The sequence below is a fragment of the Macrobrachium nipponense genome, chromosome 23 (genome assembly GCF_015104395.2).
Source record: "Macrobrachium nipponense isolate FS-2020 chromosome 23, ASM1510439v2, whole genome shotgun sequence".
NCBI classification, from domain to species: domain Eukaryota; kingdom Metazoa; phylum Arthropoda; class Malacostraca; order Decapoda; family Palaemonidae; genus Macrobrachium; species Macrobrachium nipponense.
Genome location: NC_061090.1, coordinates 13,281,219 through 13,352,113, shown reverse-complemented (window position 1 = coordinate 13,352,113; position 70,895 = coordinate 13,281,219). Strand labels below are relative to the sequence as shown.

Genomic DNA, 70,895 nt, shown 5'->3' with positions numbered 1-70,895 from the left:
TTATAATCTCTCACAAATGGATAGCTGGCTAAAATGTAATTTGATGAAAGCTGGTCTCATAAACTTGGGTAATGCAACACTTGCGGGCAGAGAGACGTGACACGTGGCTCAGGGAATCTGGAAAAGAATCCCAGATTAGACAAGATAAAAGAAAAAGGATTTCTTTTTATCAGTTACTATTAGTATTTCGTTCTCTAACACTGGGGAAAAAGGAACTCTATTGTTTCACTGAGGTATGCAATGACTTCATTCGTCTGGGACGATCACACAAGGGGAAGCATGCGGCCATGAGGCAGTGAAAGGGAAAAAAAGGATGAGTTCTTTTTGGGTTGGAAATTGAATTGGGAAGACGAGGATCAAATAGATAATAGGATGGGAGAGACTGGCAATATGCTGTTTCACAAGACGTACCTGGATGTCGTGTTCAGTGTGGACCTTTGTAGAAAAGCGTGGCCTGGCTTTGTCTGAGGCCTGGGTCGATCGGCGCGCCACTCACGCCCTGGATAGGCCTAACAGGAAGGCAGGTGGTTGGACATCCGTCCGAGGTCGCGTCTTGCAGTCGACTCGGGAAGAATCCAGCTGTTTTGCTTGGGTGTTGGAAGTCAGCTTAACCCCCCACGAGCAAGGCAAATCCTGGAAACAAAACATACAGCCAGCAGAGGGGTCACAGGAAAAAGAGCTTAAGATATAGGTCTAAGAAGTACCAATATGCCTACATCCTTCCCTTTTGAGATACGTCCCTAAAGCTGACAAAAGACTCTTTTCCCCCAACTGGGGAACTCCCTATCTCTAGCTGGCGGGTTTTGGGTTTCCCGCGTTTACTAAAAATCAGCTGATATTTGGAGGAAATGGCTGCCATTTTCCAAATCAAATTAATTAATTAATTTCGGGGTAGACGAAACGATCTATAAACGAGCAATATATAAAGTATATATATATATATGTGTGTGTGTGTGTGTGTGTGTGTGTATGTATATATGAGATGCGGTTCGGATGTCTGGGAATTTGATTTGCGGATGCGGACATCAAAATATTTTGAAATTTGCGGATGCAGATGCAGATGTGGTTATTAACCTTACAAATTTGTGGTTGCGGCTGCGGATATTTGATGACCATACCCTCGCGGATGCGGATATTTTGTAAAGCTAAATAATTTAGATATATTTAATTGTTAAGGACGACTTTCAGCCATATAATTCAAAATTGTGTGTTACCAGGATACGGGGTGGGGATCCAGCCATACACGAATGTTTTGGTTGTTTTGGCACAAGGTCATTTCATTATCATTGTATGATAAGGGTAATAAAATTCAAAGCCATTCTTCACATCAGAGAGAGAGAGAGAGAGAGAGAGAGAGAGAGAAGTGTGCGTGTGTTTCCTAAAAAGTGCAATACCCTGCCTTTATGATTACAACTGCTGTAAATGACATAAAATTTCTAAAACAAATATGCTATAAAACAAATAACTAGAACAGAGCTACTCATAAAGTATATACTGTATGAAATGTGTAGTTGTGTATCATGTATTCTGTATAATGAAACGAAAAATCCAATTTTAGCAACAAACAAAAGAAAAAGCTCTACAATGTATGAGTATGAACTATTGAACACTGAGTAGGGGGTGATATCAGCATTCTCAAATTGCGGATGCGGATGTTAAGAAACTGTCAAACGGAAAAAAAAATGTGGATAATCTGCGGTTGCGGATATGGATATCCAATACATCCCTAATGTATATGCATATATATATATAATATATATATATATATATATATATATATATATATATATATATATATATATCAATTCAAGCTACAAATGTCCTTTAATTATTATCAATTAAAAAAAAAAAAAAAAAAAAAAAAAAAAAAAAAAAAAAAAAAAAAATTCCCCTTCGGTACATATATGAAAAATATATCATTTGGGAGGTAAAGTGAATTTAGATATTAAAGGACATTTGTAGCTTGAATTGATATATAAATGGATCACGGTTCGATGTGATAATTATTCATATATATATATATATATTCATATGTATGAACACACACACGTATACACACAGATGTATATATATTAATATATAAAATATAAAACAACAAGAACGCCAGAAACAAGCAAATGATATTTCCAGAACATATCTGAGGACATCAAGATTGCCAGTAGTGTAAGTATTCCACTTATGTACGCAGGTATACAAGCCCAATTACAAATTGCGTGCATACTCGCATGTATGCAAGATTAGAAGTAGTGTAAATATTGCATGCGTAAAGTAGTTATGTAGGTGTGTAGGTATGTATGCTTAAAATCATTTTTACACGTATACACATATGCAAGATGGCATATAGTTCACTGTGCGCGCTTCAGCACAATTCTTTAAGATACTACCAATCACTCACATTAAGGTCAGGGGAGCTACCTGGAAATTCACTTGGGAAGAAGAAATCAATACTACTGTTTCGAAGCATCTCCTGTGTCTGAAGAGCCTTGAAACATGGTGCCTTATCATGCAAAAATTGTGACTTCTTCAACAGATAACACATTTTCAGGATCTTTGAGGAAAGGAAATACTACAACAGTAAGCACAGTTTCTCTGAAGTATTCGCCTTTCCACGACTGTCCTTTTTCGTTGATGATCCACATTAACCGTTTGGCTGTGAAACAGAGAAAAATTCCCAAACATTCAGGAAATTTCACAACTTGGCGATAGTGCATGTCATTGCTGATATCATCCAACTTTGCAGCCCAAATGATGTCATCTTTATGACTTGGCTTCCTGACTGTGTAAATGAAGAATTCATCTGATGCAATAACAAGGTGAAAGTCAACTTCATCCCAATCTTTAAGAAATGAACCACAAAACCATGCACAGTCTTCTCTCTTTTGCTGAGTGATGTTGGGCTTGCTGATAACATGAAATGGCTTGATATCAGATTATTTCAACTCACAATATACAGCACTATAACTTCTCTTCTTTCCCCTTTTTGTTTCTACTTCAAGCTCCAATTTACGTAAAGACTTTTTTGGTCTACCCACTACCTCAGCTATGATGTCTTTTGACTCCTGAGAAAGGACTTCAGGCCTTCCAAGATTCTCACTCTTTTCGTGATGACAGTCATATGAATTTTTGCTCCAGTTATTTTAAGAAAGGATTCATCTCTTTTAATGTATTTAGCTGTCCAGGAACGTGAAATGAAGGATGCGTCAGTATCCCTCTCTGAAGGTTATAGCCCGGATTCGGTCAATCCATCTGATTTCATCTGAGTTGTTAGCTATGGCTGTATCTCTCTCCGTCACTCAGTCTGAAAATACAAGAAATGTAAAATGAAAACTAGCTTAATAGAAACTTAAGATGATGTACTTAGAGATAGGCTGTAGCAGAAAACTTCATAACTTTCCATTTGTTCTGAGGAGGAGGGCGTCTAATTCCGAAACACCCGGTATATATATATATATATATATATATATATATATATATATATATATATATATATATATATATATATATATATATATATATATATATATATATGTATATGTATATATAGTATATGATATGTATATATATATATATATATATATATATATATATATATATATATATATATATATATATATATATATATATATATATATATATATATACTGAATGTATACAGTGTATGCATGTATGTACGCATGCAAGATTGCACAATGTAAATATTGCATGTATACAGTGTGCATGTATGCATGCAAGGTTGCAAACAGTGCATATATATGTATATATTTGCCTCGCAGGGATAATCTGCAGAACGGTCGCGTCGTTTACTTTTAGTTTCGGTCCGATTCCTCCAGTGGATTTTTATTCTAGTGGGAGGCTGGATTAACTAAGTCCACACCCAGCAACCGAAAAACATTTTCGTACTTTTCAGTTTTGCTGGTAGTTTTCGTCGAAGTTTTCCATTTGTTTCTTTTTGTCAGAATTTTCGCTGTTCTTGCCGACATATTGTCCCCTTTTTTTATAGAATTAGTTTTTTTCTTTCTTTTTACTGAACTTAAAGTGTCCAAGAATTTAAGGGAAATGAAAACCTGTTTTAATCATAACATCTGGTAGGTGTTAAAAGAATCAGTCTTGTGCTAATTCGAAATTTGTGCTTATTTTCATCTATCATAAACACTTAAATATTCAATTCTTCAAGCGATATATATATATACACACACATATATATATATATATATATAATACATAGTAGATATTTAGATATATATGTATATATATATATATATATATATATATATATATATAGATATATATAATATATATATATACTGTGCCGCAAGGGTACCATGTCTGCCAACTATGGAGGGTGCGCAAATCACAATCTTCCTGCCATCACAATGGCAGTTACAAATCCTTCCTCACTAGGACCTCCAGCTAAGGGCCCTATAACAGGTCACACCCCTCCAAAGCCATTATCCGCCAAGCCACGTCCTAGCCTACGACGACTCTGGCGCTCAAATCTCCCTGATACGGGAAGACCGAATCCCCCGAGGGGCTAATATTGACAGACGTCAACTAATCACAATTGAAGGCATCAATCATATTAAACTGATCCTTCCGACCGTCCAATTGATTGTCACCAGACCTAATTTCTCCAAAGTATGTACTCTTGCAGTTGCAAGCTACATTCCAGGAGGTTATGACCTCCTAGGGCAAGACATGAAGTCTCCTCGCATTCCAAAAAGCCTAGGGGTCCTACCCCACAACAAATCACTCCAAAGCAAGGAGTCATCGAAATTCTACTTCCTCCAGGAAGTACGTCCACCAACAGTCTCCCCCGTTACCAAGGAGGGAGATTGATCATTCACAGTTCCGTTGCAAAACCTGCAACGTACTAGGGCACTCCACGAATTGGCCTAGGTGCCCTAGCCAACTACCAGCAGCGGACACTGTCCATATTCCACAAGGCTTAACCTTCAACAAGAGACAAGAGCCTTTGTCTCCCATTTCCAAGGGCACACTGAGAGGTATTGCACCTCCGGTACCCGCCAGAGGTCCAGTCGACCTCAACTCTCTGCCAGTGCCACTTGGCAGCACTGAGCAGTGCCAAGCCCCGTCCAGCCTGGACATAGAGCCACCACAGAACTTGACCTCTGCGCCTGGCCCTGAGCTAGCGCCGGTGCCTAACCTTATCAAGGATCCTCCTACAGGAGATCCTCCAACAGGCATGGAGCTTACCACAGCCCATGGCCAATGGGAGTCAGCCTGGAGTTTTCCCCTTACAACGGTTGTCGCAGCAGCTGAAGTGAGGGCCTCCCCTGCAGTAGGTTCCACCTCTACGACGGTTGCTGCAGATACCGAAGTAGGGTGTTCTCCTGCAATCCCTCAGGCTACCACTGCCGCTGCTCCTGACGGCGTTTCTGGCCTTACCCCAGAGTCGGTGCCTCCGTCTACTCCTAGGACTGGTATAGCCAGGTCCTGGAGGAATAAGAAGAAGAAGAAGAAGGGACGTAACAAATCATTAACAAACTAACCCAAGAGCCACATGCTCTCCTTGACACCTGTGCCCGAGGTACAGTGTCACATTCATTTGCAGAGTGATCCTGGCACCTACCCAGAGAAGGTAGCCAGCCTGATCTCTGCCAGTAAACTAACCCTCTAACCCCTAGAAATTGTGATACTAACCCTCACTTAAATATAATTACCTCATTACATTTCCATCCTGGTACACTAATCACTCATCATCCTCATGCATCATTACCTCACATCATGTATTTTAACAATTCCATCACTGAACTGCTGCTGTGCGTACAACACTCTGGAATGATTGCGTCTCGAATTAACTGTAATGAGTAGGTTAGGCTAAAGATTTATTACCAGGGCATTAGGTTAGTTTTAAGCCCAAGTTTAGAATTTTCTTGTAGCAGTAGGAATTTTTCAAGTAACCTTGTCTAGGGGTAGAGTAGACTGTCGACACAGACACCCGTAGTTATTACTTAGGCTAGACTACATTACTCCATTAAGTTAGTACACTTAGCATCTCCACCTATAAGTTAGGTAGGCCACTGTAGTTAGCTGTATCGCTGCTCTAAAAACTTCAAGTTGGAGTAGGAGAACTGGGTAGTCGAGACGATCAACTTATTTAAGCCAAGACCTTCACGCCTGAAAGGGAGTGAATGCCTTCTTTACAGGGGGAGCTGTGACGTTTATAGATCGCTTCGTCTACCCAGTAATTAATTAATTAGTTTGGTTTGGAAAACGGCAGCCATTTCCTCCAAATATCAGCTGATTTTTAGTAAATGCGGGAAACCAAAACCCGCCCGCCAGAGGTAGGGAGTTCCTAAGTTGTGGGAATATAGTCTTTTGTCAGCTTTAGGGACGTATCTCGAAGGGAAGGATGTAGGCAGACTGGTACTTCTTAGACCTATACCTTAAGCTCTTTTTCCTGTGAACCCTCTGCTGGCTGTATGTTCTGTTTCCAGGATTTGCCCTGCTCGTGGGGGGTTAAGCTGACTCCCAACACCCAGGCAAAACGCCTGCGATCTCCCCAGTCGTCTCCAGACGTGACCTTCGGACGGATGTCCGACCACCTGCCTTCCATTTAGGCCTATCCATGGGGTTAGTGGCGCGCCAAGCGACCCAGGCCTAAGACAAAGCCAGGCCACATTTTTCTACAAAGATCCACTGAACACGACATCCAGGTACGTCTTGTGAAACAGCATATTGCCAGTCCCTTACATCCTATTATCTATTTGATCCCCATTTTCCCAATTCAATTTCAAAACCAAAAGAACTCATCCCTTTGTTCCCTCTCACTGCCTCATGGCCGCATGTTTCCCTTGTGTGATCGTCCCAGACAAATGAAGTCATTGCATACCTCAGTGAAACATTTAAGTCCCTTTTCCCCAGTGTTAGAGAACAAAACAATCATAATTTGGGGCAAGAAATCCTTTTTCTTTTACCTTGTTTAATCTGGGATCCTTTTCCAGATTCCCTGAGTCACGTGTCACGTCTATCTGCCCGCAAGTGTTGCATTACCGAAGATTATGAAACCAGCTTTCACGAATCACATTTTAGCCAGCTATCCATTTGTGAGAGATATATGGGTCCCAACGTGTGGATGCTGCATTTACTTTTCTCCAGGCCAGTAAGGGCCTTTTGTAAATAAATAGCTGTAAAGTAACTAGCTGAGTTTCTGGCGACCTGTTCCCCTAGATTAAATATTCACTATAAATCAGTTTTACGGTAAGTTCAAGTAATTTCATCTTGTTCTCCCTCAATTATTTCTGTTTACGTATCAAGCCTCTCTCAAGGCCGGGCTCATACATAAATATATATATATATATATATATATATATATATATATATATATATATATGAATAATTATCACATCACCGTAATTCATATAAATTATTCGAGCTACAAATGTCCTTTAATATCTAATTCGCTCTACCTCAGAATTGATATATTTTCATATATGTTAACCGAAAGGGAATTTTTAGTTGATAATAGTTTCGTCCCCTCAGGGGATCGAACCACCGTCCAGCGGACAGGAACGAAATCAGGACGACATTGACGTTACCGTTTTGGCAACGTTAGTGTCGTCATGATTTCGTTCCTGTCCGCTGGACGGTGGTTATATTCCATTAGGGGACGAAATCATTATCAACTAAAAAATTCCCCTTCGGTTTACATATATGAAAATATATCAATTCCGAGGTAGAGGAATTAGATATTAAAGGACATTTGTAGCTCAAATAATATATATATATATATATATATATATATATATATATATATATATATATATATATATATATATATATATATATATATATATATATATATATATATATATATATATATATATATATATATATATATATATATATATATATATATATATCATATACTATATATATATATATATATATATATATATATATATATATATATATATATATATATTGTGGGTGTATACGTACAAGAATATTTTCCATATTTTTCCTTTCATCATTTCCGTCATGAACTTAGAAGTCTGCCATTTCCTGCGAAAAGTCATAGAGTGTACTGATAATGCTTCCATTGTTTATAAAACAAGTTTATGGAAACTCCCAAACTATAACCTGCGTAGCCATCGTTTTGGAAGATATAGATTACCATCGTGAAACTTGGAGGGTAATGAAGGAACCTCATTGTTCATTACAGGTATTTGTGGACGGTTTACTGACTAGGATATGTTGGCCCCTGAATGTCATTAAGATGAATGGCATTTTTGGGGGACTGGTAGGATTGATTAATAATGCAGATTATGGAAATGTTGGAAGGATTGAAAAGGTAGGGTACTAGACATATTTAACGAAAGTAAAGCTTCAGTGTTAGAAATACAAGCAGAGGAAAGAACCTGCATTGACTAGAGTGTAGGACATTTATTGTCCATACTCTTGCTGAAGGGAAATATTCCTGAAACTTATGGAGACATATGACGAAAAACGAATAGCTGGGACCGAGATCTCTTCAACTGGAGGAGGAATTGCTTTAAAAAATCCTTTTTGAAAGAATAAACCCCTTTATTAAAGAAAAACTGAACTGATTCTTTCACAGATTTACCAGACGATGACGATCACTTAGTCTTATCTCCTCAAGGATAAGTTTACTTGGGAACTACAAGGTGATAATACTCTGCTATGGACTGCTTTAGAGCAAGAGCCCGTGCCAGCACAAGGTTGGCATAATCTAAAGTGATAATACTTCAGGGTTTTCATAAATGTACTAAAGAATTGCTAAAGAAAACTGAAACATTTCTAGCCAGCGTGCAAAGATTCTCAAAACCTTTTGAGTGTTTATTATTATTATTATTATTATTATTATTATTATTATTATTATTATTATTATTATTATTCAGTAGATGGAACCTATTCACATGGACCAAGCACACAGGGGCCACTGACTTGAAATTCAAGCTTTCAGAGAATATTTGTTTCAACCTCCCACCTCAGACCCCACGCTACATAACCATGGGGGGCGACGCGAACCTGCGACATCTGAGTGGCATACCAAGACACTAACCACTATATCAACAGACCAACTATTTCATATTTAGCTGTATGTTTGTAAGAAATCCACACAAATAAATATCTCTTGAGAATAGGCGGCGAGGAATAGTTAAGAATATCAGCTGACCGGGACTGATGAGTGTCTGAGATCCTACTCTATTCACTAAAGCACTGAGTAGAGCAAAGAAAGGGGTAGAAAATATCTTCGTATTCATAAAAAACATCCTTTGGCTTCTTTTAATGTGCTCTAGGAACTAAAACCAATTTAATCACCACAATCTTTCTATAATGGCAATTAATTTCCCTGTTATAATTACTTACATCGCAGGCAAAAGTAAATAAGTAAACCTTAGTTGCAACTGACTTATGCTCACTTATTCATCCAAGTTCTTGGGAGTAGCAACGACAAATCCAAAAATAACCGAGGCTCTTCATTAAGAACGGAATGAAAAATACTGCGTCTTTTTTCTTTTGGTCAATACAGCATTCGCAATAATCACTTTTCCACGAACCACTGGTAGCATATTTTTGTCGACGGATTGAATCGTGAATTATCCGTAAAAGTCTATAGTTGCTAATATTACCTTTAACAACCACCTGTATTACAAGGGAAGTAAAAACTGATAAAATTGCATAGGTTCAGAAGAGAAATTGAGTCAGGCACACGTTTTATAACATAATTATAGCTTTAAAGAGCATCTATTGAATTCTATAAGGGTTGAAAAGAGAGGCAAGCTAGCTCAATCTACAAGCAAAAGGCAAACGATCTCTCTCTCTCTCTCCTCTCTCTCAGTCTGAACTCTCTTGGAAAGGCTTTAGTCTCAGATATTGGAGATGATCGAAGTCTCAAGAGACAATGATGTGATTGATAGTTGTTTTATTGCAAACGAGAGGAGACTCAGCAACATTCCCCGAAGGACTACGAAGAAAGTGGAGAGGAGGAGTCAAGCAAATGTGGGATAATGAAGTTATTTACTCAAAAGGAAGAACAATTTTAACGTTTTCTATTTTTACTTAATTTTGATCTGTTACACTGCTGATCACGTGCAAGCATTCTTTAGAAGCGAGTCAAAACGATCAAGAAATTGGGGCAAAATTGTCCAATTACGTGATGCCCAAATCTGAAAGAGAAAAATCAAGCTATGAAGACTCTGTAACAAAAGGGTTTATATATATATATATATGATATGATATATATATATATATATATATATATATATATATATGTATATTGATTCATTTGTGAATACATTAGCTGTAATCTCTTCTTTTATATATATATATATATATATATAATATATATATATATATATATATATCATATATATATATATATAAGAACTGGATTAAAGCTAATGTAATCACGAATGAATAGCATGTCATACAAAATCTCTCTTATCCAAATGAGATTTTCCTAGAAAGTGTCTCAAAGTTTGATTTTCAAGAGCACGAAATTCAGTTGGTACTAGGCACTGTGATACCTCACACAATAAGGGTGCTTGTTCCCAGGGAAATAAATAGCCATCACAGTTCTTTGAAACACAAGACCAAAGGTGACATTGGAATTTCCTAATGAAACGAAATCTATGGATATTGTCTTAATTTGAGACGATGGATTATTGACCTATTACTTCTTGAATGAGAGTACAGTACCTCAGCAATGTCAGTATAGATAACAAACTATAGGAACATTTCACTGCCACCAACATTTTTATCTTGTAAGTTACTATTCCTGCACATTCTGCGAAATGATCAATGACTTTGTCAACCTACTCTTATTACCTTATCCTCCTAGATATTATCGTAGGATACATATATTTTTTTTTTTTACTATTTTCAAGTACCTAAGTTTTTCGTACGTCAGTTTCTGTTTGTTTGTTTGTTTGCTCGTATGGTGATTTTACGTTGCATGGAACCAGTGGTTTTACAGCAACGGGACCAGCGGCTTTAAGTGACTTCCGAACCATGTCGAGAGTGAACTTCTGTCACCAGAAATACACATCTCTAACCCCTCAGTGGAATGCCCGAGAATCGAACTAGCGGACAGAGAGGTGGCAGGCCAAGACCATACCGATCACGCCACTGAGGTGATGCATTCTTCGCTTCCACCTATGAAAATTCTGTCTTCCAAACGTAATTCACTAAACACTCCAATATAGTCCTTCAACAATAGGGCAACACGAATCACAATATACATGGTCTATGTAAAACTAAAACTAAATAATTATTGGTTAAGGATTCTTCAAAATCTGGGTTAGGGGCCGATTAGTGATTCCCTGTGGCGAAGGTTTCCAATATGGCGGCTACTTGAATTTTATTCCAGAATCCTTGGATACATTTCCGTTTTCACTGGTGTTAAAGGGCAATCCTTTCACAAACACCCACACGCATGCATACACACACACACACACACACACATATATATATATATATGTATGTATGTATGCACACGCTCTTGTATATATATATATATATTGCTACGTTTATTGATCTCCTTGTCTACCCAGCATTTAGTTAAATATTTTGATTGCTAGAGAAGCAGCCATATCACCCAAATATCAGCTGATTTCAGGCGGGAACCCAAAACACCCCATCCAGAGATAGGAATTTCCTGCTAGAGAAGGGGAATATAGACTCTTGTCAGCTTTAGGGACGTATCCCAAAGGGAAAGGTGCAGGTAGCCTGGTACTTATTAGGCCTACATCTTAAGCTCTTTTTCCTGTGAACCCTCTGCTGGCTGTATGTTCTGTTTCCAGGATTGCCCTGCTCTTGGGGGGTTAAGCTGACACCCAACACCTAGGAAACACACCTGCCGTCGCCCTCAGTCAGCTCCAGTCGTGACCTCGGACGGATGTCCAGCCACGAGCCTTCCAACTTAAGCCTAACGAGGCGAAACTGGCGCGCCCAGAGCCCCAGACCTGAGACAAAGCCAACGCCACATTTCTACAAAGGTCCACTGATCATGGCATCCAGGTACGTCTTGTGAAACAGCATATTGCCAGTTCCTTACCTCCTAGTGTCTATTTACTCCCAATTTTCACAATTCAAGCTTCCAATTCAAGGGAATATCCCTTTGTTCCTCTCACTGCCTTGTGGCCGCATGCTTACCTAGTGTGATCGTCCCAGACAAATGAAGTCATTGCATACCTCAGTTAAACACTAGAGTGCCTTTTCCCCAGTGTTAGAGAACTGAATAATCGTAACTTGTGCAAGAAGTCCTTTTTTTTATCTTGTCTAATCTGGGATCTTTTTCCAGATTCCCTGAGTCACGTGTCCAAGTCTTTGCGCCCGCAAGTGTTGCATTACCGCAAGTTTTCGAAAACCAGCTTTTACGTGAATCTCATTTTAAGCCAACTATCATCCCCTTGTGAGAGAAAGATTAGTCCACGTGTGGACCAGCTGCATTTACCCTTTCTCCAGGCCAGTAAACGGCCTCTTGTAAATAAATAGATGTAAAGTAATTAGCTGAGTTTTCTGGCGACCTTTCCCTCTAGAGTAAATTAACACTTTAAATCCTTTTACGGTAAGTTCAATTAATTTATTCTGCTTTTTCCCTCAACTCTGTTCGTTTACGTATTTGAACCCCTTAAGGCCGAGGCTCATACGTAACAATATATATATGTATATATATATATATATATATATATATATATATATATATATATATATATATATATATATATATATATTATATATATATATATATATATATACATATGTACACGCGCACACGCGCGAGTATACTAAAGACGAAGCGAGACAGACATGCAGAGAGAGAGAGAGAGAGAGAGAGAGAGAGAGAGAGAGAGAGAGAGCGAATCTTAATTTAAAGTTAACTAATCATTCCTCAAATAAAAATACCTGCTAGCTGTCTCGCCGTATTGATAACGAGAAAGAACTCCCCTTAGATCTAAAACCTTCTAGTGTTTAATAGCTTGAACATTTCCTCTGATATTGGCAGTATTGGGCGATGATGTCAGCCATAATCCCTATAGTAAATTCAAGTATAAATAGACCACCGCCATAACTCAATCACGATTTAATAGTACGGAGAGATTATCTCTTAATCCGGAGAATATTTTACCGCGGGGAGACTATTCCATTTGTTTGTTTATATCCTGAAGTTTACAAAGACCTAATATAGTTTTATTATTCAAAACGTCGCTGTAGTTTGACGATTTCTTTGGGATATTTTCGTTCAAATACGTATATTTGTATAACTGGAGTCAGAATTCGTTTTATATGTGCAAAATGCACTTTCATGGTATTTGTAAGTGCGTTTGGTCAGGATACGGGCAGAGGTAATTTAAATACATACTTAAATAAACACACCCACGTGTGTGTATATATACAATAATATATATAGTATATATATATATATATATATATATATATATATATATATATATATATATATATGTAAGTGTTACATAATAAAAATATGGAATGTTATTCCATATATATAAAAAACTAAAACTAAAGAGGTCAACCAGATTGCTTGCAGGAATGTGATCAGACCAGATACAATAAAGTAGGCTAAGATGACATGCCGTCACCTGTGGTCCTTCATTTGTTTTGAAAACATTAGTCCAAGCTTCCTGCTTGAGACAACTACCGCGACCTATAATTCAAACGGCCTACGTGATTTGTAATCTGTATGTATGTTCATATGTTCGAGCTACTGTCTGCTTCCTTTATGACTTGTAACCGAGATGGTAGACAGAACAGAATTAGCCATCATCATTGGCAGAAGCGATCAAGCCATCGTCATTGGCAGACCTGTACAATCCTATATTCATCATGTAATCTCAGAGAATAGAACTATTTTTTATACTTCGTGTTTTCTACTAGAAACCTCACATCAGAAAAGATATCATCATGAGTTTAACACATCGTCGTCATAACCACTTCGTAAGTTATCAGCAAACCCCAAGACACTCCAATGAGTATGGAAGTGCATAACCAACCGACTTAGCGTAAGATTATCGCAAGTCTAACATTACCTCATAGGGCGCCTTATTATACAAGGCAACAGTCCCTGATATTATTTATATATTAATATATAAATATATATATCTATATATATAGTATATATATATATATCTATATATATATATATATAGATATATCGATATAATATATATCATATATATATATATATATATGTATATATATAACACACACACACACATCTATATATATAGCATATATATATATACGTATTATACATATATACTACATACCGGGTGTTTCGAAATTACAGACCCCCCCACCTCCCTCCACAGAACAAATAGAAAGTTATGAAGTTTTCTGCTATAGCCTATCTACAAGTACATTATCTTAAGTTTCTATTGAGCTATTTTTCATTTTACATTTTATGTATTTTCAGACTGAGTGACGGAGTTAGATACAGCCATGGCTAACGACTCGGAGGAAATCAGATGGATTGACCGAACACGGGCTATAACCTTCAGAGGCCAGAGATGCTGGCACATCCTTCATTTCACGTTCCTGGATAGCTAAATACATTAAAAGAGATGAATCCTTTGTTAAAAGAAACTGAAACAAAAATTCATATGACTGTCATCGCAAAAAGAGTGAGAATCTTGGAAGGCCTGAAGTCCTTTCTCAGGAGTCAAAAGACATCATAGCTGAGGTAGTGGGTAGACCAAGAAAGTCTTTTTGTAAATTGGAGCTTGAAGTAGAAACAAAAAGGGGAAAGAAGAGAAGTTATAGTGCTGTATATCGTGAGTTGAAAAAATCTGATATCAAGCCATTTCATGTTATCAGCAAGCCCAACATCACTCAGCAACAGAGAGAAGGCCGTGCATGGTTTTGTGGTTCATTTCTTAAAGATTGGGATGAAGCTGACTTTCTCCATGTTGCCGCATCAAATGAAATCTTCATTTACACAGTCAGGAAGCCAAATTGTAAAGATGACATCATTTGGGCTGCAAAGTTGGACGATATCAGCAATAACGTGCGCTATCGCCAAGTTGTGAAATTTCCTGAATGTTTGGGAATTTTTCTCTGTTTCACAGCCAAACAGTTAATGTGGATCATCAAAGAAAAACGACAGTCATGGAATGGCGAATACTTCAGAGAAACTGTGCTTACTGGTGGAGTATTTCCTTTCCTCAAAGATCCTGAAAATGTGTTATCTGTTGAAGAAGTCACATTTTTGCATGATAAGGCACCATGTTTCAAGGCTCTTCAGACACAAGAACTGCTTCAAAACAGTGGTATCTATTTCTTCTTGCCAAGTGAATTTCCAGGTAGCTCCCCTGACCTTAATGTGTGTGAAAACATTGGTAGTATCTTAAAGGATCGTGTTGAAGCGCGCTCAGTGAACTATGATGGTATACAGAGCCTCGACGACCTGCAAAGAGAGGTGACTGAAGTGCTCAGGGAAATGGAGTTTGAGTCTCAGCTTTTTTGTGATTTACTGAAATCATACCCTCCAAGAATGCAGGCTGTGGTACAGGCAGATAGATGGAGGCCACACAAAATATTAAATACTCAGAGAGAAACTTAAATAAATACCTATTCTGAATTACTTTTGATTTTGTCCATATCATTTTAGTTTATGCTGTAGAGGGGGGAGGGCTCTAATTCCGAAACACCCTGTATATATATATATATATATATATATATAGATGATAATTATATATATATATATTATATATATATTCTATGAGAGAGAAGAGAGAGAGAGAGGAGAGAGAGAGAGAGAGAGAGAGAGAAGAAAGAGAGAGAGAGAGAGAGAGAGATAGAGAGAGAGAGAGAGAGAGAGAGCGAGAGAGAGAAAGAGAGGAAAGAAGAGATGAGAGAGAGAGAGAGAGAGAGAGGTGGGGGAGGTGAGATACTGACAGCAAAAACTCTCAACATTACGTTTAAAACTAAGGAAAATGAGAAACACACACACACATACACCTGAGCCCTCTAGAGGTGGCAAAGGCTTACCAGTGGGATAAACTGATCAATCAGATTCTGAAGAGCTGTCTATCGTATGATTTCTGGCGCTTTTACGTACTTCATTTTTTTCCCCCAGTATCCGCGATTTCAGAGGTCACCGACGGAAACAATACACCTCTTCCGTATTATATTTATAACTTTACAAATGGAACTGATATTTTCAGCTTTATAGTTAAGACCAGCTATATGTAAGCTCTCACGTTAATCCGGCCATTAGTCACTCGTTATTATTAGTTATTTACCAATGAATGGACTGGCAATTGTGTGATTCTAGAAGCAAGCCTCTCGTTATGATGATGAAGGCGATTCAGCTCGTAAACTGTAAGTATGGGGTTAACACCTGCGGTGTCCAAATCACCTCTGGAATACTTTTATCATTATTGATGTATTCGTTATGAGTAATAATTACCTTGGAATAGGGACAAAGTGATCGCTTTCCTATGAAACCTTAAAAAAAAGAGAGAAAAAAAATAGAGGTTCGAGAGGCTAATGTAAAACAGGGAAAAATAAAATTATTTAGTAATATTTATTATTAAGGAAATAACATAATGTCAGTTACTAATAAGACAAAAATAAATAATTAAATGCATATAATATTTAATATGAATTAATACGGAATATGTAAGCCATCATTTCACCCTTTTTTCAGCTGAGGAATAATTTCTCTTAAGGGGGACGATTATTCAGTGAGCAGTTGTCCCGTGAGGACAGTTGTCGGGGTGGGGTGTTGGTTGGGGGGGGGGGACAATTGTCCGGGGGCTAAATAAATACATCACACTCACACTCACACACACATATATATGCATAGTGTTTATTCACAATGCTTCCCAATAGTTATTCTATAAGATATTGTTTACATGGGCTTAAATTTTATGCGCTTTGTTCATGATGTTTTACACATAAAAAATTAATACTATACACGCTTCTTTTTTTCTCTCTACATCGTGCATGGGCCTGGCCACCACTCATTTGCTACTGCCTAACAGGACAACAATCCAATTCACCTGTGGACGAGGCCTTAAATGCCAAAGATAAGGTAATAGAATTAAGGCCAATGGCGAAGCCCTGGGACCTATGAGGTCATTCAGAACTGAAAGAGAAATTGACAGTCAGTAAGAAGGGCTGAAAGACGTAACAGGAGGAAAATCTCGTTGTTGCGCTGTGACACAATGTTTTAGAGAGGGTAGCAAGTCAAATTGAATATGAACGGAGGTACAGTAAAAGAAATGAGAGAGGATGCAACTAAGAGCCGAAAGGACGCTGCATAGAACCTTAAATACTACCTACAGTGCCCCACGTGAGGTGCCTAGATGCCATGACGTCGCACGGCTCCCTATCAGGATTTTTTTTCAATCCCTCAACTATAAACACAAACCATCATTCGCACGTCTATTGCTGTTCACCCATTTATAGCTTTATGCTCATTAAATTGGAATTGTAGTATAGAATATAGACCACAGGCCAAGCGTTAGCACCTACGAGGTCATTCAGCTGTGAAACGGATATTGACGGTCGGTATGAAGGCTGGAAAGGTGTAACAGGCAGGAGGAAAGCCTCGCTGTTGCACGAAGAAACAATTCTTAGGAGAGGGTGGAAAGTAAGATGGAAGAAAGAGAATATGAATGGAGGCAGTAGGAGGTACAGTGAAAGGAATGAAAGGGGCTGCAGCTGGGGCAGAAGGGTTTACACTTGATGTTATTCCTCGGCCTAAGCAATTTGTTTTCGCGCCTCACTTCCCGCCCTAAAGGGGCCCATACACGTTCAAAAAAAGCGTCAAAATTTTGCATCAAAATTTTGATGCAAAATTTGAGTGTGTGTAGGACGTTTTGATGTCAAAAAAAGATTTGAAGCAAAATTTTGATTGATCAAATCCGTTTGATATTTTTTGACGAGTCGTCAAATTTTTGATGCGTGTGTGGGCTCCTGTCAAAATTTTGATCAAACTTTTTAGTTCGCAGGTGACTGACGAGGAGATAGGATCGCCATGTCTGTGAAGAAGGAGGCCGAAAAGAAATTTTTGATTGAAGTTTTAGGAGTGTAGAGCCAATGCTGTTTTTATCGCTAAATTAACCATCACTGAAAAATATATTTCTAAATATTTCTATTTTGAGGCTTATTGTAGTTGAAGTACAGAATTTTTCAATCTAATTCGGATATAAAGTATTTTGAAAGCCAACTATAATTTGATTAAAAAAACCATCAAACAGTCAGTATTTTTCATACATAAAGTACCTATTAATTCTCTCATTACAAACAAAGATAAAGCCTAACGTTCTAACTTATATAAAGTACAGAATTTTGCATAAAAGAGTCGTGTAATTTAATCTGTATATAGCTGACATAAAGGAAAGTCAGGTACAACATTAAAAAAATGTACTCCCTTACTGAACGATCAGTAATTTACATACTAGATAAATAAGTATGCATGTCCATTTTTCTTTGACAAGAAGAATTAGATGTAATTTTATGTTAAGTAACCTATAAATTGTTATGAAAAATTATTGCGCAGAGTTTTTGACGTCACAAAAACCCTAGTCTAGTAATTTTCCCGTTTTAAAAACCAGTCTTTTGACCATTTCCGACGTTTACCAGAGTCCAATGCCAACACTAGTGCTATGGCCACTGATGCATCCATGTCGAAGATTTTGACGATACTGAATTTTGATGGGAAAAACGCCTAAACGTGTGTGGGCAATTATGCATCAAAATTTTGTATTAAACTTACACGTCAAAATTTTGATGCAAAATTTTGACGCTTTTTTTGAACGTGTATGAGCCTCTTTACTTCTGATATATCCTCCTCTGCCTAAGCAATTTGTATTGAGTCTGCCATCCTCAGCTTAAGAAATGTCTCGATTCTCACGTGGGTGAGTAGTGCCGTCAGGTCGCCTCATGTCGTGCACTGTAGGCATTACTTAAGGTTTTTATTTTGCAGCGTCTCTTCGGCTCTTAGCTACAAACTTTCTCATTCCTTTTGCTGTACCTCAGCTCATATTCAATTTGACTTTCCACCCTCTCTAAAAATTGTTTCCTTGTGCAATTGCAAGGTTTTCCTTCCTGTTACACCTTTCAATCCTTTTTACTGACTGTCAATTTCTCTTTCAAAGTCAAAGTCAAAGTGGTCAGTTTCATTCCTCCCCCATCCTATTTCTTCTCGGGCGAAAGTCAGCTAGGTAACCCAAACTCCCCATCATGACGTCACTCATGGTGGTAGCCACTGGTAGGCAGCCTCACTACCAACTGTACTATAGTAGATTCACATCAACCGTGCATTTGATGTCTAGGCCAGCCCCTTACGACGCTCCTGATTGGCTGTTGATAAGCCAATCACAGGGCTGGAAACCCTCTGTCTCTCTAGAGAGTTCACACGGGCAGGATGTATGTTCATCTTCTCCTGAGGGATACGTCTTTCAGAAGAGGTGGAACATACATCCTGCCTATGTGAACACTCGAGAGAGCCAGAGTTACCAGCCCTGTGAATCGCTTATCAGCAGCCAATCAGGAGCGTCGTAAGGGACGGTGGCCTAGACATCAAATGCCCGGTTGATGTGAATCTACTAAAGGCACCGCTGAATGACCTCGTAGGCCCCCAGGCTTGACCTTGGGCTTAAATTCTATATTAGAGTTCCAATTCCTCAGCTCTTTCTTTCCCTTTCGCCTTTTTACCTCAGAGAACATTTAGTTACGATGAAGCTCAACTAGGAAATCTATTGCCCTTTATAGCACGACTCTATTAAACGACGGCACGATTTGCATTAAAACAGACTTGGCAGCAACCCGAGATGTGTCTTCGTAAAGAAACCCTCAGTGGAGTTTACCTTTTTCCAAACAACTTAGACCATCATCCTGATAAGTAACCGCCATAATTTTAAGAGTTAGTTCTTTCACTATAATGCTTACTGTTCGTGCCTGGTATCAGTTTCTCAGATTCCTTTCTTTTAAAATAGCTAAACGTATTTAAAAGGCAATAATATTTTGCCACAACCATTCTGGTCTAGAGCAACGAATTTGTTAAAAACCGTATTGAGAATTAATTTGCAAAATATGTGGCCTATGTACCAGTGAGTTTTTATAACCTGTATTTTACTCCATTCACTAATTTACTTATTCCTTCAGTAGTTTACAATTTTCATTTCCGTAATAAGCAGAAAAGATAGCAATTAGAGAGACCCATTAACATGTGATGTATCATTTCAAATGATACATCACATGAATCATTTGTGTCTAAACGGCCTGTCCACACGATCGGGCCTGATCGGCGGACCTCCCTTCTAACGGGCACACTTGACGGGCAAACCGTCAAATTGCTCGATGGGTCTTGTAGCGAAATCACCGTGGTGGTGCCCGATGGCTTGAGCCTCGACCCTGGCAGACGTACGTTAACCATATACATTTCTTTTACCGAGCCATTCTTTGCACCGTATTCTCTTCTTTTTCTTCTTGTTCATCACACACAAAGCAATTATCATGCTATACAATATCTTCTTTTTGCGGTAGGCACCATGTTTCTCGTACCGCACTGAACACACTTAGGGCATCGTCGGGCACGCCCACCTCTCCGTCGCCTCACCCGTGTGGACAACATTCACAATTAAGCCCGCCAGAATTTGCCCGTCAACCCCAGAGCACGCCGATCAGGCCCGCTCCTGTGGACAGGCCTTAACGGCAGTCATGTTAAAATCTTCCAAACGTCTTTGATTACTAGTTCGACTATTTCGCTCATTTAACTCCTATTCTCCTATTCTGCGTCAAATTCACAAACTCACTAAGCCAATAGCCTTCCGCAATAGTTACTATCCTAAACAACCAGTCCTGAGAATTATTAGGCTTTAAATTGGTTTCATGGATAGAACAGAAGAGAATATAGCATTTAAGCCTAAGGCCAGGAGCTAGGACCTATGAGGTCATTCAGCTCTGAAAGGAAACATTGAGAATAGGAAAGTTTTAAAGGTGTAAAAGGAGAAAAACCTCTCAGTTGCACTATGACACAATTGAAATGAGAAGGTGGAAAGAAAGATATAAGAGAATACGATCGTAGGTACAGTAAAAGGAATGAAAGGGGTTGTAGCAAGGAAACGAAGGACACTGCGAAGGGACCTAAGTAATGCCTACAGTGCACCGCACGAGGTTCACTAACGGCACCACCACCCTACGTAGTTTCATGTATAGTTGTGAAAATAAATGGTCAATTCCTCAATACGAGTGACGCATTATACTGAATGGAATATGAAATTTAGACAGAAAGCAAAGCGCTGGGAAATATGAGGTTATTCAACATCGAAGTGACCTATTCAACGGAACTCGTTGAAACAAATTATCAAATGTTTTCGGTAAAAGAAACTACATCTCAAAAAGCTTTTTGTCAACAACCAGATTTGTCTCCTAAACGACCTCCACTCCCCCACCCTCTAACCCCCTTTGCCCGGCCCTTCCACATTATAAACGTTGCACAAAACTTAAACAAGAATTTAACTTTAATATTCCAGAATTTTTTTTATTACGTATAACTTAAACTCTTTTCATCTGCGTTAAATCCTACATTTAGCCACGTAGCTCAAGATCTTTGTCCATGGCAGTGTAGCTGACCATCACATTATCAAATTTTCATGTCAATGAATGGAAATAATTTCTTCCCACTAGATCCATTTAGCAAAAAAATTGATGTTCAGTTTTACATTCTAAGTCTACATTGTTCAATGTTCTAAAGAAAATTAAGAAATATACATATTTTATTTATTTATTTATTTTTTAGCTCCAAGTACATTAAACCGCGCTCTTGGCGCTGTACATTGATTCATTAGCATGGGATCAGATTTCAGCTCGTTGTCCAGCAAATTAGCTTAGCTAAGGGCATTTGAGTCGTCACAACCAATACCCAAACCACATTTCCACTAAGTGTTGAACAAATGAAACGGAATTTTCAACAATTCCATGAGGGTGGCTGACAGTAATTTCCTTTCGTTTCAGATTTGATATAGGCCTTTCACATGTGTATTCACTCACACGTGAATACTGTAAAACAGTCTGGTATAGTTTTATCTTCAACATCTATAATTATACGAATGATGACCAGAGTCCACATACTTTGTTTTCCCTTTAAAAATACCGAGAGAGTAGTCAAGAACTTAAAACTAAAGAAAGACCCATTATCTATTAATTAATTCATTTTGCCTTTCCATTTCCAACTTCATGTTCAAGACAAGTAACACTTGACTTGACAAACTCTGATTTCACCAAATTTACAACCAAGTTAGCCTCCTCAGTTGCTTCAAATATTAATTCTAGTTGTTTCAAGTGATCCTCCGGGAATATGAAAAAATAGCACCAACTATAGATACATTGCAATTGGGAACTTTTGCTAGTACCTTAAGGTGCGTCCACACGGTCGAACAATGTCCGACGGACAAACACTGTTACCAATTAACAATTGTCTGCTGGTCTTTGCCTTGTGAGCAGAGTAAAAACAGTGATATACAACCTTATCTGGTACAACTGTTTGTTACCAAGATCTACTTCCATCGTTTCCATGCTTATGACGTCATCCTGCTTCACCTATGATATGGTAACAGGGTTTGTCCGTCGGGCATTGTTCGACCGTGTGGACGCACCTTTACTCAATGAATTCCGGAAATTTGCTCATGCATTCCTCATGCTGAAAGGCATGACGTTGCATTTACATAAACCATCAGCAGTAACAAAAGCCGATATCGGCCTGTGGTTCTGAACCTGGGGGCCGTCAGCAATTTCCAGGGGAGGCGCGAGCCCTAGGAGAAAATTAATAATTCCCAAATTATATTCGTTATTCTCTTAACAAGAGTGAGGAAATAATGTTAAGAAATTTATGAAAAAAATGTAAACGTATCGCCTTATAGAGTTAGTTGCCTGTTATTTACTACTCTAGTTGGACTCGTTGGCCTCACCATGGTTTGTAATTATTTGTTTTTTTGTTTGTATGGTGTTTTTACGTTGCATGGAACCAGTGGTTATTCAGCAACGGGACCAACGGCTTTACGTGACTTCCGAACCACGTCGAGAGTGAACTTTTATCACCAGAAATACGCATCTCTCACTCCGAGGTGAGAAGCAAGCACCAAACCAACCACGCCACTGAGGCTTTCTTTGTAATTATTTACCTCACTCCCTAATCCCTATTCCCCCCAAACACCACCTCTCTCTCTCTCACAGGTGCAAGGGGTACGTGGAGGGAAGGCCCAACTCCCAGAGGGGCGTTGTAATAAAAAGGTTAAGAACCACTGCTCTAGTTCGTTCCATTAACGGTACTTAACAATAGCCTTCCAAGAGATAAATTTCACTTAAAAATGCCGACTTTCTTTTTTTTTTTTTTTTTTTTTTTTTCAGATATATACATTTGTATTTAGTCAGATCATCAAACTTCCATTCTTATTAGATTACAAAAGTCATAAACTTAAACATTCGCAAATGAAGTCTCTTTTCTGATACCATATTTTTTGTTATCTGCCTGCCAACTTATATAATATAACACAAACCTACAGATAAGTTAATTGAAATCACAATCGACATATTTCCTATTAAAACAGTTCAGCATTCTTTCACTTAACAACCGTTCAAGTAACCATCTAGTATATCTAAACTTACTCTTTAAGAAGTTTATAATTTGTCTAAGATCATATTTTTTTTTTTTTTTTTTTTTCTTTTTCTTGCTCACCCATAAGACATACAAGTAATCCACAATTAAAACTAATGCAGCATTGTTACACTTTGTTGTTTTACAATTAAAATCTAACATTAAAATTCTTAAGAAACTATTTTTCTCATACTACATACATTGATCAGAATATTTTTAAACCATAGAAAAATATCTTTAATATAAGTCATGAATAAAATATATGGATTGAATTTTCCTCCTCGCCACATCTGTCACAAGAACCATCCGTCCTTATCTTTAGCATCCTTAATCTTTGGTTAGTTGCTAGAGTCTCATGCAAGTATCTATACATAAATTCTCTCTCTCGTAATCCTATATGTCTATTGTTTACATTCTTCCAAATGCTTTTCCAGTTGAACAACGGGTAGTTACTCTCTATTATTGCCTCACAATTTGGACGGATACAATCATAAACTACTTTACTCGTCAACACATCAGAAAATTTTTTTACAACGAAACACCTTTCTAATTGCCTCTATCGCTACAGAGTAGTATGGACTAGAATATACGATACCTCTTTTTTATCAATCGTATTCATCATATGACTTAGTCTTATACTACAATAATAAACAGCAAGGCATGAATCATTTGTTAACTCTTTTTAAAACAGTGCAACATAAAATAGATAAAGCCTTGTGATCAAACATCAGTAATTCCTAGTCCCCCTTCTTCCTTGGTAAAAAAAGTGTTGTTCTTCTAATAGGCTGGTACTTTCCATGCCAAAGAAATCTAAAAATAACAAGAATTTTATGGCTAATGCCACTCGTTTAGACAATGGAAATGTGTGAGCCAAATACCATACTTTTGAGAGTATTAAGGAATTGATATAATACCCTTTTGATATAGGGTTAATATTACTCTGTTCTGACATGGATGATATCCTGCTGATCTTCTTTATTCTGTTTTCCCAATTTTGTCTGCAAGTTTCTTCATAATTTCCACTATATTCAATCCCTAAAATATTAGTTTTCTTTACATTTTTTACCCTGTCAGAAAATAGACCAAGACAGTTTATTTTCCCAGTTTCCAATTCCTAAAATCTTTGTTTTATCGATGTTTAGTTGTGCTCCTGTAGCCTTTTCAAACCTTTCTATCTCTTTATAAACAACTTGCAGAGATTTCTCAGCGGTGATGAAAATTGTTGAATCATCTGCAAACCCTTGAAGCTTGATACATTTTTTATTTGGTAGTGGAGGAGGAATAATCTGTTTATTACCTTTAATAGCTAAGTATAAGGGTTCTTGAAATATACAAACAAAAGCATGGACAAGGGACATCCCTGTCTAACAGACCTATTTATTTCAAACGAAGAGCTAATTACTCCATTGATGCATAAATAGCTATGACTGTTTTTATATAACACCTTTAACCATTTGATAAAGGAGTCTGAAAATCCAAAGCATTTCATAATTCTCCATAAGAAACTTCGTATCCACCCTGTCAAAAGCCTTTGACCAATCAAGGTTTAAAAGAGCCAAGTTTGAATTAATTTCGTTTGAATAATACACTACACTACATCCCTTATCATATTATTACAGTCGATAATTGACCTTCCATTACACCACAATACTGCTCAGGTGAAATAACCCTTATTCATTACCAATTTCATACGATTAGCTAAAATTTTTGCACATATTTTATAATCTACGTTAAGAAGAGATATGGGCCTCCAGTTCTCTGCTAGTTTTCTACATCCCCACCCTTTGGTATAAGCTTAAGAATGCCTTCATGTTGAGAACTACTCAAATCCTCCTTCAGAGCGTACCTAATTACTTGTATGAAGTGAGGTTTCAACAGTGTCCAAAACTTTTTGTAAAATTCAATAGGAAGGCCGTCTTTCCTGGTGACTTTCCAATGCTTTAAGCCCTTAATGGCTGCCATATTTCTTCTTCTTCAATTTCCTTTGATAACATATTACATCATCATTATCCAATTTATTCTTGCACATTCTTAGTAATTCCTCTTGTTGAATTTTATCAACATTAACGTTATCGTATAACTCTTTGTAATAACTTTTAAAATATGAAACAATACTGTCAGTATTAATGAGAACTCCTTTATCCGTTTTAACTCTAAAAATACCCGAGTTCCTATTCCTTCCTCTATTCCTAAAAACAAGTATGCTGATACCTTTTCACCTTCAACCCTGTCTTTTAGTTTTGCTCGTAGTTTAATGCCCTCACAAAACTCATTCTGTATGTCATTCACTCTGTCTTTAATCACCCTTATTTCTTCAAAGTCAATTCCACCACCATTAGCTTTTGCATACAATTGTTTCAGTCTTCCCTGCAACATATTTAGAAGTCCATATTTTTCTTGCGACATAATTTTCGACATTCTTATAAAAAACTTTTTACATTCCATTTTCGCAAAATCCCACCATGATAACAAATTATCAAAAATACCTTTTCTAGCCACAATATGACTCCAAACTACACTGAAATTTTCCTCTGTTTCTTTTAAACCCAACTTTTGTGTTAAAGCTCAAAAAACCTCTACCAAATTTTACATTTGTACATCAAATTTAACTAAAACCATGCTGTGATCTGAGCAGCTGATAGGTATTGTTTCCCATGACTTTATATGGTTAAATAGCCTTTTAACATATACTCTGTCTATTCTTGACCCGTAGTTATTTTTAACAAAAGTATATTCAGGTAACTTGTGACAACCTATGGTTATGTCTTTCAATCCTACTTGATTTATCAAGTTCCTTAGAGCTTTTGACTGTAAATTAACATTTTCTGAACTACTGTCTCGAAGAGAGGTCACACAGTTAAAATCTCCACCTAATATTAAGTTTCACTGTTATTCCTTTAAATAAAATAACAATTTATTTCGAAAGAATTCTTCTCGTTCTGGTATTTTGTTTGTTCCTGAAGGAGCATACAAGTTCAGCAGAGGAATGATTATACCATTAAACTCAATCTTAATACTAATTACTTGCCCCTCTCCATCCATTTCCTGATTCAAGACCCTTAATGCTAGGACACTTTCTAATATATATCGCAGTTCCACCTTTCAAATTAGTACAACAGTTAATAAAGACATCATAATCATTAGATTGGCAAATCAAGTCGTTGACATTTTTAATATTATGCTCCTGCAACATCAACTACCATCAATTCTGGTGAAATCTCATGAGAGCGTCAACGCACATCTGCTTGTTAACTACATTAAGTCCATTTACGTTAAGGTGGCTACCGTCAGCGCCATGATTATAAAAAGGTTAACCACCTGCTTATCCATTACGAGCTTGTGTTTTTACTATCACCTTTCGACGTTTTCTTTCACGATCATCCTTCAAATTTCCCTCATCATTTCTATACAACTTGTCACTGCTGTCTTTACTTTTTGATATAACCATTTTCCCATTATTTTCCACATGTATTTTCCACTTTTCAGTATTCCTATCTTCACTTTGTTCGTTGTGACTAAATCCTCGATCCGGTTCTCAACGTCATCAGCTTCGTTCATCATTTCCCTTTCCAGGCTCTCGTCGGTCAACATGTCTTCTGCTATATCGTTTATATTCAGTTGTCATACTTTCGTCGAAATTATTCCTGATCACTTCCTCATGACTGGTTTCCCTACTGATTCTGCTTCCATACTTGCCAGTTTCGTATATCATTTCGCTCACGATGAATCTCCACTATTGTTTCTATTATCGTTTTATCAGACTTCTCGGTTTCTTTTTCCTTACAATGTTGTTTTGTATCCCATATTCAGATACAGTTACATCTTCATTATCGGACTCATTTATATGCATGTCTTCATTATCAGATTCATTTATATACGTAGAATTAGCTGTCATTGCAATGCTTACGCGTTTTAACTCATCATCATTATCTATGCCACCCGAGACATTGTCTTTTACCAGTAATGTTTTTGAGTAGCATCTATGTTATCTTCAGCATTTTGAATTTCTTTATCTTGGTTCAATTTTAAATGTTTTTCAGATCACCAGTGCAATCTTGAATTTGATCCTTTACGCTAAGTCCTGGATTCTCCTTCACTTTTTCTGTTCCATTTTCCTATTTCCGGAAGTACGTTTTCCTTATCCGTTAATTCCTCCCTTAATGTCTTCTCGTAACACAGTTTTCCACTAGATGATCTTCACTTCCACATTTATAGCAGGTTCTGCTCTGTCCGCGTACATGAATGACACCGAATGTCCTGCTATCCTAATAGACGATGGAATGTTATTCTTGATTTCCATTTTTGCTGTTCTTATCCCATTCAATAAACCGTTTTCCTTTTCCTAGCGTGTGTTGGTTATTCCTTATCCATATTACCTTTCCATATCCTTCAAGTACGGATTCTATCATCTGGTTGTCCATGTCAAAAGGTGCGTATCTGATTGATACAAAGAGTAGCTAGCTCCCTGTTCAACTATTTTCACAGTAATCCCATTGCCGATCTGGAGTTCCTTCTCATCGCATTCACTGATTATCTTTTCATATATAACGCGTGAGCTGAATTTCATGATAAATACCTATTCCTAGGCATCAACTGGAATCCTATCAAGTCGCAAGTTTCAATTCCAAGAATCTCAAAAATTACCCTACAAACTGTTTCATTGTCAGGTTTGCTTGAAAAAATCAACCAATGGAGTCCTTTCTCCTGATTGGAGGATAGAATCGTGACGTCATCGTTGGGCGGTCTCACGGCTTACGTCACTCATAGCCTCGGGGCATGCCATGCCTTTCCGGCGATGAGTGGACCGGACGACCACTGATTCACTTTTTTTATCCTCAAAAGGCAACTAAGTCTAAACACACTATAAACTCTTTACAGTTATTGGTTCCTTGTACCTTTATGATCCCTGTATCAACTCTACATCACTAGGAAACCATCAAAGACAGGCAAAGGCTTGAAAAAACACGGAATACAATCACAGCCGTGTTTACACTTCAGCGCTTCTTCTTCTTCTCCTCGACTTTCTAGGTATAGGATAGCTATTATCAACAAGTATCTCATTCAGTTTATGATGGTCAAAACCGAGTCTGTATTGTTTGCTTGTATGGTGTTTTTACGTTGCATGGAACCAGTGGTTATTCAGCAACGGGATCAACGGCTTTACGTGACTTCCGAACCACGTCAAGAGTGAAATCACCAAAAATGCACATCTCTCACTCCTCAATGGAATGGCCGAGAATCGAACTCGCAACCACCGAGATGGGACGCCAACACCATACCAACCACGCCACTGAAGGGCGAGTCTGTAATGACCATTACCCTTACGCACCAAAACCACTGGCGAACTCCAGGGACTTGTGCTAGACCTAATCAAATCATTAGCCAACATATGTCTATTTCTTTTTTCTACAATCTCTCTCTTTTTGTTTTGTTTGTTTGTGTGGTGTTTTTACGTTGCATGGAACCAGTGGTTATTCAGCAACGGAATTTTCGAACCACGGTATGGATACTGCTTAACTGGTTTACAGTCATCTATCTCAGCATCATGAGTTATCAATGTCGTTCTACCTCCTAGTGAACCTTTGAATATATTTGGAAATTTTGTCTTATAACTTTCGTAAGCTCTCGAACCAGTTTCTCATCAAGAATGAAGATTTATCTAGACTACTCAATACTTCTGAGGTTTCCTTAGGCCAATTAAAATGTTTATCAACTTTGCACTCCGCTTTCCCATCCTTACCCAAATTCTACAAAATAACTCGCACTTTGCTACAGTATGGCTTAAGGCGGTTTATATGACGCAGTTTCCCTCTATGGCAACTGAACGACGTAATTATAATCACAAAGTCTTCTTACAACTACTTTTACATATGGACCTTCAAACTTTGCTTGTAATTTATGACCTGGAGCTTGTATCAATACTATAGTACTGGCTATCCCTCCTCAACAAACCTAAAATATTATTTTCACATCATGAGACAACTTCATGCTCTTCTAATGGTTTTAATAAATGTTCCCTAGCAAACTCCCATGCGTCATATAATGCGAAGACCTTATGGCAAGCATTACAGAAGGTAGATGCCCTTCCCATTTCCTAGTTTCTTTCAAACAAATTTTTTTTAATATACTTTAAGCGTTTGGTGAAACCTATCTACTATACCTTGGCTTTGGGGATGATGCGAAGTAGAAGTCAGATGGGAAATACCCAGGAACTCGTATGTTGCTCCAATCGTTTCGAAAGGAAATTTGTTCCTCTATCAGTCTGAAACTAAATCGCGTGGAAAAAGTTGATTAGATGTTTCATTGTAAGAGGAGCCATCGTGATTCTAATGGAAATGAATTCAGGATAGTTGGTAGTCCTATCCATCAAAGTCAACAAATTCAGGAACGACAAATACAATATTCATAACTATGGATTCAAAAGGTTCACCCAACGATGGAATAGGCTATAATGGGGCTTTTGGTATTCTCTGATTAAGCTTCCCAGCCCTTTAAAAAAAAAAAAAGTTTATCAGTACTCTTTTTAGCTTTTTGTTCACCCGCTCATGCTCTGATTCCATCAGTTTTATTACGATAAATATTAGGACACCAACTAGTTTATTTTCAACTAATTCTCCTCTCAATGCTGTAATTGGTATAGATCTCTTATACAGAATTTCATCTTTGACCCCCAAAAAATGGGTTTTACCAGCCAATCCTTCTTCCAATCCCGAGTGAATCCTATCAAGCTCAGTATCCTCTTTCTGAAACTTAATCAGCTCATTACGAGCCCAATTGAGAGGTACCTCATTTCCAACAATTATTTTTCTCATTATGAGTTGGAATATTCTCCCCACTTGAAAAGACGGCCCAGATCATACACCGGATCTTCCTAATATTCCGTTAATACTACTGGGATCCACCGTGCTAATTATAACCGGAGACTTATTCAACTTACTTTCCGTAAACCTGCCTTCTAACTGGACTTCTTCAGGAAGCCAACAAAGTACTTGTTCAATAAACACCTTTCCCCATGCCAAATCATCTAAAAGAAATTCAACCACTTCTAAAGGAATACTATTAAGGACAGCACTAAGATTACCTGAAACACTAACAGATCACAAACACACATTTGCCACAGGGCATGTCACTCTTCCCTGTGAACCATTAACTACTCGCAGTTCCCCATTAATAAGTAGCAAGGGACTGTGATGCACCTTTATCTTAAAATGCGAACATATCTACCCTTCTCAGATGCCTCAACGGTAGCTATTTTGCCCACCCAACAAAAACCATTTAAAACTATCACCACCTTTGACGCCAGAGCTCCAAGTCCTCATATTTACTCCATCCTTACTGACCTGATTGAACAACCACCTAGGTTCGAAGGAGCATTTACTTCTTACGTGACGTTTTCTATCATGCTTAGAGCGCGTTAAATTCAAGCCAACCTGCTGCTTCGGCGATACTGATATCACATCATGTTTATACTTAAATCTGATAGTACCTGAACATGCACTTTCCCCAATGTTTTCTCGAGACTAACCAGTTTTATAGAAGACCCCAACTACTTTTAAAACTTGTGTTAAAACAAATTCTTCTGACACTAGAGCTGTCATATCTAATGTTATCTACAGTACTTTCAAGAAGTGTTTTCATGTCAGGAGCGAGATTACCCATAAAGTTCACCGTTAACACCAGTCTTAATTTTTCAAATCAATAACATCTCTAGAAAGCAGCCAGTCGTCAAACCACTAGTCTGTCCCTTTAGCAAAATCTATGCAAGTCCGACCTGGCAACTTACGGTGCTCCTTAAACTTCTACCGATACGCCTCGGGAACTAATTCATACGCTCTCAAAATCTTTAACCATCATAATCTTTACTTTCAATAAAGTATGAAACATGCCCACATCCTCGCAGATATCCTTTCAAAAGCTTTAATCAAAATTACCCACTTAACCCTAGGCCAACTCAAATTTTGTGCTGCCTTCTCAAATTATATAAATAATTCGCTGACATTTTCCTCAAAATTTTGGTATAGATATCACAAAGAGGGATACTTCAAAATTTTTACCAAGATCATCGAGGCCTCCTTCCCGTAAAGCTCTAAAAGTTAATGTTCTTTATTTTTCTCTTTCCCCAGTCTTAAGGCCTGTCCACACAAGCGGGCCTGATCGGCGTGCTTCGGGGTTGACGGGCAAATTCTGGCGGGCTTACCTGTGCATCTTGTCCACACGGGTGAGGCGATGGAGAGGTGGGCGTGCCCGACGATGCCAGTACTGTTCAGTGCGGTACGATAAACATGGTGCCTACCGCAAAGATATTGTGTAGCATGATAATTGCTGTGTGTGTGTGTGATGAAAAAGAAGTTAAAGAGAATATGGTGCAAAGAATGGCTCAGTAAAAGAAATGTATATGGTTAACGTACATATGCAAGGGTCGAAGCTCAAGCCATCGAGCACCAACAAAGTGATTTTGCTACAAAACCCATCGGGCAATTTGAACCGTCAAGTGTGCCGGTTAGCGGGGAGGTCCGCCGATCAGGCCCGGTCGTGTGGACAGGCCTTTACGCTCTCAGTTTCTATCATATTCATGCTCGTCTTTCTTAACGTTAATAATTTGTTTCTGTAATGCATCGTTTGCCTCTAGAAAAACCCTATCACGGTTAGATGCTTCTGTCTACAACTATTTAACTCTTCACTCTTATTTTCCTATCACCGGCTGGTTTCATTTGTCTCATTGTGGCAGCCTTAATCTCTTTCTATTAAGCCTGACTGTATGGCAAATCTAATTCACTATTGAGAAAATTTCTTAAGATCAAATTTTAGTTTTCTTTTCATCATTTAAAGGTAGTCTCAACTTGCACTTCAGTCTGTTTTGAATTAACCATTTTTGTCTAATAAAATTAAACTATTCCTTCAAATGAGCTGCTAAACATTACTATTTTCTATCCTTTACAGCCTGTTCCAAGAAATCTGCTAGGGGATGAATTATGTCCATTGAAGCTATGACCTAAAGTACTAATCCTAGAGCCCCAAAACATTTTGCTAGACAAGAAACTTAGATCCTTAAGGCCAACAGAGCAAAGGACTCTAGTTTTAGTTTTATTTCCACTATTACTAAATAGTGTTGGCACAGTTCATTGGGTAGGAATTGATGGACTCGCTAAAACTTTAAAAAATTTATTGCCATGAGAAATATTACTAAACTCAGTATATGCAGTGTTAAGTTTCCTGGACAGCTTCATATACAAAGACGTGATTATAATATGGGTACACGAAGTAATTAATTGCCGTTGTCCTGCAAGTCCACTGAAGGATTTAAAGTTTTTTTTTATCAATCCGCAACTTCACATAAGCGACAAATGGCATTCCATGAAGCGAAGCTTAATCCACTGGACGACGAAGTGAATGAAGTCCTCCACTGATGTCTTCTCCAAAAAGGGTTATGAAGAGTCAATGGCCATTACTATAAAGTGATTGGTGTACACGTACGGAAGCATTGGGGTAGGAGATGAGATTTACTACACGCAGGTGTCAGACCCTTCAAAAACATGGGGAGGCAAGACTCCCACCTCACAAAGTTACAGAGAAGTCTACGAAGTCTCTCCAGCCAGGACACTCCCATTCTTACACACACACACACACACACACACACACATTGTGCAAGTCAAAGTCTGTCTCCCGTCTTCCACTGAAATGTAGGCTAGAGCCAGAACTGCCCTGCCTTCCTTCACAGCACCCACTTCTCGTGACGTTCGTCGAAATAAGTTTTTTTCGGCGTCGGTGACTATGCAACAACCTGTTATTAAAAACGAGCATCGGGTTCTTCAATGGCTAGATTTAAGATGTTAAAACTCCAACTGCTGTCTTATTAGGCGTAAGCTAATAATGATTTATATAACATTCGTACAATTCCGATCATCCCTAAGTAATAACAATAGGAATACTGTTGACAAATTAGCAGAGCAAATCACAGTCTATGGTGACATGTCATGACCACCCCCACAAAACACTGCCCGTATTCAAGGGTAGTAGGAACGTCAGAGCCTTTTAATTATGAACAGCATAACCAGTGTGCCGGTAGTACCATTAACTGTGTTCACCGATAGCTTAATACGTATTTTACAGGGGTCGTGGAAGAAACATTAATTGCCCACGTTCATGAATGGCATCACAAAATTATTGCCTGCATTCAGAGTAACGCACTTTGTCTGCATTCAGGGTAACAAATATTGCCCATGATCATAAGAAGAACAAAAACTCTTAGCAGATGGCATCATACATTGCTTGTGCTATGAATAAGCTAAAAAATCAAAATTAACAAACATAAATGACAATCTTAGCCTTACTACACAAAACAAAGTAAACATACCAATTCTATGCAAAAAATACAAAGACTTAAGATTCCCAATTTCAACTAAAAAATTGCTTTCGTGCTGTCTGTTAACATGAGCTGAAAGTTCTTAGCTATGAATTACTGACAATCATAAAACTAATTCCATCTTCTGACAGCAGAAAACCAAACATTACTCTGGACAATATTTGGGGAAAAGTTTGCATGGTTTTGAAGATTTTTAAGTGATTAGCTATTGGGTAAGCGAGCCCTTATTGTCGTAAATGAAACCGTACATTCAGCGAGTTTCCTATAACCCCTAGAACCAAAAATTTTCTGGTTGCAAGAAAGTTAGAATCCTCTGAAAAGGATATTAGGTCTAACGCCAACTTTTACATTTAAAGTTTTAAATCTCGGCAAAACCTTTATGAATATTGGCCAAAACTTTCCTACTTCTGTTAAGTCTAAAACCAATTCACACATTTAAATTCCAGCAAAACATCTATGAATATTGGCCAAAACGTATCGCCTGAAACTAACAACGAACTTTAAAAAATTAGCTTCAGTAAAACGTACCGAGACGCCAGATCTGTACATATATTTAATTTGTTTTTATGCCGACTATTTCAGCTTTATGGCAAAAATTCTCAATTTACTCAAACTTTCGGGAGATAATACAAACTAATCGAGTGAGCGGTAGCCAAGCCCATTTAAACACCTAACACCGTATCTGAACTTAAAGATAAATAGATTTAACTCTAGAATTTTATTGGTTGGTTAGTTTGCTGTTCACAGCCACCCAAGAACCTGCATAGTAGGTCATACGACCTACTATGCAGAACATGGGGGCTCCTCCACCCCTCTAGGGGCGCCGCCCCAAAAGGGGTGGAGGATATGAACAGCAATACAAATGAAAAGTGTAAATTAAATGAAAAATGAAGTAAATTTATAACATTAAAAAAAGCAAACTTGTGAAAAAAAAACTAGCAAACTTGGAGAAAAAAAAAACTAGCAAAATTGAAAAAAAACTAAAACTTGTGAAAAAAAAGCGCAAAGCATAAACTTATGAATTTAACAAGCGTAAATTTATGAAATTAAAAAGCGCAAATTTACGAAATAAAAAAACCTAAGTTTACGAAATTAAAAAACCTAAGTTTACGAAATTATAAAACCTAAGTTTACAAAAATAAAAACCTAAGTTTACGAAATTATAAAACCTAAGTTTACGAAATTAAAAACCTAAGTTTACGAAATTAAAAACCTAAGTTTACGAAATTAAAAAACGTAAGTATAAAACTAAAGATTAAAAAATTAAATTAAATTTATGAAAAATTAAAAAAAGTAATTCATCAAAATTACTTAAAAATAAACTTATGAAAAAACGGCAACACTAAGCTTTGGAAAAAATTAAAAAGCTACATACCTGTTCTAGAGAGCAGCTTTTCATGCTTCAAGCTTCACCGTTAGAACAGGAACTCAAAAGTCAAACTCATACCAAAACCATCCTGGAATAGACAAGCTTTTAGAGATAGGAGTAACTTGCCGTGAATCTTGTAAATTTTGGGCGTTTACTCAAGTCAGAATATGGGTATGCGCCCACAGAAATAATTATAATGACTGCCAGAGGTTTGCAAGAGACTAAACACGAAGGAAAACTCGAATACCGCCCAGAACAAAAATAGTACACTAATAAAAACAAAGTTCCAGTCTTACCTTGCAGAAACCAGCGGTTTCTTATAACCTGATGAACGAAGTGGCAATAATCGGTGAAATCTCAACCGCCAACTATTGTCTAGTCGTGGGATAGACGGTATGTTAGGAAAAACTTCACAAGACCAGTTCGCATTACGATAAATTAAGGAGTAATTGAATACGCCATTTCCGAGGAAAAATGTACCACTTGGCAAACTCCCGTTAAAAGTCTACAGCCCAAAACCAGTCGAAGGTCCGAAGGTAACTTCAAATGTCCGAACTGGAACGATGCTGTCATTTGCCAAGGACTCTAAAATCTTAGCAGTGTCTTGCTTCTTGGAACATGACCGAATGCGATCCGTGGATATACTTGAAATCGCTAATTTTGCAAGTATTATTTTTGTCCTACTCCATTCTTTTACTTGTCTTTCATGGAAGTTTAAAATATAGCACGTGACGAATAGATTTCTTGTAGGGCTCACGAAATAACTTTTAATTCGCGTGGATATTGTGTCATAACGATGTACAATGAAATGCGTACATATATATACATATATATATATATATATGTATATCTATATATATATAATATATATAATATATATATATTTATATAAATACACACACATATATATATATACACGTGCTAGTGTGTACTGTATAATTGGATACATTGCATAAAACTTTCTACACTGGTACACGATTCGCTACCAAGTACAAATAAACATTTCTGAAATTAAACGTACTTAGCAGCCCTTGCATTACTGCTATGAAACTAATACTAGAGTTTTTATGTAGGATATCTATATCCTTCTTTTTATTAATGTAATAGCCAGGCTGCTATTTGTGGCTGCAGTGTTATCTCAGCCTAGGTGTTAATTGTCTCCTGTGAGAAAGCATTGAAAATCGCCGATCTGGGCATTTGTATAAAATATGATTTCTACTGAATTTTTCGTTTCATTTTGTTTACGAACAAACTATTCACTCCTCTCTCTCTCTCTCTCTCTCTCTCTCTCTCTCTCGTCTCTCTCTATCGTCTCTCTCTCTCTCTATATAATACTATATATATATATATATATATATATATATATATATATATATGTGTGTGTGTGTGTGTGTATGTTTGTATGTATGTATGTATGTATTATAATGGGACTCCCTTTCTATACTCATTGAGAAAAGACTCCTACTTCTACTTTTGTCATGATTTATCAGGTTGCGAAGTAAAGACCTACGCCCAACCCCTTCCTATGTATCCCCTGACCTCCATATCTGTCTCTACTGGCTGGGTTTCACTACCCCTGCTATGATTTCATCACAATTTTGCCCGTGAAGTAAGAGAGGCAAGATTGCGATGGTATGGGCATGTTTGAGTGACAAGGAAGAAGTGAAGAGGGCTTTGGTTGGACACATTTAGGGTCGAAGGTCAAGAAGGAGGTCATGGTTCAGATGACGTCATGAAATAAAAGAACGACTTAGGTTAACTTGACGAGATACTTTCGACAGAAATAAGTAGAGAAAACGGATTGAGATAACAGCATCCCAGGGGAAGCGATGTGGGACGAAGAAGATATTGAATAAGCACATGGAAAGATAGCATGGGATAAAACATTAGTTTTGCCAGACCTCTGAGCCTAAAAAAAGACTCTTCTCAGGCTGCTTCCCTGGAATTAACCTGGGAAACACGGAATGAAAGAATCTCGAAGTAGCCTTTAAATAAAAAAAATGATTAAGCGAGGGTCCTCAGTCATCAGGGAGACTCTTCTAGCATTTACTTCCCCCCCCCCCCCCCCCCCCCCCCCCCCCCCCCCACACACACACACACACTCACAAGAAGTAAGCATTTAGCATTTAAATTGTGAAGCGATGACCGTTGTAAGATGTATGAGTCATCGTATGCTGCAATTTATGATTTGACTAAATATATTGAGTCAATATCCACGAATTCTTCATGCTTATCAGTGTCAATCTGATATTTCATAATTCTTTAGAATGACTATAAGATGATCTTTCATCTAAGAAAATTGTCTGCAGGAACTCACTCATAAAAGAGTAATAGATACATACGCAGAATTGAAGCCGAGACGAATGCATATTTCCTAACATATATTCAACAGCAACCAAAGATAAACTTATTATAATTATGAATAAACGAAACAAAAGCAATTTCCAAAGTCCTAGACATCAGGCATCGATCGGCGGCGCCAGTTCAATCATCCCTTGCAAGCAGTCCATCTGGCTCTACAGAGCATATCTTAGCAAATGGAAATCACTATCAGCAGACATTCGGGTATTGAAGGCGACGCTTTCCAGCTTCCAACTTTAAGGGATCGGAACGATGTGCAGCTCCTTCGACCAAGTATAAATACCGGAATGGAAGTGACGCAACGCTGAGTAATTTACCAGTGAATGAAGATATGTCCCTGCATGCACAGTTTTGTGATCATGCTTGCAATAATGATTGACTTCAAGTTAAGGGTGAAGAGATTCTCATATCTAGATACAGATATACGTAAGCACGATTTCACATGGCCAGGAATGAGGTATCAATTAGTTTTTCTTAATTTAATGAGTTTTAAAGACTATAATCTGAACATTATGAATCTAATCCAAATGGAATGTGCCAAACTCATATAACAACTCTTTTAAATGACACTAAGCGAATTCTGAATGGAATGTATTATGCGTACTTCACGTTTCTTATGCCATCGTCCCCGTGGAAGGGAATTGCCATCAGTGCACCTCACGGGGTACACTGTAGGCATTACTAAAGCTTCTTTGCAGAGTCCCTTCGGCCCCCAGTTGCAACCCCATTTCATTCCTTTTACTGTACCTCCATTCATATTATCTTTCTACTATCTTGCTATCCACCCTCTACTAACAATTGTTTCATAGTGTAACTGCTTTGAGGTTTTCCTCCTGTTACACCTTTCAAACCCACTCTCAATTTCATTTCCAGCGCTGAATGACCTCGTAGGTCCCAGTGCTTGGCTTTAGGCCTAAACTCTATATTCCATTCAATTCCTTAAGTCACCGTAACGTTTTCATGAATTATGTCAACATTTAGATAATTATATAAATAAATAGCAAAATTTGGATAACTTCCCCTAAATTGCCGACCTCTCCGAGGTCTTTGGTAGCGGGATTTCAGCTTTACTTCTTAAATCCTTCGTGAGGCTTAAAGAGAGAAATCTGATGAATATATTACGAATTGTTCGATGAGGTGGAATGAGAGTGACCTCGTCGAGGCCAGGCCATTTTGGATGGTATGCATTTTGAAGGGGCAATGAATACTTACTTCTCGAATCTCTTCTCTTGTCTTTCCTCTCTTTCCCATAATATTGATGCCCACAACAGCCGATTAAAAATCAGATACATAATAATTCTCTGCTTAGACCAGCAGAGGTTTACTGGATTTTCTGGAAAACAGCCACACGTGCCTTCTCGTCCAGTTGAGGTTGACGCACTGCCACTAAGATACGAGGTCAAAAAGGAGAGAGAGAGAGAGAGAGAGAGAGAGAGAGAGAGAGAGAGACGGGTAATTTCAATAAGAAACATCCTACGTAACCAGACGTCAGGTAACCGTTGAAAGAGAAGAAAATCTAATGACTGAAAATTTCAAAGGCCACTCTAGCTACAACGTAATCTGCCGTCTTAACTATGAGAAAGGTTCCTCGCTGGACCAGTGGTTTTCGGTCTCGGCTGCCAATCTGGTGGTCCGAAGTTCGAATCTCGGCTCGGCCAACGCGGGATCAGAGGAATTTATTTCTGGTGATAGAAATTCTTTTCTCGATATAGTGTGGTTCGGATCCCACAATAAGCTGTAGGTCCCGTTGCTAGGTGACCAATTGGTTCCTAGCCACGTAAAAATATCTAATCCTTCGGGCCAGCCCTAGGAGAGCTGTTAATCAGCTCAGTGGTCTGGTAAAACTAAGATATACTTAACTTTTTAACTATGAAAAATGTTTCATATTCTAAAATACCCGTGGTTTAACCTATAGTTTATGGCTGGTCATTCAGGAAAGGTGTCTGAAAACAGAATCCTGAAAACCTGGATCATGGAAACATTGTATCATCCTGTCAGCTTCTGGGACTCACCGAACGGTCTAAAGTCGGTCCATTAGTCGGGCCCCTTTGGTTTGTTGGTTATTGTCTACAGTTTACGTGAATGACTAGATCTTCTGTCTTATGAAAAATGTTTTCCCGAGTTTGGTGTGTGACTAGATCTTCTGTGTCTTATGAGCAATGTTTTCTTGAATGTCTGTTCGTATCTCTTTTAATTCTGAGGTAATTGCTGTTAGTGTGACACGAGCATTGACCATGAGAGGTGCCTTGTAAGAATACATTGGGTCAAAAGGAGGACAATCGGCAAATTCAATAGTGGCCAAACTTATGGGTTAGCTTCGTGGAATTATCACAGGCATGATTCAAATCAAAAGTCAAGTGCATTTTCTTGCCTCGTAAAATTGAAAATGATATATTTTATTTTCATAATATTGTTGGTACACGGGATAAAAATCAAAGTGAATATAGCAACAGGAAGTCGAACCAAAAAATTTATTATCTGATTAAAACCGTCTTAATAGGGCATGATTATGATCACAATTTCTTATAACATTTCAAAGATACCGAATAAGAATTCCACATTTTTCCTGAAAAAAAAAGTTGAGGCACGAGAAACTCTCTTAAAACTCATCATAACTCTTATAGCAACGCAGTGAACGCTTGTTTATGTGTCAAAGTTCAGGAATAAACAATATAGACTCGCCTCAAGAAAAGACAAACAGTCCCTCCCTCAGTATTACTGATGGCATCTTTCGCAAACAGATGAATGTTTAGGTATGACAAATGTGCCACCGTACCGTTCATGCGTAAGAGGATGTAGACACACGGCACATAAACAGTAATTGAACACAAAATATATGGACAAAACTTGCATTTACTGATTATTCGTAAAAAAAAAAAAAAAAAAAAAAGCAATGTAGTTGGTGTGGAGCTGCAATGAAGGCATCTAAGCATAGTAGCGGCGAGATCGTATACTCAAACAGATAAACATTACCTTCAAAAAATAAAATCCTCTGCTTTGCACGTATACCACATCTGCAAAAGGATCACGCTTTATATACTATATTATTAATAATCTTAAACCTCTATCTACTGCACCAAAGTACATTCATATGAGATTTAACTTCAGGGATGATTTCAGAACCCAGCGAAGAATAGTACGCGAGGTGTCAGCTGGGGTCATGTTGACACCAAGGTATATAGAATGCTCTCCCTTATTCTATATACCTTGGTTGACACCATAGTTAGTAGACCCACATCTGTTGGGATAACTGAGAGACCGAGGGTGAGAGTGAGTGGAAATTTGTGAAAGTGAAAGCACAGACAAGACATGAGTGATGGGTTTCTCGGGGCACCTTGCGTAGTACGGCGTTGGAGGCAATATTGATGTCTATTATTGCTGGCAGTATAAAAAATTAAGATTGACATTTGGCAAACGAAGTAAAACATCAGACTATACTTACCTTTCTTAATTGGTAGGTTTTATTATATATTTCATGTTTAATTTAAAGCAACTTAAAAGAAATAATGCAACAAGTTTCTCATTTGAAGTACCTCAAAATCTGTCATTTTAATTTTCATCCACTATTATTAATTAATTCTCTTTTATCCAAGACCACAAAAGAGTCCAGAACGCTTTATATTTCCTTGGATGATTCTTGAATTGAAAATGAATTGGCTCTATCAGTCGCTGTTTATCTGACGCTTATCAGCCACTCTAACCTTTCTTCATAGCAAATTCAGGAATGTATCATGATACTATATGCAATGACACATTCAGAACGACCTGAAAGGGTAAATATCTATCAAGAACATTTTTATGTTGGGAAGAGGGTTAGCCAGGATTGCTAGAAGAAAAGTGCTGCAATAATTTATCAAAGGAATTTGCCATGTTAGTGATGGTGGTACTTTGTAAGTGTATGAAATAGATTGTGGTGTGGTGGTTATTTACATAAGAAATTTATCCACACTTACAAGATGGAATTGAGGATACGCAAACATGCTCAGCTGTAAGGGCAAATTCATTTCCTTTTCAGGCTGACTCTTAACACCTGCCAGGCGATCTCTTCTCACAGCTACTTTGTGGAAACTAGGAATCTCCGAACTGAACGGCTTTCTGACTTTCTTTCTCTTTACTGCCAAGCTTTGGAATTCTTTTGCTTTTCCTGACTACGACATCCTTCTTGGTTAGGACCCATCCTACCTCCTTCCATTTACCATTATTAGGGGTTCTTTCTGGCCTGGGTAGAAAATGCTATTGGGCTTTCTATCATTTTGATCTTCACTGGAATCACTTACGATAAAAACAGATACCTTTGCCATTAGAATCACAAAAGAATGTGTGACCTTTCTTCCTTCTGTCTACCTAGCCAGCAAGTCAGAGATTTACTATCATGTCTAGACAACCTGACGGTTAACAGCGCTTCTGATTCCTAGAGCATAGGATTTCTTGACCGCGTCTAATGTTTTGGGAATGAAGACTAGCCTTAATAACTGAATATATGGCGATCTTATAGGTCAGAGTTTACCTTGAATGGAAGTTGTTCCACCCAGAAAAACTTGACCTTTGACCTCGTGGTTTAGGTTAAGGTCTCTGCTGTCATGTCCAATATGACCAGTTGGTAGGAGGACATCTTCGTCTGCGTGTTAAGGAATATAACCAAAAGGTTTTTGAGAAACCCTGACAGTGCGTCGCATTTTAGTTAAGGAAGTAAAATTATGAACTAAAATTATATGAAACTGTGCTTGCTATTTCTAGTTTCTTACCTTTTTCAACTGAGTGCAAGAGTAAGCATCATTACAATGATTTTGGTTTGCATCATCACCTCACTTTGAATCGCTGGAACATCGTTTTGTACATTATTGCAGAGGACAATGACTTCCCTTGCAATGATTACGCGTATGATGATTTACTGTCCATTTGGAGCTAAAATCATTACGTAAGTTTAAAAGATATTTTTGAAATATTTTTATCGCTATAGGCACAAAACTACCCCAAACCATAAACTATATAAATATACACATTTATGGCATATGCACGTGTCGTATTTATGATAACAAGAGCTAGACAAAGTGGAAGTTATAGATTAACGATAAGTTAAAGTGTAAAACTGGCGCAAATGGTCGAATAACATTAGATCTAACGCCAACAAATGTAATGTGTTTTATAGTGAATACCCAAAAGATTATGATGTAATTACTGTATACCGCTAAATCCTGATTGAACTGTCATGCTGGGTGATTTGTTTGTGAATTATTGCAGCGATTATAACGGGAAATAATACGTGATACTTCGTGTGAAATGCTATAATACGACAAGTTCGAGGATTCGAGTATCATTAACAAACAGTTTGAAGAGTTTACGTCCCTTTATTCTAAGATACGGCTCGAAAGTGTTCAAACTTGTGATTTTGTTGTATTGAATACAGTGCGAGACAGTAGTTCTGAGATTCTACCTATATCGACACATCTTGTGAAATACTGTACGACCACAAGTTCGAGGATTCGGGTATAATTCTCAAACATTCTGGAGATATTACGTGGACACGTTCAAAGACTATGGGTAGAAAGTTATCGTGAATTACTCACAAACCCTCGAACTTTAGTTTTATTATTATAGCTCGAGTTTGAATTTCTGAAATGAAGCCTACATAATCTACGATGTTCCAGAAGACCAATTTAATCTAATACAACAAAAGAGAGCTGAAGGTAAGCTTTACCATTTATCATTTGATAAAAAAAAAAAAAAAAAAGACGGATGGAGAGAGTGAGATGGTTTCACATGGTTACAAACGAGTAGAAAAGCCAATCTGTCAGTCTGTCGAAAAATAATAAAATCACTTTGTGTGAAATGATTAAACTAAAGCTCTTGTACGCCATTTTCAAAGAATTCTTAACACTGAAGTTTACGGAAGAAATGAATCGATTAAATAACTTTGATAAATTTCTGAGCTGCATTCGCCCTAAGGGAAGACAGTGGATAGATTAAAATGAATTATTGTATCCAAAGACGGTAAAAAAAGTATTATTGCAAGGTTCAGTGTTATATATAACGAAATATTGTGCTTGATATAAAAGGAAATGATCAGAAAAAAAACTGAAGCACTACTTTAATTAACTCACAAATACAAAAGGTACAAAAGGCTCTGTATCAAGTTAAAAAGATGCTTAAAGTCATGAATTTCTGATTAGTCACTCCTAGACTATATTTCTCTCACTCCTCCCCACCCCTCTCTCTCTCTCTCTCACACACACACAAATACATAGGAAGGTTAAAGACCTGGCTACTTTGAGTGGAGGAAATGGTAAACGAGGCCATGTAGTTCATTTCTGAGTAAAACAGTTCCTTCTTCACAACTCAGGACGAACAGTTAAAACAGATAATGGGTAGTAACAAATTTCGTTGTACTGGAAAGAAGCGCTTCGTATTTGATACGATATTTGAAATATAGAGCTTCAAAATATTGCGCAATTTTAATGACTTTACTTCGTTGAATTTATATGAATTCCCCGTAGAGGGTTAGTGCCGTCAGTGGACCTCATGCGGTGCATTGTAGGCATTACTTAAGGCCTCTAGCTGGAACCCTTTTCGTTCCTTTTACTGTACCTTCATTCATATTCTCTTTCTTTCATCTTACTCTCCTCAACCCTCTCCTAACAATTTATTCATAGTGCAACTGCAAGGTTATATTCCTGTTACACTTCTCAAACCCCTTACTGTCAGTTTCCATTTCAGCGCTGAATAACCTTATAGGCCCCAGTGCTTGGCCTTTGGCCTAAATTCTGTACAGTGAATTTACTTCGTGTGCTTGTTCATATATACACTACATATAAACACTACGTGGGAGTAGGTAACGCCAATAACTGAAACGGAACACCTAATTTAACATTTTTTCTCATATTAGGAAACTAACCTTTTAAGACGTTGTCTAAATAAGCGGACTTTTGGAAAAACAGCAAACTTAGATCTCTGAGAGAGAGAGAGAGAGAGAGAGAGAGAGAGAGAGAGAGAGAGAGAGAGAGTTTGAGAGAGAGAGAGAGAGAGAGATCTTTTAGGACTTAAGGTGGAGGTCTTACTCCCGAAATATTGGGAAACTTCTGAACCGTGCGTTATGTCTTGATCAAAGGGATACCTGATTTATTACTCTCTCTCTCTCTCTCTTCCAATAACTCGGAATTCCTTTCTGTTCTGCACTAATTCCTGTTTGGGAACTTTATTCCTATTGATTCTTCTTCATGGCTTTTATTTTATGAAGTGATTTTATTGTAATATATTTTTGTTCAATGTCCTTTACATTTCGTCTTCATCGTGCTTCAGAAAGAATATGCTGGATGATATTCATTAAACTTCCAAAAATTGTCGCACAGATATGTGACGAACACCGTCAGAATGGATACCGGAACAAATAAATAGAGCTGGAATAAAGAGTTCACGTCAAAGGCCAAGTGCTGAGACCTATGAGGTCATTCAGCGCTGGAACGGAAATTGACAGAGTAAAAGTTGGAAAGGTGTAACAGGAAGAAAACCTCGCAGTTGAATTATGAACCAATTGTTAGGAGAAGATGGAACGTGAGATGAAAGAAAACGCCAGCAAAATCTTAATTATTTGAAAAAGGTGTCCTGTCAACTTAAAAACGGACATGTCGAGGATTTCATTATATACATACATGCATACATACATACATAATAATATATATATATACTATACATATATATATATATATATATATATATATATATATATATATATAATATATATATTCAATCATTCACGACCCTTCACCAAATTAAAACTAGGCGCATGATGTAGTTACTATTTTGTCATTAAACATAGTCATCCAAAATGTTCATAGCTACCTGACCATATCTACTTCAGAAATGGAGTGATATTTATAAAAAGCCAAGTTACGTCTCGTAACATTCCGTAATTGGAGGTTAATAAGTAAGTTGTGATGGTCAGCAACCTTTGCCTAATTATAAACACACGTCTGGCAAACACGTGGAGTCGTGCGCCTAGACCTAGCACTCGCTGTAGCTCGGAACGTTATAAATTAACACACTGTGAGACCATTAAAATGTCAGTTATATCTCAACCGTCTATGTAATTGTCCAATGAACAAAAATCAATTAATTTTTACTCTTATGTTCATACACACCTCATACAGTCACGAAGGATATATAGTGAAGTGCCAGTAGTTTAATGCCATAATACATTGAAAGCAGTAAGGAAAGTGCTTTACCGCATCTATTACCAATTTTCTATAAATTTTAAGGTTGAAGACTCATCTAGAAACGCAAAAATTAAAGGGGCAGCCATACAAAAAACATGGTAAGAATTGGTAGCCTGATTAAAACACTTAGGAATGTCACTTATACATAACAAGTATGACTTTGTAGTTCAAAATGGGCAATGAGACAATGAACACACACACACATACATACATACATACATATATATATATATATATATATATATATATATATATATATATATATATATATATATATATATATGTGTGTGTGTGTGTGTGTGTGTGTGTGTGTGTGTGTGTCTGCGTCTCCATAAGTTTCCTTAAGCAATTATAAGCACCTCCACAGTTCCAGTTGCACTGAGAACATGGCACATGGGAATTAACATAGGCCTAGGGTCCCTTCACCCACTATGGGCATAGAGCTTGCAAACTCATCCCCAAATCAGTGTTTGAAAGTTTGCAAGAGACTCTAGTAGTCAGGTGTTAGTAGCATGCGCCGCAACAAAGCTGGAGCATGCAACGAAATGAGATATCTAGGTAATGCTGAGTGAACGATGATAACGGATCAGTGTTAAACGGTGTAAGAATATGGTAGTACTAGGCCTAGCCCTAAAACGTTACAAATGGCTGAAGATACTCTGACCTGCTAACCATGTAGCTGGCATAGGTTCCATTTATACCCGATAAGTTTGTAAACAAGCATTTATAAAGATAAATGAAATAATAAACATGCGTATATAGTCACAGACTAGTCGTTAAACTTATGATAATAATCACAAAATGATCCCCAAACTGTTGCAGAATCAATCAGCGATATTGGATGCAATAAATACCACCACAAATAAACCAAGATGACGTAGACACTCCAAAGAGCGTCGATAACAATACTTGACCCAATTTCACAGAGAAAACTTACCTTGCCAAAAACAGGTTGAGCTTAACACTACTACCGTTCTGGTGGAGGCCTAAGCATCTGCTCTTGCATTTAAGCAATGTCTAGCATAAGTGGTTCCTGCAAATTACAGAACTTTCTTTGCATGCAGTCACTAAGCACTATCTAAACAGTAATGTACAATCGTTAAACACTAACTTACTAAACACTCACACTTACTCTACCGTATCACTCGATAAGACTATGCACTCACTGAATGCTCAACACTCACTAGGCACCCAATACACTAATCACTCACTAAACACTCATAAAACACTAAACGCTCACTAAATATTCACTAAAGACCCCCTATACCCTATTCACTAAACATTCACTAAGCACTCCTTAATCCTAAACATTCAAGCATTAAACACTCACTAAACATTCATTAAGCACCCATATACACTAAACATTCACTAAGCACTCACTATATACTAAACACCCACTAAACATTCACTAAGCACTCACCATACACTAAACACTCACTAAATCCTAAACAATCATTAAACACTAAATACTCACTGAACCCTAGTAAACATTAATTAAATACTGACATTTACAAATCTTTCACTAAACCCTAAACACTCACTGAACATTCACTAACACTCTCAAAACATTCACTGAACACTAACATTCACTAAACCCTAAATACTCACCAAACTACTCATAAACATTCACAGAATACTTACTAAACTGTAAACACTCACTAAACATTCATTAAGCAACTTACTCACTAAATATCACTAAACCCTAAACACTCACTAAACATTCACTAAACCTATCAAGATGGCCGCGAGCATCTGCAGTCTGCACGGAACTATGTAGCACTGTTATACATACAGCATCTCCAGATATTTACCCTTTATTAGAAATCAACAACAAAGCGAACGACTAAAATGAACGAGGTGTGGCCATTAGAACAATCTGCCGCGTCACCACGTGAGATGACGTCATCACCCGACCTTAAATCACTCTGTAATGTTGGAAATCTTAAAAGAAAAAAAAAAAAAAAATAGTCCGAAGAGCTTTCGTAAATTTACGGCTAGTAAATGCACGTAAAAATTGGCGATATTATAAATATTATCCTCTGTATAGTCTGAACGGCCTAATTAAAAAAAATGAATGTGACGTTTTCTCATTCCTTCGAAAACGTAAGGCCACAAAATATATGAAATATTCAGAGAAAATTAAAACAAACAATCAATACCACCTATTAATTTTGGTTACCTTAAAGAATAAATAAGGAAGGTCTCCTGCTATGTTAATTACTGTCGGAATAACTCCTGTTACCTGGAAAAATATAAAATAAATAAAGCTGATCGTAGGAGCAGCTTATCCTGAAGACCAGCAGACGTTTGTTAATGAAATAAATATTGACCGATGCTCCTACTTTTATATTAAGATTCCTATCTAATGTCTAGTTTATTTAATCCAAAATATAACTGCGTTCATATCACGAAACAAATACATAAAATACACCTAAAAGTAAATAAAATACATTTAAAACCTTTTAATAAGATGATTCAATCATCATCGAATGCAAGGACTGCCTTCTAAAGTTGTTCCATAGTTCCAAGTGTTCATTAAACATCTACTCCTGACACGTGGGAGACATGCTGGTGTACGAGGTCGGTCAATCGCGGCAGTATTATTATTTGATCAGTGAAAGTGATTTGTTTTTTCGATTTTATTTGAAGTTTAAACGTTTTACGCGGTATTATGGACGTCTGACTCAAGAATCGTTCGAATAATAGGTCCGTCTAAGAAAACAACGATAAACCGGCATGTTCGTGAAGGAAGCCGTCACAAGGTGAGATTGTTTGCATTGTCCAGCGATTTCAGTGGCGTATTGAGCATTTAATTTTGGGTATATGTTTGATTTTGGGACCTCTGCTCCTCAGTCGGTGTTGTTTGGTCGACAGGTTTTTGCTTTGTATACCTTATGTGCCATAGATGTCCCGTAAGCCTAGTATGTGGTGTTGGTTCTTGCTTTGTATACCTTATGTGCCATAGATGTCCCGTAAGCCTAGTATGTGGTTTTGGTTCTTGCTTTGTATACCTTATGTGCCATAGATGTCCCGTAAGCCTAGTATATGTGGTTTTGGTCCTTGCTTTGTATACCGTATGTGCTATAGATGTCCCGTAAGCCTAGTATGTGGTGTTGGTTCTTGCTTTGTATACCTTATGTGCCATAGATGTCCCTTAAGCCTAGTATGTGGTTTTGGTTCTTGCTTTGTATACCTTATGTGCCATAGATGTCCCGTACGCCTGTGTGGTTTTGGTTCCTTTGCTTGAACTTATTTTGGTGCTGCTTTTAACTTGCGCCGTGGCTATGAAACCGACATCCGGTTTCCGACTTTTCAAAGCTATGTATCCAACAGTCAGTGTTATTGCGGGAGCTTTGTGTTACTAACGTAAAGGGGTGTTTACTGGTCACAATTTTACCGTACTGGGTAAGGGGGCAGGAGTGGCAGGTAATTGTTACCTTATAAGTTGTAATCTAATTAATCTTTTTCTCTATTATCGGATCCGACAAAATACACGAGCATGCGTATAAAAAGCTATCTGCGCAATAACAAGAACACTTCCCTAAATGACGGATGCATAGCTTTGGAAAGTCGGAAACCGGCCACAACGTTTAACTTAATTTAGCAGTAAGTTGTGTAGTATTGTGTAGGCCTATGTCATGAACTAAGATGGGCCGGAGCCGAAGATGTATAGGGTACGGTATGAAAAGCATCTTTCAAAGGGGCTACTAGGCCTAAGGGGAAAAATCGCAGTTACAAAAATAATGAGATCGCATTCATTTACAATGTAGGAGGTGTACTGTGTGCATGTACAATTTGTAAGTATTGTGTTTTGCCTTTGCTAGTCGGAATTCTGCCCGTATACTGCTCCAGAACAATGCATGTTTCTTTATAAGTTGAAATTCCCCAACCTCTGTATCCTATTGACTATACTCGTTTTTTTTCCATCTGTCCATCCGCCTGTGGTGTTTGCGTATGGTAACACTGCGTCCCGGGGTTTAGATAGTTACATTCAGCTTATATTCAACAATAATAACAATATCCTATTTCGAATATTAACGGTGTAATTCGCATACAGTAAATCATTAAAACACTTTTCAGTTGCAAATGTACACCCAGATATCCTTTTAGCCCTATTTACCTAAAACTTACACATAGCGTAACTATCTAAAGCCCGGGAAGCAGTGTTACCATACGCAAACACCACAGGTGGGCGGACAGATGGAAAAACAGAGTATAGTAAACTCTAAATACGTTTTAACTGCACTTGTAAAATCAGCTGTGGAGTACACCCTGGGGCACTTGACGTTTACGTGGCTACTTAACGTCTTTTTATAAACTTATTTAGGATGTAGCTACTATCATTATTAAATCGTAATAAGCAGTGACTTACCATGTTAGGAATGATTTTTGAAACATTGTGTGAAGACGACAATTTCATGTAGTTATGGCGTATTTACCACGCTTTTAAACCGTCCGTTTACGCGACATGAAGGCTAAGCCCTTGTTTATTGAAAAATGAGCCAGAGAGCCGACAGGCGACAGACAGCTCGTGAGTCATGGTAGATCCTCCACCGGAGTGAGTTTGGCATGTCTTACCTTCTCCCTCTCTGGGCTAAGTGTTGCCGGCAACATTTCAACGTCGCTGACTCCCAAATTCGCTGAAATTTTACTCGTATATTCATTCAACCATTGGTAAAGTCTAACGTATATAAAACAGTATATGCTCTCCTTCACAATCTAATAATGGTTTCCCGTAAACTTGTTAACAGGAAAACCCAAGTATCTATCATTACCTGAGCCTTTTGATAAAGTATTAAATAATAAGACTATTATATAGATGTAAAGATGAAATGCATTTGTAATAACACTTTATAAAAAACTTTAGTCTAGGCCACCGCGGATTGCTTCTGTAGAAATACCATGCATTTGCAATATCACATCCCGTATCAAGTTAATCACAAGCACTTTTTATATGTATTATAACATTAAGTAGCTTTAATTACCTTATTAATTAGACGGATCTGAAGCTGTCACTCGGTTATCAGCTCTGAATAATCCTTTGGATTCCAGTGCTTGGCTTCAAGCCTAAATTCCATATTCCATTACAGTCACTCAGTTATCGTCTGCATTCGATGTGTCGATCAAGGCATCGTTCGATCGACTTCTACTGCTTCATAATTCGGCGTAAATTACCGTTTTTTGATGGTTCTTTATTCAATCATCACTATATGAACATTTATATAAATATGCAAATGACCCGAGAATATAGGTAAATGAATCATATAAGAAAATAATATCTGTGACCACAATAAACACCTGAAAAGAGTGTGGAAATTTTTTTGCTCACTTGGTGTGGCAGACCGTAAAGTGAAAACGCCACTTCTGCACCCGATCATCTTGTGCATGAAAACTTTCACACCGGAGGCCACAATTCCACGTTTCGGCAACACTTCTGACTGACGAAGGGTTATGGAAAGGATAATCTTGATCTCGGTTTGGGCATGCTTGACGGATGAAAACAATTCGCAGATAAATGGTTGAAAAGGAAGTGTACGGAAACGAAGCCGTATTCACTGCTCAGGGGTTTAACTTTTTCTGTTTTTGAGAAGAAAGTTTGGGGAAAGGCTTGAGACACAACTTGAGTTGCACCAAAGGCCATGGAGGGTAATGTGAGCCTGAGGGAGTCCTAGTAGTATTAGCGTTATCTATTGAATCTGATGCAATTTAGATGGTGTTGATCTCTTGGGAGGTAAAGCGCGGAGGTACCCCCACACCCTTTGCCCCAGTTTGGATATGTGTTGGCTATCTCTGCTATAAGCCTTTGGCCAGTTCATTCATAACCATTTCGATCTTTATACCACTCCACGCTTAAGCAATCCAGTCATATTGCATATTCGTCCATTGGCTTTATTTTGTGACATTCAACTGAATCGTCCATTGGTTATCTTAGTGTAGGTCCTGATAGATCGTATATAGGATTTTCGTAGTATATTTCATACTCATTCTATCGTTACCAGGTTGGGGAGTGTTGTTGCGTTCATCTTCCGTTTTAAGAAACCTCATGAGGTGTTATTATATTGAGTAGTTATTTTTTTTATATAACCTGGTTGTAATGTTGTTTATTCAATAAGTTTAGTAACTTCAGTAGTACAGTTTTCATAACTTAGAGTGCATCAGTAAGTTTTTATTAGGCACAGGATATTGGTACGGCAGCCGTATCCCAATCGCGGTAGATATTGGTACGGCAGTGAATTGCGCATGCGTCACTTTCAGACTTCCTGCCATACAAATAACATAGTGTGGTGGGGGTACGGCAGATTCTGTCAGTGGTGCCGTATTGCGCTCTTGACTTGCTGTAGTTACGGCAGTTAGCTGTATCCGTTTACCAGTTTGCTAATCATACTGTATTACGTGACCAGAGTTCGGCTTTTAGGCAGGACAGTCCCGCTTTTTTTAGTTAGCAAAATGTCCCCCCGCCTTTTTGTTTTGCTTTTGTGAATTTTGTCCCGCTTTTTTGTGCTACAAAAACAAAACTATCCCAATTTTATTGGAATAGTGCTGAAATTTTGTATAATTTTGCCATTTCACTAGCTGGTAAATTCTATCGTCTTCTCCGACAGCTGCAATACCCAATGAAGTGAATTAAAAGAATATTGTAGTGTATAAAGGCAGCCCTTTGCAACTGCCGATGCCGGGCAGAATAAAGGGCCGAGAAAGTCACCAAAGGTACGACGGTAGTGTATATATTTATATATAATCCTCTTTGAATCTCCTCTTCGGAGTTCTTTTCAGGCCCGATTCGATCGTTCGTGACCTACGTATATACAATTTTTGAAAGTTTGAGTCTTCATAGATGTCTATGGCTTTTTTCAGCTCGTTATAGCCTGAAAACATCTATTTTTCGGCGAAAACTAATGTATTACTCAGCGGTTCATGCTGTTGCGTCGTCATTTTTCTTGCTGCCACTGATATCGATATGAGCGAGGCGGTAAACAAGGGTTTGCGCATGCGCAATTCACTGCCGTACCAATATCTACCGCGATATGGGTACGGCTGCCGTACCAATATCCAGTTCGCTTTTTTTTTTTTTTATTAACCTCAAATGTATATGTGAATTTGTACTGATTATTTTTGCGAACCTGTCGTATGCAAGGGTATTTACAATTTTACTTCGTAGGGATATAGGCTTAGACCAATGATATCACAATTAGAGGGTTAAATATCTTACAGAGAACTGGCGATTTACTAATAAATGTAATTGATATCCAGTAAAAGGACTGATTTACGGAATTTTATGTCACATCATTGTAATTTTTTTATTTCAAAATTTGTTTCGTTTATTTCAAAATAGTGTCAATCAAACGACATATAGTCTGTGGGTTTCAGATACACAATCAATTGGGGAAGTGTCTGAGGAAAAGTCTGTATGGCAACAGACGGATAGTGGCCTAATGAATCAGCGAAAGCATAGACGCAAATGTGAAAGAGTGTATGCGCACCCACGCCAATGCTCCCCCTTCCCCATCTCCCTTTCCACCATCCCCCTTCACTTTCCACCATCCCCCTTCCCCCTTTCACCATCCCCCTCACTTCCCACATCCCCCTTCCACGATTTCCCTTTCCCCTTCCCTTAGTAGCTATGTGGTAACCGCTTATCTAGGCAAAATTTGGTACGGGATACCAATTTACTCAACAAAGGTAATAGAATAGGTTTCAAACCTGTACCCCTTCCCCCCATCCCCTCTCCCTTCCCCCTTCCCTGTGTAACCTATGTGGTAACTGCTTGATCTGGGCACGTGGCTATTATTTTTTTGACCGAAAAAAAAAAAAAAAAAAATAAAAAAAAAAAAAAAAAAAAAAAAAAAAAAAAAAAAAAAAAAAAAAAATTAAAAATGGAAAAAAAAAACTCGTAGATTAATAGGGTTAGGTTTCAACCAACCCTTACCCCTTTCCCATTCCCTTTCTACATCCTCCTTGCTCCTTCCCTAGACAAAATTTGGCACGTGGCCATCATTTGACCCAACTTAGTTAAGAGGGTACGTTAACCCTGTACCCGCTTCAGCACCCCATACCCCTTCCCCTTTCCGTTTGTAACTTATGTAGGACCCTCTTCCCATTCCATTTGTAACTTGTATGTTAACTGCTTAACTGAACTAGACAAACTTTATGTGCCCATTATTTGTCCCAACTTAGATAAAAGGGTAGGTTTCAAACCCATACCTCCTTCCCTTGGTAACTTATGCGGTAACCGCTTGACCGATCTAGACAAAACATGACCTATGGCCATCATTTGACCAAACTTAGATAATAGGATGGGTTTCAAACCCATGCCCACTTCCCCTTCCCTTCCCCTATCACCTTTCCCCCTTCCCTTTGTAACTTATGTAGATTATATCTAATGTTATATACCGGATACCATAGAATAATGTTATAGAAAATGCTTTTTTCCCTGTGATTAATAATTGTGTATCAACGTTTGTTTTTAGGTATACAGGGTGTGTGTGTTTAGGTTTAGTGGGGATGTGTTTAGGCTTAGCAGGGGCGTGTTTATGTTAATGGGGCTGTGTTTAGGTTTATTGGGGGTGTGCCTAGGCTAAATGGGAACGTTTCAGTTAGGTTTAGTACGGGGTAACTGGGATAGTCATCACAGTAATATCTGGATAAAATAGACTGTCACACAGTATTGGCTGGATAAAAGGACAGCCAGCACAGTAGTATATATATAATACCATAATACCTGGGGGACAGTCACCACAGTAATATCTGGATAAGATTGAGTCACCACAGTAATAACTAGATAAAATGGACAGTCATCACAGTAATACCTTGATAAAAGTGACAGGCATTACACTAATGTCTGGATAAATAGAACAGGCACCACAGTAATACCACGTGAATAAAAGGGACAGTTAGCACAGTAATACTTGGATAAATGGGACAGTCACCACAGTAATACCTGGTTAAATGGAAAAGTCACCACAGCAATATTTGGATGAAAAAGACTGTCAGCACAGTAATACCTGGATAAAAAAGGACAGCCAGAACAGTAATGCCTGGATGAAAGGGACATTCACCACCGTAATACCTGGGAAAAGTCACCACAGCAATATTTGGATGAAATGGACAGTCAGCATAGTAATGTCTAGAAAAAGTGACACTCAGGATAGTAATACTGGGGTAAATGGGACAGTCAGCACAGTCATACATGGATAATTGGGACTGTCAGCACAGTAATATTTGTATAAAAGAGATAGTCAGCACAGTAATAATTGGATAAACTGGACAGTTGCCACAATAATGGCTAGATGAAAGGGACATTCACCACAATAATAACTGGATAAGAGGAACAATCCCTATAGTAATCCGGGATAAAAAGGACGGTCACCACAGTAACATCTGGATAAATGGGACAGGCACTACAGTAATACGTGGATAAAAGAGATAGTCACTACAGTAATACCTTGATAAAAGGGACAGTCACTACAGCAATGCCTGGATAGAAGGGACAGGCACCAAAGTAATACCTGGATAAAAGAGATAGTCACTACAGTAATACCTGGATAAATGGGACAGACAGTATAGTCATACCTGGATGAAAGGGCCAGTCACCACAGTAACATCTGGATAAATAGGACAGTCAGCAAAGTGATATTTAGGAAAAAGGGGCAGTTAGTACAGCAATTTCTAGATAAGAGGTACAGTCACCACGGTAATACCAGGAGGAAAGGTACAGTCACCACAGTAACATCTGTATAAGTAGGACAGTCAGCATTGTAATATTTGCATAAAAGGGACAGTCAGTACTAGGAGGCCCCCTCAGTGGCGTGGTTGGTAAGGTGTTAGCGTGGCACCTCGTTGGCGACTAGTTCGATTCTCGGGCATTCGAGGGAGGGGTGAGAGATATGTATTTCTGGTGACAGAAATTCACTCTCGACGTGGTTCGAAAGTCACGTAAAGCCGTTGGTCCCGTTGCTGAATAACCACTGGTTCGTTCTATGCAACGTGAAAACACCATACAAACAAACAAGTACTTGGAGGCGTAGAAAAATATTTCTGATTTCTTCAGTTTTTTCCAAAGCAATGGCGGGTTGCCAGCTAGTATATATGCACATATTTTGGGAATTACTTTCAACTCTTGTCAGTCTTATCATCTGAGTATGATAGTAATCTAATCGAAGTAATCTAATCGACGGCTGTCAATAATCTTTGACCCTAACTGTAATAGATTGTGAGTGAAACCAGCACGTGAAGGTTATTCAAGGTGAATTATTATTATTATATTACCCCTTGTCTCAACGGTCTTTCTTATCAGGAAACGAACCGACGTCAGTCTCACAGATCTTGTTCCAGAATGTCTTACCTGATCTGCCGTTGGAAAGTCATCCAGACGTATGTGCCGTGTCTTATGACAGTAAATTGAAGTTTCTTGTTGAATATGGGTGTGGAAATAAAACTTGCTTGTATTTTTAAAGTAAGGTAACATCAAGTGAAAGTGCCCTGTAAGGACGTCTCTGACCTTGGTTGTTGAGGCGCTGTTTCCACAGAATCGGTTCAGTTCATGGAGTGGATGAGAAGGCTAGCAGAGAGAGAGAGAGAGAGAGAGAGAGAGAGAGAGAGAGAGAGAGAGAGAGGTGGGGGGGGGAACTGGTTTACTTATTGCCAGTCCTGGCATTCACGAAAATCAAAAGAATGAATGTAATTGTAGCATAATTGAGTTAGTTTTTCCATCCTGGATCCTTCACGCTAAGGTAAAAAAAAACACGGGGGAAGCTCAGTGGGACGCCGTGTTGATTACTAGCCCCTTGGGGATAAAAAAAAATATCGTTTATGAATAAATAAAAATATATAGAAATGGCTGTATTAAATCATTTGAACCAGGAGGGGCTACTACTGAACACGGAGTCCTAATGAGCTGAGGTTCGCGTAGGTGTAGTATACATACTGGGTTAATACACATTTCCTTTTACCTTCTCGTTGAAAAAGCGAGGATTTATTATCGCTCAGAAGGTATTTGAAAGCTTTCTTGCCCTAGGATAACTTACCTCATGTCAGATGGTTTTCTTTTACGTCCTGTCGCCATCTGTATTTTTAGCTTTACTATTTTTCTTTCCCATTTTATTTTTTTTCTTTTAGTATCTTTCGGACTATTCATCAAAGCAGTGGTGGGTCAACAGAATACACGTTCACCCGAATGGGAAGATTTTGTAGATATTGGCCATTGCCGGCTTGGTTGGGGAGAGAGAGAGAGAGAGAGAGAGAGAGAGAGAGAGAGATTGTGCCTTCGATTACAGATCTCTTTAAATTATTTTTACTTTTGCTTTGATCCTTGACAGCCTTTCGTAAATTAAAATTGTTTTTAAAGACATGTTTATACGGTTCCCTCAAGGGGAGAATGTGATACCTTATGTAACTAAAACTTTATTCATATTACTAAACCTTACGAAGTTGGTTAGTTCCTAATAGCAAGTCAAATCAGCGCACATCATATTAGTCTGGTACAGTTCGTTTTAATAACATTAGAAAGTCACCGACTTGCTTTTCACGTTAATAGTCAAACGTCTTACACACCCAATTAGCCTTATTGATCTTTAGAAGTAATGTACTAATCGGTGGTATTAATTGTCGTCCTTTAAAGCATAAACGAAATTGGAAAGTAAATCGCAATTTAAAATTGTAAATGTATTTGTCATTGCTGTCCGTTAACGTCTCTACCAGACGAACAGTAGATATGATTTATTTTTAAATTGTTATATTTAATGATACAGAACAAGTTCCTCGTTGGACGAGTGGGTTGCGTACTCGCCTACCAATTCGATAGTCGCGTAGAACCAGAGGAATGTATTTCTAGTGGTTAAAAACTCATTTCTCGGTATATGTGGTTCGGATCCCACAGTAAGCAGTAGGTCCCATTGATAGGTAACCAATTGGTTCCTAGCCACGTAAAAATATCAAATCTTTCGGGCCAGCCCTAGGAGAGCGGTTAATCAGCCCAGTGTCTGGTAAAACTAAGATATGCTTTATGATACAGAACGAAGGGGATAGGATTGTCCATATCATATTCATCCACAAATTTATTGTTAGATCTAGCTACGTGGGTCTGATTACTTTATGAAGTCTACAAGATTAACAGTGTTTTGTTATGAACTATTTTGCATTATGAGCACTATTAATTTTATGGTCCTTGTGAATTTTCATTCCGAAATGGTATGGTTTAATGTTTCGCGATCTAGCAACTGACTGTTTCCCAAATCCATATAGGCCGATGTGAATCTATGGGAAATAATAATATTTTTAATGTCTTGCTGTTTCACGAGATGGAAAATAGCATTTTTAATTTCATCGTGTAATTAGATTGTTGCATGTTGTTTCTTTTTTAGGTACGTAATGACACCTGTTATACAGCAGGATGCTGAATTATGTTATGAATTAGTAATAATTAAGCTTCCTTGGATGCGTGCTTGGGCATGGTTTTGTGTCAGTTTTGTTCGTTAGTCCATTCACAAGTTGAATGTATCTTATAGAGTAATAAAAAAGCTATGCAATGAGCTTAATCAAAAAGCTGTGAAATGATGTAAGTTGCTGTTGATTCAATATCGTGCATTCTGCCGTGAAATGCTTATATGGGAAAGACATTATTTTTTCATCATTGATATTGTTATGTAAGAAAGTTTGTACATGCACCCATCCACTACACAGAAGTAGATATATATATATATATATATATATATATATATATATATATATATATCCACAGATGAAAAATAAGAGGCGGGTTGTAGGTCCTGACTGGTTTCGAATTTATTTCCAAGCCATTGACGAAGGACTGATACATAGTATTAGAAGTCACCAGGATCCATACAGAGTATGGATCTTGGAAGTCACAAATATATATATATATATATCCATACAGAGTATGGATCCTGGAAGTCACATATATATATATAATACAGAGACAGTACTGCCGAACATACAGTACACAACCGTTTGAGACTGCAGATCCATCAACAGGCAGTTGTCAAGGTAGGTAGGATCCATAAAGGTTGCAACCGCTGCGGACAGGATTCGAACCTGTGCGGGCAGAGCCCAATGGATTTCAAGTCCATCTCCTTAACCACTCGGACACCGCAGCTATATAGACCTAAAGAAACTGTCCTCACCTTGTACAGCAGCGGATATCTAACCCAATGAAATGACCTCTTATTTACCATCTATCATAATCCCAATTATTTCCAACACAAATTATAAGTATATATATATATATATATTATATATATATATATATATATATATATATATATATATAATATATATATATATATATATATATATATATATATATATATATATATATATATATATATTATACATTCATGTTTGCATATGTAAATATTTACATTTTCTTAAATATTACACACACACACACACACACACACACACACACACACACACACACACACACACACACATATATATTATATATATATATATAAATATTATATACGTTATAATATATATATATTAATTTATTATAATTATATATATATTATGTATTAAATATATAATATATATATTAATTTATATTATATATATAAATATATAAAAAATATATAATATATATAGATATATATATATATATTATATATATATATATATTAAACACAGATATATAAATATATATATGATATATAATATATATATATATATATATAATTTTGTGTGTTGGAGATAATTGGGATTATGATTGATGGTAAATAACAGGTCATTTCTCTGGGTTAGATATCCGCTGTTGTCAAAGGTGAGGACGGTTTCCTTGCATCTGTATAGCTGCGGTGTCCGAGTGGTTAAGGAGATGGACTTGAAATCCATTGGGCTCTGCCCGCACAGGTTCGAATCCTGTCCGCAGCGGTTGTAACCTTTATGGATCGTAGTAGTTCACGCTCACTCAAGTTTAACTATGTTACATTCCCTGAGCTCAAAATCTTCCCCAAAAAATCAGTGTTTGTGAACTTGTCGAAGGCCTTGTGCGTTTTGTGTGATCGTGAATCGGTCAAAATGAGTCCCGAGAAAACACTCGATTAGGAGAATTGAAAAGAAATCGAATCGCATAAAAAAGACCCGAATATTTATCTAGTAGAAACCTTAATAACGCTTCAGTTATGAGGTTTATTTTTCTTGTAATTGGTGGTTGAATATCGAGCCAAAGTCCTCAGTTCTAATTTTTTTTATATAATTGCAAAGAGACTGAATGATAATATTTCCTTTAGTATGTGAAACATTTAATTTGACTAAATGTTAAGACATTTGAAAGACCTGTAACTGAAATTAAATATTTGAAAAACAGCATGAAGAGGTTTGAAACGCATTGAATTGATTTACAGGTATTAGGTATTATGCGAGACTACTAACTATTTCAAGGCCCATGACACCCTGGTTTTTTAATATAACTAATGAACTAGGCTTCTGATTAATGTGAAACCGAAACCACCAGAGTTTGAGACACCGACCTAATTAAGAAAAATGGATTCAAGCATCTACTCCGCATTATTGTCTTACTTTATATCGAGAAATGTCATCTCAATTTTGTGGGCATGGTGAGAACGGAAATTAAGACCTGGCATCTAGGCGCAGAATGGCGTGTGTCGACCATGACGTATGGCCCAGTGACGTTTAAACCTGCCACCGCCCCATTTCTGTATGGTTATCAAATAATATATAAGTTGTAGTGAACTATACTGTTCTTTAATGGAATCTAAAGATACTGATTAGTTATTATGTTTGAATAAACTCATTTTTAGCCTCACTTGTGTTTATTATTTAATTAATAGGTAATTCTTACGAAAAAGAAGACAAAAAATAAATATTTCGGATGGCAGTCAGAGAGGTGATCGTGCTAGGGAAGGTACACGTCTGTTAGATACAGGCATTGACAAGGGCTCCAGGTGACACCTTGCTTACTGCCTACTATTGACATTTTATGCCATGTCTAGAATGCTTCACCATTGTCCACAAGGTTGTCGTAATGCTTTTGTGTTGCGACTCTTAACATACTACAAGAGGGAACAAGACAACAATAAACTGAAGATTGGATTGAATAGGTTGCATCATGTTGTCATGTTTAATGGCATACCATCACGGACATGTATAGTTGAATATTATGCATTATCAGATTCTCTCTCTCTCTCTCTCTCTCTCTCTCTCTCTCTCTCTCTCTCTTTATATATATTATATATATATACATACATAAATATATATACATACACATGTATATACTATATATATGCATATATATACACACATACATATACATATATATCATATATATACCACAATACAGATTACATATACATACATACACACACATATATATATATATATATATATATATATATTTACATATGTATATATATATTCTACTTCAGTCTTGTAACTTTATTCATTAAAATGTTAGCTACTATACTACTATCTATGTACAATACACTTATTGTTAATAAAGTATTACTATGCTTTCATCTCCATCCAATCCTCACCATGTTAAATATTTATAATGATCATATTATGTGCGCACCCTCAACAATCATATTCACCAATAATCAATTCACATGTAGCACGATTAAACTTTATCTAAAATTACTTTCGCGACGTTATTGAAATCAGGGAATAATAAAATAATACGACTAATTTAAACTTGCCAGACCTAACACTTTTTCATTCCATAACTTCAACCCACTAATGATTGCATACCTGTATTGAAAAATAAAGACATCTTATCTCTATCAAAGGCATATATATATAATTTCTTGTACTGATGTAATGATAACCATACAGAAAGGGGGACGTGGCAGGTGTAAACGTCACCGGGCCATACGTCATGGTCGACACCTGTCATTCTGCGCCTAGTTGCCAGGTCTTAATTTCCGTTCTCACCATGCCCACAAAATTGAGATGACATTTCTCGATATAAAGTAAGACAATAATGCGGAGTAGATGCTTGAATCCATTTTTCTTAATTAGGTCGGTGTCTCAAACTCTGGTGGTTTTGGTTTCACATTAATCAGAAGCCTAGTTCATTAGTTATATTAAAAAGGAGGGTGTTATGGGCCTTGAAATAGTTAGTAGGAGTGTTTAAAAATGGAATCTGTATTTCGTTATTTTTGTTAAAACGAAGTTTCTTGTGTGGTTGTTGGTAGATTGATAGTTACTGTGCCTTTCATGAACATTTGATAATTATGAATCCACTTACCGTTGATTACTCATCAGGTTTATCATTGAATTCCTCTGCAGTCAATCTTAAGGTTTTCGTACTAAAATAAATAGGGCGGGACCAAACAATTAGTAGATAACCTAATTTTATTTATACACATATATACATATATATATACACACGTTTATATATACATATTAAACTGATACGGACACAAAGAGACTAGTGTGGAGTAACATTTTATACTACTTCCATCTCTAAGTATTCTATGAATTAGAGTCCTGTATGCATATGAAAATGTCGCGAAGTATCTTTAGCGTACGCACTACCCTCGTTTTAACTGATCCTGGCTCATCGTGCACGTGGACGGCGGCGTTGTGTAAATAAGCATAACGTGGTGTAACTTCGGCGTTGCATCAACGACTCGGAATGTATCTTTGGGACGACAATTTAACCTTTCCGTCGAAACGGCTGTAGCTTGAATGGCAGAGCTGATAGATTCTAGGAATTTGGAGAAGTACTCTCTCTCTCTCTCTCTCTCTCTCTCTCTCTCATTCTTTAATTCTTTAACGTTGTGAACTAAGGAATCTCTGATTGACTGTGATTTTTCCGGCTGATGACGTCAGTGCATGTGCTGTCCTTTCGGTTCTCCCCGCTCCTCCCCCCCCCCCTCCCATCCTCAATCATCCCCTCTTTCTCCGTCTTCCCAACGCTTTATGAAATCTTATGGGTGGGGTTATTTTAGATCTCTCTTCTTCTCCACTCTCTCTGCCCTCGTGCATCCAAACACGTGCGCTTACTCTTTATCACATTAACAGAAGTTTCAGTCTCATTTTTCTTCATATTTGTGGAATACGCTCGGAGGCTTTTAAAATGACATGGATGAATATTTTGTTGCTGATATAGATAACTTTAAAAAGTTCGAAGCGGACCGTTTCGTACAATCCGCGAGTTAGCTCGAAACTAATACAACATGATGAACATAAACTAATTTTAGCTGCTTCCTTTGTATACCACAGTAATTCTTACTGTAATTTCTAAATAATCAGATAGTTTCAAGTATGACGTTATGGATATAGGTTAATTTATTCTGTGAAAAACTAAGTCCATGATAAAAGCTTGCAAAATAACTGAATCTAAAACACGAAAGGGAAAGAACTTGGTTGCTTGGACATGAAGCAACATAAGGCCGTAGCCCTGGGAAGGCAATAACACTGAGTTATGAAGCACTACCACGGCCCCCACCTCAAGCGTTGGACGTTTAGTCAGTTTAGATTAAGCTGGCCTAAGTTGATGCGGGCCTTTTGTTCATGATGTTAGGGTGTGGAAGGGAGTAGGAGATCTAATGTGGCCCTCAGTATTCTGCCCCACCAGCAGAGATATTGGTAATTTCTATTGGATGAGTATTCAGCGACTGTGGCAAAATAGAATTTAGGCCAAAGGCCAAGTGCTTGGGCCTGTGAGGGCATTCAGCGCTGAACCAGCAATTGACAGTAAAAAGGTTTGAAAGGTGAAACAGGCGGAAAACCTTGGAGTTGCACTAATACAACAATCGTTAGGAGAAGGTGGAAAATTAAGATGGAAGAAGAAAATATGAATGGAGGTATAGGAAAAGGAATGAAAGGAATTGCACCTAGGTGCCTAAGGCATGCTGCAAAGAACCTTAAGTAATGGCTGCAGGTGCACTGACAGCACTACCTTCCCTATGGGTTCAGTTACTGTGTTTCAGTTTTGGGTAATTGCTTAGTGAGTAGACCGTACACTTCTTAATCCAAGAGGCTATACTCAAGTGAACTTTTGAGACTTTTGAAGTAGCTGACTTTTCCTCAACACTTCCTATTACATCACACAATCAGTCATATAGTATTCAACTGTCTTCCATCAAGATCTTATTTATTGACAGAAACACATAAAGAAGAGCTGGAAAGCTTGAAAATTTGTTTATATATATGCCATGACATCCAACGAACTTACCGGGACTTTGAAATCTAATCCCTTCTTGCCACATCCCATCTGAGAGAGAGATAGATAGATAGATAGAAAGATATTTGGCTTACATTAGGAATGTCCGTAGTTCAATTGCTGGGCTTGGCCTTCTGACCACCAGTTAGTCCATCTGTGAATGGGTACCAGTGGCATTTCCAGTCAGAAAAGGGGATGAGACTAGGAGCCTCATCCTCGGAGACTTAAGCTATGGTCACACATTCATGTATCAAGGCACACATGGACGGAAATTGGTAGTTGGCAACAGCTTATGTTAATATAACATAAGTGTTCCGTAAAACATATGTGAGTTCGTAGGCATGCGGCAGTAAAACGTATGTGAGTTTGTAGGCATGTGGTAACGGGTCGGGGGCCACTGCGTACCACCTGAGCGAGTGCGGCGAGTCACTGCTATTTATTTTGAAATGTTCAGTACTAGTTGTGGGTGGCCAGGACAAATGTCATTTGATATGGCTCCAGGCATACCACGTGGTATCAACATGGCGGCAACCGCGTGGGCGCTGGGTACATCTGTGTGGTACCGTGTGGCTCCCCTGTTCCTGCCTCGCACCAATGTGGTGAGAAGCGTACGCAGCAACCGCCCCGCTCGTTTGCAACCCTGTACGACCTGACAATGCTATACCCCGGGATAAAAGGGCAGTGTGGCGGGCTCGGGTCAGTAATTGTTGCTTTGAGGGAGAGATTATCAATGGGAAAATCTTTCCAGAATCGAGAAAGAGAGAGAGAATAGAGTTAACTTTTCTGTGATGTAAAATCTTCTTGTTTCAGGATCACCATATTCGTTCCTCCCTATAAATTGATAATAAAAAGAAACCGCTGTATAATAAGCTACTACAGGACGGTTTTTGCCATAGTAGCTTTTATAAGAATAATGAATTATTTTATTTCACTATAAAGTGGAAGTTAAGGGTTTATAAGAGTGAAATGACCAATAAATGGCCCAAAGTGCAAATATTTGTATCTCATGACGTATAATGGACAAAAGGAAATGCATATTCCCTGTGTGCAGATCGGCCCTTTATACCCTACGGTCCCACACCATTGTGTGTAGGGACAACGTGAGGTTGACGTAAGTCAGTAACGCACAACATACATACAGTATACATACGTCGGTGTTACGTGCTTTGCCACGCACAACCTGCGGGTGTGCAGCTGTTTGTCGGGCCGGTTCTGGTAAGCGTTACGTCATGCTTGCGTACATTTGCACATCGGACCGAGTCACGTATCCAGCTGATCGTAGCTATTTCACCACGCGTATGTGCCCACGTTTCACATACTACGTGAGCATACGCCACCTAGATACGTGAATGTATATGACCATAGCAGTACTGGTAACTAGTAATCTTTGTACTTGTGGCGGTAACCCGTTTAAAGGGAAAAGACTCGTATATTACTAATAATGTGTATACTTTTATACACACACATTTGTCTACATATTCATCCATCTGTCTAGCTATCTACATTTGCCTATTTCTGTCTATTAACTCACCTTACAAAAATAACACTAAAAAGGATATATATATATATATATATATATATATATATATATATATATATATATATATATATATATATATATATATATATATAGATCCTTTTTTAGTGTTATTTTTGAAAGGTGACACACGAATCTGCAAATTTTCAAACTGTATTCGGCCACCTTGGATAAGTTTTGTAAATTCGAGATTTTACTATTTTTAACTTTTCTTTTTTTTTATCATCTTTTTTTCATCTTAGCAACTGCTGTTTTTTTCCTGGTATTTTTCTTGGTTTCTTAGAAACCAACAAAAATACCAGGAAAAAAACAGCAGTTGCTAAGACGAAAAAAAGATGATAAAAAAAGACAACAGTTAAAAACAGAAAAATCTCGAATTTACAAAACTTATCCAAGGTGGCCGAATACAGTGTGAAAATTTGCAGGTTCGTGTGTCCTACCTGTGGTCTTCATTTGGAGTGATTTAATAAAGTTGTTTTTGGGAGACATTACGTTTTCAAGTCTACCATAATATTTTGACATTAGCAAATAAGGCTTTAGTCTCCGTCTCTGCCTTAGCCGCTGACACCTAGACATACGAACAGATCAGTTAATCAATCAGTCATCCCTTCTTAGCGATTATTGCAATCCTTACATGACAACCGACTGTGAGCGTGACAACCGAACTCTTCGGCTCCCACCCGACCTATCGATAATAGGATTCACTTCAAGGCGAGATGACGCAACTGTCCGTCATATTATCGGACCTTGGAAGTTCGTTTCCCCATTTCCTTCGATTCAGATATCAGAGACGACAACCTTTCCAGGGAAGTCTAGAACTTCGGAGAGAGAGAGAGAGAGAGAGAGAGAGAGAGAGAGAGAGAGAGAGAGAGAGAGAGAAATTCAGATTTACTTTAAAAGTTGCAAGTAGATATATAATATATATATATATATAATATATATATATATATATATTATATATATATATATATATATATATATATATATATATATATATATATATATATATTTTCAAAGTTATCTTAAAAGTTGCAAGCCATGGTTGATCTGCATTCTCTTCTCATTCTAAAGATATAAATGAGTCACTCTATACTCGGAAATTTCAGTGCCATATATTGTTTAAATATTTCACCTGAGAGAAACCTTTATGTGAAATACAGCAAGTCAGTCAGTCAGCAAGTTAGTTCAAGAGTAAGTCAAAGTCAACCAGTGAATAAATACGATGGGATGGAATGCAAGGATTAAAATAATCCATTTGAGGGTTTTATCATCACATACCCAATACTCTGTTTGTTGTTTGTTAATTCAAACCTTTAGATATCCTGTAAGCGTTTTGTTCGGTTATAGCCTACTAAGTGATTTACCGGTGCGTTTTTTTTTTTTGCACTTAAGCACTTATTATGCTGTTTACTTTCGCCAAGTCCGTGTAAATTTTATTATGGTCGCTAGACACATGCAAGCAAAAAGGCCCAACCTTAGCTGTTGCACGAGAGAGAGAGAGAGAGAGAGAGAGAGAGAGAGAGAGAGAGAGAGAGAGAGAGAGTTTTGATTCATCTGTGATCATGCAGATTAATGAGTTCATGCCTCCCGTGGTGGAAGTTATGCCACTCTGGACGCTGATCGACGTACCATAAAAAAAAAGAAAAAAAAAGAGAGAGCGACATGCATCGGCTCTATTCTTTTCGAAACTCGTGTTATAAATTTACTCACGATTCTTGAACACTGGATTATCATACCATTACTTTCTTATAAGATTAATCGAGTATGAATTCCCAAGAGTTTTTCCCTTTGAGGTGAAAGCAAGGATACATTAGAATTATCTTAGAAATAAACATTGGTAAGCTTTTCTAGGTAAGACACCTTCAGTGTTTGTAAGATTGGGATTTGTTTTCTGATTTTTTTTCGAGCATATCTTTTCTTGATGATGTTGCCGCAGGTCTGCAACATGAATGAAGAAATTCAACGATGGCTTGAGTAAAGCTTAGTTGGCTATCCACTTTGAAATCTTATTGGAAGGTCTAGATCCTCTTTGGGCAGACCTCGTCGTCATGCTAAGTGGTGTTAGTCTAGACAAGACCAGGATCCAATATCGGATTGGCAGTGCTGACTTTTAATGTTTCCACCAGTTTCCACTGGGTGGTTTTCCATCTTGCATGTGCATATGTTTGTGTGTGTGTATATATATATATATATATATATATATATATATATATATATATATATATATATATATAATATATAATGTGTGTACACGTGCGTGTGTATGTTCAAATATACTGTTATAAAATGAGAAGAAATAACCTAAAACTTAAATGGATTACATTTATGCACAAATTACTTTACTGAATAATATACCAAAATAAGATCGAGTTTCCATCTATTCCAAAGGAAGTGCTGTTTTAGAACTGATGCAAACGCAAATGTTATTAACGACGAATTATTTTCATTATGGAAAGATGCATCGAATGAGGCTTTGCTTTATGAAAACATTAATAAAACGCGTTCTTCTCATGACGAACGTGGGGGGAAAAACTAAATGAATTCTCCCGTGAAATCAAGTATAAATCAAAAATAATAATTCGTGGATTTCATCAAGCAGTTTCAGCGAAGCAAAAACTGCAATCAAATTCTCATCAAGAGAGATATTTTAGGATTTTACCACCGAAGTGACTTTGGTCTTTCTCTCTCGGAAATTATGCGACATGATTGAAATCGTACATTTATGTCCCTGTGAAGTTTTCGTTGCGACATGGATTGCAGGATTGCAAAATGTCTCTGTCTACCCCGGTGTCCTGTTGGTATTAGTTAAGGTTCTTTGCAGCGTGCCTTCGGCCACTAGCTGCAACCCCTTTCGTTTTACTGTACTTCCTTTCATATTCTCTTTCCGCATCTTACTTTCCACCCTCTCTTAACAATTGATTCATAGTGCAACTGCGAGGTTTTCCTTCTTGTTAACACCGATCAAACCTTTTAGTGTCAATTTCCGTTTTAGCGCTGAATGAGTGAGAGATGTGTATTTCTGGTGATAGAAGTTCACTCTCGACGAGGTTCGGAAGTCACGTAAAGCCGTTGGTCCCGTTGCTGAATAACCACTGGTTCCATCCAACGTAAAAACACCATACAAACAAAATAGATCCCAGTACTTGGCCTTTGGCCTAAATACTATATTCAGTTCATTAATTGTTTATGTATTGATTTATTCATGAATGTATCTATCCCTAGCTAGCTTTTTGTCTTGAATAAGCTGGTGCAGTTGATCTGAAAACCGACACTGCCACTAACCGCCCGAACAAGGATGAAACTATCTGAGAGAGAGAGGAGAGAGGAAGAGGAGGAGAGGACGAGGAGAGAGAGACGAGACGAAGAGAGAGAGGAGAGAGAGAGTGGGGGGAGGGGGGGGGGATGGTTTCATCTGCTTAATATTCCCTTCAAAAGACTGCCAATTTCACCTAATAATTTCACCAACATTCCTTTACCCAATTCATCAATGCCTCACACATTTATTTTCCACATTGGCACTGCCTTTAGTGCATTTGATAGGTATGATGTCTCAAAACATGGAATGATACAAAGAGGTCTTTTTTCAAAACATTGGTCATAAAAAAAATAGGATTGCTTTCTCTTAAATGAACCATTATCTTCCTTTAAGCAATTCTTTGGCAAGATATAGCATACAATGCATTGGGGCTTGTGGTTTTTGTCGTCATACTGTGCTGGAAAATGCCTTTCTTAACCTACATTCCATAGGATTTGAATATCTACCCCTTTGAGATTTGCTCCCTTTGCAGCCTAACCCAGTGTCAGTCATTTTCCCCCGATTCTTTTATCAAGCTTATTAGTGGGATTCTGAATATTGTAACATATGTTTGAGTCTACAAATGTAGCATTAACTATTAGGTGCCAAATGGGTTGGTACCATCTTTTCCTCTTTCTTTTGTAAGGATATGTTGTGCAAAGTTGAAACTTATCATCTAACCACCCCCCCCCTCTTATACATATTATATTCTACATGAACACAGGGCTGGTCAATTTTTCCCCCTTCTTTGACTGAATTTTCACCTTATATAAGTCCTCATAAAAGAAAAGACAAACAAAATTTCAAAGGTTAGGCTACACCAAAAGTTAAAGAGAAAAATCAAAAGGGCAAAGTCAGCTGACTGATAAATACAAAACAATATAAAGTATTTTTGCCATTAGTAAATTCAACATTGTGGTTTATTACTAAATGTGATGTTTACTCTATTGAAAAACAAAATTTTATTTACAAATTCCTTCTCGTATATAGTAGTAAAGGAAAAACAGAAGTTAGGCCACACGTCAGCTAACGAATGTAAACAAAACTTCGGGTTTAGGAAACGAAGTTCCTTTCCTATTAAATGTGCAGTCATTTGACTATTACTCATATTAATCAAGTAAATATATATAATAATATCTGGAAACACCATTAACTGTCACATTTTGAGCTTCAATTACGATGAAATGTGCATCCGTTCACATCGTAAACACTTTCGCTAAAGAACTTTGGCTAGCAGCATATTACGTACAATAAATTTATGAATAATATTGATTTATATAGTAAATTATGCATATTGCTATCGTAAAATATGGATATATGTCACAATTTCATGTTTACACAACATAAAAATAATAAAAACGCAACAAAATAAGCTAATAACGGAGGAGAACGAAGAGGGCAGCATGACGGAGCGAAAGGCGTCGTCTGCTAGAGGAGTGAGATATCTCCGCCCACAGTGCTCTAGGGGTGGAGCCTGGAGGAGCCTGGCCGAAGCCTCAGTGCAGTCCGGGAATATGCTCTCTGGATAATATGTCGCATTCGTTCCAGGACTTCTAGCCTGCTAGCCAATGCTGTCTTGTTTCTCATCCTCGTCTGAATTTTGAAATCGTGCCGACTTTTACTAACCTTTCGTCCTCCGTTTTCAATACATGATCAAGTCATCTCAAGGCTTTCTACTGGAGCTTGTCACTAGTGTTATAATCTCATATAACTATATATATATATATATATATAAATGATACACACATACATACATACATACATATGTATACATACATACGTATATGTGTTCATATATGTGTGTTTTAGAATTTATATAATATTTATATATATATATATATATATATATATATATATATATATATATATTTATAATTATACAGTATATATTTAAACATATGTTTATATGTATACTGTATATGTAATGTATAGTATTAAACACACGTATAATATATATATATATATATATATATATATATATATATATATATATATATACAC

At 37.5% G+C, this 70,895-nt stretch overlaps 1 long non-coding RNA gene and 2 other non-coding genes across 3 annotated transcripts; 1 reads left to right on the top strand and 2 right to left on the bottom strand.

Annotated features, from left to right (window-relative positions):
* Window positions 1-33,238: 33,238 nt before the first annotated feature.
* Window positions 33,239-35,835, bottom strand: LOC135196188 (uncharacterized). The gene is made up of 3 exons (XR_010310341.1): window positions 35,643-35,835; window positions 35,353-35,434; window positions 33,239-33,395 (listed from the first exon to the last, which is right to left on the bottom strand). It is a non-coding gene; the product is annotated as an uncharacterized LOC135196188 (long non-coding RNA).
* A 23,111-nt stretch (window positions 35,836-58,946) lies between these two features.
* On the bottom strand, window positions 58,947-59,028 carry Trnas-uga (transfer RNA serine (anticodon UGA)). Its single transcript has one exon. It is a non-coding gene; the product is annotated as a tRNA-Ser (tRNA).
* A 694-nt stretch (window positions 59,029-59,722) lies between these two features.
* Trnas-uga (transfer RNA serine (anticodon UGA)) lies at window positions 59,723-59,804 on the top strand. The gene has a single exon. It is a non-coding gene; the product is annotated as a tRNA-Ser (tRNA).
* Window positions 59,805-70,895: the final 11,091 nt, after the last annotated feature.